This window comes from Cuculus canorus, chromosome 11 (assembly GCF_017976375.1).
Source record: "Cuculus canorus isolate bCucCan1 chromosome 11, bCucCan1.pri, whole genome shotgun sequence".
Classification (NCBI taxonomy): Eukaryota; Metazoa; Chordata; class Aves; order Cuculiformes; family Cuculidae; genus Cuculus; species Cuculus canorus.
The window spans coordinates 14,882,972-14,943,919 of NC_071411.1; the positions used below are offsets into that span (position 1 = coordinate 14,882,972).

The window sequence follows — 60,948 nt, forward strand, 5'->3', positions numbered from 1 at the left end:
CAAGGTTTTAGATCATGACACAAACTAAAGGGAATGGGAGTGTGAAATAAAGGATTGGACTTGGAAAGGCTATGGAGAGCAGCTTGTGTGAAGAACCAAGCTGGATGATAGGAACGAGGCTCTGCCTCTCATTCTTTAAGTTTCCCTGTGATGTTTTCCTTGGTTTTGTGATCAGACACAGAAACAAACAGATCTGGACCAAAGATGTAATATGAACAATCCCTCCTGGCATTCTCGGATGTTGAAAAAAGTCAGCTTTCACTGACCTTTGGCTTTGTTTTGGAGTTTAATTAGAAACAGAAGCCCACTAAAGTGCTCTTGTTTGGGATGACTGCATTAAGCTCCTTCCCTCCCCCAAGAACAACTTCCCAATAAAGCACTGGGAGCAGGGGTCTTGTTGCTGTTTTTAATTAGATTATTTTCAGCATTTCCAGCTAAGACTAAGAAAAGCGCAGCTTAAAATATTCTGAAAGAGATCTACATCAAAGGTAGATATTTCTCATATTCCTGCAGTAAAACAAAAGAGAAAAAAAAACAAGGGATCTTATTTAGACATTGCGAAAAAGTGGAAAGATAATCACCTAATTCTATTCTGTGGGTCATTTTTCTACATTAAATACAAGAGTTAACTTTATTTGTAAATAACATGTAGGCTTCTTTTGTCAGAACAGACAAAATAGAAAAAGATTGGCAATGGAAATGTTCAAAGAAATTGGAGAGAATGCCAGACTTGAGATTTGCATGCAAAGCTTTCCATGTGATGAAATGTACCCAAATAAAGTGTCTCAGTTTTCGATTATTCAAATCAAGATACTGCAATATTTTTGGACACTCAAGTCTTGGAGCTGTTTATTTATTCATTTTCTTTCTTTACTGCCTTTGTCCCCTGAGAAACCTAACAACTGAAATACAGCAACAGTGCAGAATATTTCTCGGCAAAAACAAGCACTTGATGGGATTGCAAAATTCCAGGTTCTCAAGAAGAAAAGGGAATAAGTATTAAAACAAAAGCTGCTGATACTGTACTACTTTTCAGTATTATGGATAAGAGACATCTTTTGCTTCCAAGAAGAAAAATAAGCAAAGTTTAATAAGTATTAGACTGTCCTTTATCCAAACAGCACAACATAAGGAGACCTTTGCAAAAATAAACAAATCCTATCTTCTACCGCCTAAGTAATATTTGAAAACAGTCACTGTTGGATTAGCTAAGAACTAATGATGATTTAGGTAGAAAACCAGTTGAGAAAATAGAACAGCCACGGCGACCAGTTCGAAATGTTTTAGACAATAAAAACAATAGTATTTTCAATTGCAATTTTGTCAGGGATAGATGGTACTTTACAATTAAACCAAGAGAAAGTTTAAAAGCTGAACACTCATGTCAGAGAGATGCAGTCCAATGTGAGAACCACAGCTAAAAGAAATTAGTCTGTGGGGTCATGGGTATAGAGGCCTGGCTGCCTGGGTAACCCTTGCAAGGCTGAGAGAGTAGAGGACGAAGGGTTGTCTCAAGAAGGCAGATGGTCCCCATTCTGGGACCTCATGGATGAGCAGTTCCCCTCAATTGAGATTTCACTCACATTTGACAGATTTTTCAGGTATGGCCATGTACCTTCTCCTTGAATTTTCCACAAGGCACATCCAGTGTTTGAAAAATATTCCAAAATCCCATCCTGTCCATGGTAAGTCAAGTTGGCTTGCACAAATCCTTGTCTAAACCCAAGATATGGCCTGAACTAAAAATTAGTAGCTTCAATTATAAGATCACCTATTATGTTAATGAATGAGGGAATAGAAATAGGGTTGCCTGAGCAACCTCAGTTCTGGCATAGCAGTATCAGAGGCTAAGCAAGCAGAATAATTTTCTTTTACTATCAAATGGGTTTCTTGAACGGACCTAGAGAGCACATAGCTTCTTACACTATCAGAAGCAAGGATATGAACATGTGTCTCACTTGCACTAGCCTGGCAAATTTGGTGAGGATCATCCCATCTTAGGGTCTGAGGTTGCCCACAGTGCAAAGCAGCATATCCAAAGCCCTGCCTGAGCTTACAGCAGGGCAAGTTGCTCCCTAGAATAGCACATTTCTCCTGTGCTCTTGCCCTTCCATGGATTGTCTCACCGTAAGCCAACCAAACCTTTTAGAGCAGACTTGGCTTAAGAGTGTAGAGTTGAAACTCTGGGGCAAGTTCTAGTCTCCTTTGTATTGCTTACTGTTAGGACTGATCACAATTTATTATCTATGTTCAAGTCTAGTGTTGATTGCAGATAGTTTTGCTCTGTTCTCATCTCCATGCTTTCTATATATAGCACTAGTATTTTTTTCTTCCCTTCCAGCAATTTTGACATTCTTTTCAAGCTCAGGATGGAAAGAAATGCTGTCTTCAATACAAAACAGGTAAAGAGAGCCTGTTTCAAGTAAAAATATGAATTTGATACTATTTCACCTGTAACATACTTTCCCTACCCTCCTCCAGCCTGTTACATATTTGGAAGAATTTGGTACTTACAAATACAACGAATACATACATATAATTTTAAACCCTATCATTGTTTTTGAAGTATCATGCTACACTGAATCCGACAATCTTCCTCTTTCATCTGTGCTCCAGAGAACTGCACTTTTTCCCTGAAATTCTTTAGCTTTTGAAAACAAATTGTCCCAGTTTAGAGTGATAGCACTCCAAACAGTTCTTGTGTTTTCCATTAATTTTCGGTTCTATTGGTATTCTGTTCCAATTAGTCTCTGTTAGTGCTTCAAAGCTCTATGTTATCTGCAGATAACATCAAAGATGAGAGCTTCCATTTTTAAATTTGGTTTGTAGTTATTTTAAAGATACAAAGGCATCATTTGTGAATAGCTGATCAAATAGAATAAATACTTTTTTTGTTTTGGCTCAAAAAGGACCAGAAAACTACTTTTCTTTTTAAGTTCAATTTCTTCTAGACATCAGGCCTTATTTTTGGGGTGCTAAACTCCCAGAGCTGAGGTTGACTTCAACTGCAAATCTTTCAGATAATTGAGACTATATTTATTCCTCACTTTACTAGTCCTAACCATAGACCTTTACAAAGCATCTCACGGAAGTATTAGCAAGAAAGATCCCAAGTAAATCCCGTAACAATCAACCTATTGGTTCCTTTAGGACAAGTTCTTAACCTCTTCTGTTAGAGCTGTTTCACTCCAACTAGAAACTAACAATCACTCAGAAGGAGCTTGACCTGAGGCTTCTTGTGCCCCAGGGAGACCCTATCTGAGTTCACAAAGTTGCCGTTTTTTTCTCTACTCCTCCCTTTCTCTCTGGTTGGATAAGAATTTAAACAAAACCAAACACACTTCCCAAATGAACAAGAAACTTATTTTGGTAGTGGTTAGCTGGGAAATAATAGTGCTGAGTTCAGGACAGCTACAAGTTTCCTTGACATCTTCCTGAAATAAGGTAGAGGTCTAATTTTGTCCTTTTCTTGTAAGAGTAATTTAGACACAACCCCTCCCTTCTTAGCTCTACTCAGCACCTCCGAGAAGGCAACCACATTTCAAACACTGTTGGGAAGCAGCTTACTTAAAAGCATGAAAGGAAAACACTTTTCTGTTTTCTCTGTTTGAAAAGCACAATGCTTTCATTGACATCCTACCTGGGATAGTGCTGTTCAGGGAGCTGCTGTCAAGCTTTTCCAGTCAGCAAAGAAGTCCGTAAGTTCTCAGATTCCTCCTCATTAAAAAATACACTTGCACTGGCTTTTTTTACGTATGATTGAAGATATAGCAAATCATTGTTGTACTTAACTGGCTTACAAATAACGTTAAAGACACTGCGATCTTGCTGTCAACAACCCCAATATGCACCCTGCATTTGCTGAAAATATGAGGGATTTTTATCTATTGCCCCACATATGTACTTGGGAACGCAGATGCACGCAGACATGTCATACTGATACTCAAGAAGCTGCCTCTGTAGTTCATCAAACCACAAAGAATCAGAGATTAAAGCTATTAATGGATTCCTGTAAGGGAACAAACTGTGGGGGAACACATGCCATAAATGAAAGTGCAGTTTGGGAAACTTAAATCTTTGTTTCTGACCTACTCCAAATGCCTATATAGAAGAAGAAAGCGATTTCTGTGGGAATTCTGCAAACATCCACCAGCCCAAGCACAACAGTCTGGGGCCAAGAAGCACTTTAGAGGACAAGACAAGAGCTCAAAATAATCTTCGCAAGCTAGGTTATATAATAGTGCAAAGAGGACTGGAATCAAGTTCAGGAAACATAGCTGCACAATCATACGCATCGGTAGGGATAATCAGTTGCATAAAAAAGAAAACTGGTTATGTTGCTATGCTGCAGAACAGAATCTTGGGAACAGGATGGATTATAAATGAAACATAAGTCAACAATTTCATGCTGTCTTGAAAAAGACAAACATCATACTGGTATGTATAAACAGAAAGAAAGCTTGTAAAACATGCCAGTAGCCTCGTTGCTCTACCCCGTGTAGGCCAAGTCTTAAGAGGAACGTGATCACCTTTGGACATCACATTACCAGAAGGGTGAAGCTCCAACAAACATTGTAAGGTTGACTATAAGCTAATAAATTTAAGTGTCAAAAAAGCTGAGGGAACATAGGAAGCTCAGCTTTGTACAAGCAGAAGGGAAAGGATGAGAGGTAATAGGTTGAAGAGTTAGTTTAGGTATCAACAATTTTTTTATTTGTTATCAGGACAGAAAAGTTCTGGAGTAGACTGCCTTGAAAGTGCATGTACCTGAATGTTTTTCAAGAACAGGTTTTCTGAGTATTACCAAGGAGACACAAGTCAATCCTGCACTTGCAAGGAGTAAGTGGTTTCCTGAGGTTCTTCAAAATTCCTGTAAGAATATTCATCTGGAGGCCTTGCAATAATCTAAAATAGTCAGTTCCTAGACAGCAGTAATGAACTACTTCAATGAATTTACAACCTTCTTTTTTTACAGCTGTTACATAAACCCCTGTAAACTCCCATGAAAGCCTCGGAACTACTGTTGGTTACACCCATCTGGCAAAGGATATATTCAAAAGGGCAAGCAATTACATTATTCAGTTTATTTTCCACCTCATCTTATGAAGTCTTCCCCAATTGGGCTGTAATGCCCAAGAAGTTTTCAAATATTTCTCCACAAAGGTCTCCTGCGGCAACTGTCCCTTGGCCTGGAGGGGTCAACGCAAGGGACCTGTTTCACACACTTTTCCAAGTGCACCAAACTGAGCCTTTAAAGGGGCAAATCATCCAACAACACTCTATATATCTTTTTTTTTAAAAAGAAAAGTTTCTGCATTTAAGGCACTTTCCACCCAAATGCACCCACTTAAATACCAGGGCAATGCAGAAGCATCTATAAAGACAACACACGCAGAGGTAATGGAGAACTTGGCTGGTGATTGATAAAATATGAAACAGCACAGGAGGATTTTCTGCATGAAGCCAGGATATACAAAGACACGCATAGCTCATATTTTACTATAGAACTGTTATAAAGTTTGGGCTTTAATTTTGACTGGGGCCTCTAATTGTTTGCTGCTGGTGGGGGGGGGGGGGAAATGGCTAAAGCATGCTGCTGCACTCAGTGGCCCTTCCCCAGCTTGGATAGAGATTTTGAGGCTTCAGGCTTAGAAGCTGGGTCTTTCTGCCTTCCCCACTCCAACACTATTATCCTCTCAACTTCATTTCACACTTGCTCTTCATCTTCTCCTAACATTGTCACCATCACAACTTTTTAGAGCAGGCACCAAGTAACCTCCCTCCTGCCCTCTTGGAAGATGAAAGATTAGCAGTCTCTCTTTCCTTTAATGTTTAGTGGAAATATGGAGCATTCTTAATCTGCCTGGTTTGTGCTTCCTCTATGCTATTAGCAACCTCTATGCTAACCTGCTTTTACAACCCTTTTCAACCTTCTATTCCTTCCTCTAGTCTAAACATATTCCCAGACATTCACTGACCTACAGTGGCACTGCATGGAAAAATGAAATAAAGCCCCATTTCTCCCCTTGCAGGGCAATGAGTAACTAAAAAATTATCTACAGTGTCTATGAGGCAGAGTGATGGGGAGTAAAATCCTGTTCTCTTTGTACTACTCAGAGCCTCTGCAGCACATAGATCATTTGTCAGTGCCAGTTTGAGGTAGTCTCTATAAACAGGCTGTTTTGCATTTGAAGCACACACAGGACATGATGGTTCGGCTAAAAAACTATGCATTTTACATGTAATCACCAGGATAATTTGGCTGTACTTCGTGTTCCCACAACTTAATATTCGACCTACAGATGCATGATCAAGAAGAGATTCCTTAACTTTGACAGGGCACATCACATTATACTCACTTTATTATTGGAAATGATCACCCCAGGGTGCAAAAGGGAGCAAAGGCATAGTTTCATCATACTTTTTTTTTAAACCACATTTCCTGCAGCTTTAGGTATTCCAAAGCTACAGAGCGCCACTTGCCAGTGGACAAGTGGCTAAATTTTACCTGGATTTTGCAAGAAAGAAATAACTGCTTAGTCCAATGCTGTGAAAAATTCACACTGGAAAATTCAACTTCTAGCAAAACAGTTAATATCCTCAAGTGAAAAAAACACTTTAGGTAGTGAAATATAATGTTGTAAACATTGTACCCATGGATGGAACCAAAACCTCTCCTGGCTTCAACTACACTTTCTACCTTAGGCTCAGAACAGCATCTAATTCTGGATTCCTGACATAACATTAAGAGCACAAGGAAGCCTTGACAATTTTGATGCTTGCTAGGTCCAACAACGGGGTTTTTTTCCTTTGCTTTCATGGTTATTACAACCTATTAAAGTTTCCTATTCTCCAGCTCTGCAAAGACTTGAATGTTCTCCCAGCTGAGCAGACAAGAAAAATAAACTCTTAAATCTCAACAAGCATTTGATACAGTACATTTATCTGGCAACTGATTGATATCACATCTATTTTGGCATTATGATGATTTTATTTTTTTTTTAATCCTACATATAAATGCTCTATTTGACTATCTGGAAGGAAAAGGAACAAGTGATGGCCCATAGCTATTTAATAGCCATAAAATGAAACCTATAAAATAAAAGTGAATGAATTATCAAAACCATAAACTAAAGTTTGGTGTTTAAAATTGGCCATGGCTTTAAAAATTCAATTATAGCTTTAATGGAAACAAGTTTACTCAGTATTTTAATGACTTTCTCTCATAATGTTTTTTTCCTCCTTGCGAAGCCTGGCATTACCGAGGATGCATGGCAAGCCTGCCTTTCCTCTAACTACTATAAGATTGATTAGGAAACAGAAATATTGATGCATTTATCCAAAATAACTTAATTGAGGCAAAAAATAGTATGCAAACATGTTTCAGTAGAAAACTGGAGCTGATAGAGATTAAGAAAGGTTACGTTTAACATTCCTGGATTGACAACATTAGAACCATTAATTGAATGTCAGCAATGCAGAATACTGTGAATAGGAGACTCTTTTAATGTTTTCTTAACTTGCTGATGGGCTGTGTCCTGAGGCTCAGGTTAGGTAACTGCAGCAGATTTACATGGTGCCAACACGCAGAGCACCTTGGCTGAGAACGGCAGATGAATAGATCATCTCAGAACAGGAATCTGCATTATCTTTGCTGAAGCACAGATGTAAAGTCAGGTTTACGTTTGCTTGGTTTTGTCAAATGGGTATTGTCATAGTTTGGGGTTTCTTGCACTCCTGCAGGTCGAGTCTAGACTCAGTCCTAGCTCCTGCTGGTTTCAAGGGGAGCTTAAGTGAGAAAAACCCTTAAGGGCAAGAATTTAGGGGCTGTTATTTCAAGAATCAGCAGCTTTCAGGTTTGTGGTTTAGAAGGAGCCTTTCTCATCTGCTTTACTTTCTTCAGGAGACATTAGGATTTTGAAAAAAAATCTAGAAAAACAGGGAGGGGTTCCTGAATGAACTAGAGAAAGAATTTGCTTTCTACTTTGTTTTGGAAGCAACCCATATCTTCTTTTTAAACAGTGCTTCTGGAATGCACAGTAGCATCAGGTCCAAGTCGCAATCGTATAGGTCAAGAGTGATCTGTGTGGAGACTGGCTATTTTATTAGGATTCAGCCAGGAGGCCTATAGCCTATCCTGATGAATTCAGCTGAAGAATCAGCACCGCTGCTGAATTTCAAGCATTGCACGTGCAAAACCATGGAAAAAAATAGGTGTCTCTGAGAAAAAGAGTAGAACTGCAATTGAAAATACGTTATTCTCAAGGCTGCATCCAGAGGAATGGAACAAAGATCTTAAAATATTACCCCTAGATGCTTCCCCCCTGTGGCTGCAATTATTCCCGAAGTACCCTGCTTAAAATAGGTTTTCAAGCCATGCAAGACTAATCATCGCAATTTGGAGATGTAAGTAAGCACTTACCATGCAATTCACAATTAGCTAGAGATGGTAGAAGGATCTGAGTCTATGTTGGCACAAGAGATTTAATAAAAAATAACAACACTTTTTTTCTTGTAAGAATGACATGTGATGGGAGAGTAGAGGAAGATAATTGTCATAACAAAGGGAATATGTTATTATTTATTGGCCACACTTAAGCACTGGGATCTTGGATTATTGTATCTGGTGACAAATGCTGCTTGAAATTTTGTAAATATTGCTTAAAAGGTAAGATAGCTGAGTAATTCTGAATGTGCTCTTCAACCAACATTTTCAAAACTCAGTTCGGAGAAAAGTGATATTTTCTTTTTGTCCTGTAGAAAAAGTAACATGGAGCACCTGAGGACCCTAAACACCTTGTTCTGTTTAGGCTTCACCCTACTCCTACTGACAATAGAGCAGTATTGCGGATAACTATAGCAAGAGAAATTTTTAAAGCCAACTAATAACCTCAAGTTTTCGGTGCCTTCAAGGTATGGGGTAGTCCAAACTGTGTCTCTGCCCTCTGTCCTATAGATGTCAAGCCCACCCGTCAGAAGGGCTGTCCTCACTAGAGACCACTCAACCTTGTTGCAATGGAGGCAATGACCGTTCATCTCTGCAGACCTGCCCTCCAGGGTGATAATGGATTTCACCCTCCTGAGCTCAGGAGGGTCACAGCACTCAGCTCCCCACAGGATTATACCTGTCTCTTTGCCAAAGTCGCAGCTGTAAATAAACATTTAAAGTCTAACTTCTACATTCTTTATATTTTAACTCACATTTATCTGATTTGTTGTTACTAATTTCCTGATTCCCTTTTTAATTTCTTCTTCCTCTCAGAGATTCACTGGGTTTTGAACTGCAGTAATAACCCTTCCAAACCAATTTTTCTTTTTGCAAAGCTTTAGATTTTTTTTTTAATCACTCCACTAGTGCTGGGGTGCCGATCACCCTCCTCCTTCCCTACCCTACCCGTCTCTAAAAGTGCATGCAAACAAAAAAAAAGAAAGAAAAAAAAAAACCCTCAGCAATAAGTTGGCTGATTCTGGCAGCAAGACAAATCTAGCACCACACAGCAGGCAGGCAGAGAGTGCACTGCTCATCCTTTCAGTTTTGTCAGTGTATGGGAATGCTGGACATCAGCACACAGCGAGGGATTTGGCCGAAAGCACTCCTCCTCGGCATCTGAACCCTGCTGCTTTCACCCTCGGTTGGAAGATACAGGTAAAAATAGAGAAATGCTTTAGCTAACTAGATTCAGTGAAAATACAAGGGTGTTAGAAGAAGCCCGGACAGCCTAATCTTATTCCTAGCAGGCAATGGAAGTAAACCACAGTGTACAGGCTGAAACATCCTGTATACATAATACCCTCAGGTACTGCAACTTGCATGTGATTCTTTGCATTACAGCAAATAAATTGTTGCAAGTGCTAGTAGATTTTTTTTTTTTGGTATACACTTTGTTCAAGTTACCTTTATTAATATTTATTATTGTTTACATAATTATACCTCTCTCTGACAGCAGGCTTTACAGCAACTTTGAACCACAGTAAATAGGCAGACTGGATGCCTCCTTTTTAGCCAGACCATATGTATTCTGTGTGTTATATGTACATCTAGTACCAGCATGCTATGAGCATATTACTCATTTCATAATGTAATTTATAGTTACATTACAAAAGAATCCATCTACAAACAGAAGCTATGTAATATTGATAAAGCATTTAGGAATAGAACATAAATTTAACGACTGGGGTATTACATAGTATCAATAAACTGCAGGGAAAAAAAAATGTGTCTGTGTAAATAAGTACAATTTATTATAACAGAAACCTAAACAGAGAACATATTTCTTTGTCAGAAACTTTCTTTAAAAGAACTTGACATCCCAAAATTCTTTTCTCCCTCACAGATGTCAGAAGCCAAGACAGACAAGGCAAAAATCAAACCAGCAGAAAGTTTTGAACATGACAAGCAAAATATTTCTTGGCTGAAGAAAGGTAAGTTACATTGCTGAGTTATTAGTTACTGGCTTGTATTCAGAGATATTTCTCAATTCTTAAAACTTTTTTATTAAGAAAAAGACATAAGAATACTTTATACGCTTAAATATGGCCAGGAAAATCTACCACAGGAATTCTATAGCTTAACTTCTATGAAACATGCATGTGCATTTGCTTCTGGTACAGAGAGGCCTAAATAACCAAATTTTAAAGTAACCTTAAAGCTCATTTTTTCTAATATCCTTACATTCCTAGAGAAGTTTTATTCTATCTGAACTATAATCCACTAAGAAGTATGGACCGTTTTCTTAATTCTGATTAAATATTTTCCATCAACTCAAGCTACTATTGAATTGGATTAATATTTGTTTGGTTTTCTCAAATACAAGTAAAGATCGACCCTGAATCTTTGGATTTGGCAGCGCATTATCTTAAAATTAAGTAGCATCTGTTAACAACAGTTTACAAAATATATACCCTCAGAAGTAGAGAGGCTATAAAAAAAAAAAGATAATTTTTCCAGCTTTAAAATCTGAAAATTATGAGCATTAAGTAAACGATTTGTGCCAAATACTGGTATTTCAAATACTACATTCTATTAGAAGACAGACATGTAATTTTAAAGGTTTTCTTATCGCATATGCCCGTATGTGTAAAGTTTCTTAGGATATACTTCATGCAGGAAAATATTGACTTGCTAAGTTAGTACATAACTTATTATATCTATATGTATGTTTGTTGGTCGTTGCAGAGTTGCTTTATTGGCTTTCATACACAAAAAAGAATATAATGAATTAAATATACACTCCAAGCAGAGACCTTCAAAAGGCACAAGACACTAATTAAATATCTATGGTTGGGTGCAAATTATGTTCTTTAATGAGAGCAGTTACATTCTAATCCTAACAAAAACATTTTGGGAAGACTTAACAAGTGACCTCATCTTTTAAAAACATTAGTTTGGAGGGTATTGAAGAAGAGGCTCATCTATAGCCACTATTACATCATCTCTAAAATGTGCATCACTATTTTAAGCTCCTGTAGTCGTACATTAGATCGCCCAGTTGCAGGACGGGCTGAAATAAAGTAGGCCTAAATTAATGTCCCTGCCTTGCAGTCCTCATGCAGCACTTCCACAGAATGAAAATCACACATTTGAGCAGAGCTGACTGGCCAGCATACAAGCTTTGTTTGGCTGGACACTCAAAATCCACTGCTTGCAAGGTGTCAGCTAACTTCACTAAAAACTCTGCAAGCAGATTTGCAAGTTAAGCATCACAGACAGAGATAGACTCAAGTGAGATTTGAGCCTGAACCTACAAGATAGTATTGCTCTTTAGCTTGTAAACAGGAAATGTGTGACTTAACTGAAAATGCATTTCATCAGAAGAGGTTAGATCACAAGAGATTAGATCACAAGAGATTTGCAACTTTACAAAAGGGGTATAAAGGTACAGGGGACTTTAACTGGAGCATGTCTCTGAGCAGGATATGATCAATGGAATGGGCCCTCAGAGTCCCAGATGGTTATTTATCCTCTGTTCCAGACCAACTCCAGTAGCCAGGTGGCATCTTACATCTGTATGTTCCTCAGTTTATTCCACTTTAGTTATGCTAATCCACAATGTTCTATGTCTTGTCTTCCTAAGGAGAGGCACCATTCAGAGTTTCTAGACCACTAGTAAGTTTTTTGGTTGCTTTGTATTTGGAGATGCTAATCTTTCAGAGAGGGCAAAACACTGTTTATTGGCCTCTTTTCTCTCTAAAGCACCACAGAGCAGAATTGGGCCCTGAAGGTCTTGTGTTACAGCTAAGGCGACAGATAGCTGAAACATGTCTCAGAAGGAAAGGAGATTTTCCTCGAGATAAGAATATGGACATTATATTTTCTTATACTGATATTTGCTTTTTAAAAGAATCATCATTGTTTCTTTGCTTTAAGCACTTCTGTGGTACATGGCGGATTTTCAAAATATGGTGAACCAAGCTGTCTGGAGCAGAAACTTAACTTCTGTGTTTAAACATTTTAAAAATACCTCATATATAGATTTCAGGCATTCCAATAAACAATGAATTGTGGAGAACAGACTTGTACTGTTTCCATCAGGCACAATAAGAAGACTATATGTTCTTTTTGCATCCAGTTTTAAAGAAAAGTTATTTTTACTCATGGTTTTGTATTGATTATTCGTTCCTTCTAAAAGAAACAATCATGAACCACATAGTAGCAGAATTAAAAAATACAGACTAGTCTGTGGCTTTAGTATCTTTCCTAGACTTCAGTTTTTTCCTAATGCTTTGCAAATAATAGCTCATGGGCTGGTAGTGCAGTGGGTCAACATCAAAATAAGGTACCTATTACTTTTTTTGTTAGCTTTCAATATTAGAAGCTGTTCCACCAGGTAAGGGAGGAGAGTGATTTTAATCTGGCTGCTAGTTATTTATCTTCTATTTTTTTTTTGGAAAAAATAAATCTTGCTTCTATCTTTAAGCCTCTAAAAGCAGAAATCAAAACCTCATTCCAAGGGTAAGCTTCCACAAAGCAAAATAGAAGCCAAAACAGTCTTGTAAAGACAAACATTAGGCTGATATAGTTGTATCTTATCATATCAGCAGGCAGAGGCCCTACTCATGCCTCTACTCAGCAAGTTACTCACATCCACAGCTGTGCTCCTGCACCCCTACCATGAGTGTTCCAGAGACCGATGGAAGTTAAAGACAACTCCATCTTTAACTGGATGTTAAAGATTTTAACATTTTTTTAACTTTTTTTTTTAAAAAAAACCCCAATACTGCACAAGCCAGCACAGTCTTAGTCTACATAATCATGGCCCCTGGACATCGACAAATTTGCCCTTTCCTTTTATTTATTGCTTATCCTCCAAACCTTTTCTGGGTGGGGAGCCATGAACGCGTGCATTATCCCCACTCACACCTTTTGCCCTGACACACACGAAATTACATTGACTCATAGAATGGTAAGTTTGGAAAAGACTTTAGAGATCATCAACTCCATCTGTACCTGTCTACTACTAAATCATGTCCCCTATGACCTATCACTTTAGAGAAGAGACCGACATCTACTTCTCCACAACCTCCCTTTAGGTAGTTGAAGAGAGCGATAAGGTCTCCCCCCAGCCTTCTCTTCTCCAAGTTAAACAACCCCATTTCCCTCAGCTGCTCCTCATAAGAATTGTTTTCCAGCCCCCCTCACCAGTTTTGTTGCTCTTCTCTGGACACAGTCCAGGACTTCAAAGTCTTTCTTATAGTGAGGGGCCCAAAACTGAACACAGGATTCAAGGGGCGGCCTCACCAGTGCAGGGTACAGGGGGAGAATCACTTCCCTGGACCTGCTGGTCACACCGTTTCTGATACAAGCCAAGATGCTGTTGGCCTTCTTGGCTACCTGAGCACATTGCTGACTCATGTTCAGTCGGCTGTGGACCAACACCCCTGGTCTTTCTCTGCCAGGCAGCTTTCAAGCCATTCTTCCCCAAGCCTGTAGTGCTGCACAAGGGTTTTGTGTCCCAAGTGTAGGACTCTGCACTTGGCTCCGTTAAGCCTCAGCCCATTGGCCTCTGCCCATTGATCCAGCCTGTTCAGATGTCTTTGTAGAGCCTCTCTACCCTCCAACAGATCGACACTTCCTCCCAGTTTAGTGTCATCCGCAAACTTGCTAGTAAATAAATGACGTAGTACATAAAAAATTGATATGCATGTATAAGGGAAGAATGACCCATGTGGCTTGAAAGTAACATAAAAAGATGTCCTCTGCATAGTTCTATGTTTCATGCACTCACAACATTTGCAACAAGCAGACCATCATACAGCAAGAAACATCTCTGAGGGCTTTTAATCAAGCACAGTTACTAGAGTGTCCTGTGAAATCTGGAAGCTGTACAAGACATGACTATAGAAATGCAGTACCAAAGGAAGAGTGACACTCCCAGTGGCTGACTTGGGATGCTCTCAGCCTACACATCACAGCCACAACTGCAGAGCTGCCTCATCCATGTGGACCTGGGCTCTTTCCACCATGGTAGTGATTTATTGCCAGATTAGCAGCCATCTGGTGGGAAGCGAGGTCAAAGCAGAGCTAAATTCACACCAGCCTCAGCATGTGGCTTTTGGAGTTCCTTACAAACATTTAATCTCTCAGTATCACTTGATGATTATAGCCATATGGATACGTGGGAGCAGGCAGGAGCTTATCTGCCTGACATAAAACCATAAAAGGTGACACTGATTTTGCACAGGGGCCAACAGCAGTCTGCTCACCATTTCTGCATCCCTTGCAGATACAAGGGGAAAACGTGTGAGAGCCTAATGCTGCCCTCAGATGGTTTCATCCAAAACTGACCATGGCAGCCTAGGAACATGGATCCAAACTGCACAGAAATGAAATTTTATTTCAGGATATTTTCACACAAAGCCCTCCTGTTTTATGCTGCCCAGCTGTGTACACAAAAGCCCTCCATATATAACTTCCAGTGAAAAGTTAATGAAATGCCTTCCTTGCTCTCCTGCCAAAAATATAACTGAAATGCTAATCTCAAGACTTTCTCCAAAATAACCTCTTTCTGCACTAAAATTCCCATAAATCAAACATTTTTGTCCAAAATAAGCCTTTTTTCATTGTCTTGCAAATAGTAAAAAGTGTAGCCCTCATTTCTTTAATCAGCTGCTCTAGCCAGCAGATTTTCACTGTAGGGTGAAACTCAGCCCTGGACTGAGGGTCAGTACAAGGTCAGCACTTAAACCATAAAATAGGGCTTAAGTGGTAAATAGAGCCTCTGTTCAGGATTATATTTCACCCCTCTAAGGGCTGTAGTTCATATGAAAAGGGAGATTTACTCATATCATAGGCCTGGCTGCAGTGATATTATTCATATTATTCAAATAATACCTTATGCCACAATTAATCCCATTGGGCGAGATTGTGCCACATTTCTTAGTGGTACATCCCAGAAACGCAATACAGGAGCAGACCCTTCCTAACTGCACCCCAACCAAACATTCTACAGCCTGGTCCTGGTGTTACATTACTGGGGATAACAGAAAAACCTTCCTATATTACAGCGCTCAAATGCCTTTTCCCCGTCACACCCATCTCACTGGTTACCCAGGGCCTCTAAGAGACTTTTACAAGAAGTAATAATGCAGGAAGGACATAATGCCATGAAACTGGTTTTGCAGAAGAAAAATTGTCCTAGAGACTCTTGGAGACTTTTCAGGTTCTTTCACAGCCTTCCAGATTTTTACCTAGTTTTGGGGGCCTGGAGTAACCTTTATGAAGCTTGTACTTCGGTTTCAGGGAGATTATTCTCTGCAGTGTTCTGATCCAACATGCATCCCTGCATTTAGTGAGCTAAATAATATTTTTAGCATTTCTTCCTAAAAACTCAGAAGTCTGTGAATGCACTTTGGACACTTGTTTCCTGAATTTTTCTGACTTGGGTCCAGAATATTTTTTCACTGTCTTCTTCCAACCAGAATTAAGTCATTGGCTTGTAAAGCTTTATAAAAGACTGATAGCAAAGAAATATCTCTCAGTTTCATGTATCAGAAAATGCCAGATACTTAAAAGATGAATGTTGTAATCCAAGCAGACTGTTTCCAGATAAGAATACCACACACACACAGGAAAAAAAAAAGCACATTTAAAAACTGATGACAAGAATCTCAGAGGACTCAAATTCCTGGAAGATGCCTTGTCAGCTTCAGGACTATGACCAAATGAATTAATCAAGACAACCCTTCCTTTAAGTTGTAAAACAGCAGATTTAAAGACTCTCTTCCAATGGAGAGGGAGTATATGAAATCTGCAACAGTCCCAGCTCACCACTCCCAATTATAGTTTTATAAACTGAGTAGTCCTTGACCTTTGAACTGGAGGGTCCTTGGAGATGCAAGACTTTGAATACTGCCACGGAAACAGACTGAATGTAAAGTAAAGAAAGTGATACTTCTCTGGGTGCTATGGTTAAGTTTGGAGTCACAATCTATGCTGAATATTGACTGTAAAAATATAAGTGGAGTTTTAGTTTGGTTTGATTGCTTTAAGTGAATTTGTTCCACAAGGGATGAGAAAACTATTTCATTCAGCTGCCAATGATGAGGAAGAACCCGGAGATGATGTTTCATTCACCCCTGGAAGTTTTCCATATCGATTCTATTCTTTGCTGTATTTGGGCAAATTATTCAGATTTGTACTCTCAGTTGTCAGTAGAGCAAAACATGGAATAAAAATATAGACACTCATTAGCTCTTGGTTTTCTCTGCAGTATACACTTTAGCAGAATCCACACATTCCAAGCCCTCCATAGTACTTCCTTCTTAAGATGGCAAATTATGGTGCACAGAAAATCACAGCCCAAGGACCAGTGTCAAAGTGATGAGTAATTCCATTGAAGCAAAAGAGCTGTATTTGCTTACGAAAGATTTAATTGTCCCAGTATGTTTAAGACAGATACCTGCAATCATCTTGGGTCATCAGTGATGCAAGGAGGCTGGAGCAACATGTCTCATTTTTACGACTCCAATTGATGTAGGGAACCGTCAAACGTTAAATTGGTGTCCTACATTTAAAGTAATACAGTCCAGAAACATACCTGTACTAGACAGAATAAATAACCTGAATGATAAAGAAAATACAGTACTAACAAAAGAAATAAGTATTTAGAAACTTCATGATTTTTAGTGTTTGACTGTATGTGTGTTCCCTATTAGGGATGTTGTCAACATTAGATTCCAGTAAGTGTACCACTTTCAGAGTGGTTTCTTTCTCTTCAAGATGAAAGTGGAGTCAAACATTGTTTTCATTAGATAACTTTGCCCTACATTTCTGAAAGCTCAAAACCAATACTTATTTGTATTTCTTCTAATCTGGGGTAATACAAATGTCCTCAAGGACAAATTCACACCTACAAGAAAAATCTGGTCCACAGTTATGAGATACTCTATGAAATATCATGGTTTGGAGCTTCTTAAGTGTCTGTGTCTGGATGGACTACTTGAAGCTCATAGCTGCAGAGAGAGCGGAAAGGACACTACAGCACAGCAGGTAGAAAACCTGAATGAAGAGCAGATTGGCTTCAGTGCCTTCTAGAGAGAGTATTCAGCTGTCCAGTAAAAAGTGGAAAGTCTTTAACAGGATCTCAACACACTGCTGAGAGCAGGCAGAGAGGGGTTGGAGCCTCTGCCGTGTCCGATCCATCAGCAGCTCTCACTAGCAGGGATCTCGTTCACATGGGTGGGAAGTGACTAGAGCATGTATTCCTGCCCTGCCTCAGGAGCGGTGGCTGGCAGAGGTGCCCAATGAAGGCGGAGCAGCAGTAACGACACAGGAGTGGTCCTCCTCCCTGTTCCTTTCAGGGGTTTTCCTCCTTTAATTCTTGTTTCCTCACCTCTCCCATCAGCTTATTGCTCCCAGTTATTCAATCCTCTGCATGTCCTATACAGAAGGTTGAATCTGGGACACTGGTGCCTGCTGGGCCAAAGGGCATATGTAAAAACCAGGTGCTGAAGCCCCCAGCATCAGCTAAGTTTCTTAACAGCTCTTATTACAACCGAGATTCATCTCTTTGAAGAGAATTGCACGAGGTCTTTCTGCCAACTAAATGAACTTAAGTATTGTGAAGATCTTTGCCGTACTTCTAAACTAAATTAATTTTTATTTTAGAGGAGTCACAATCTTAGAGTCTCCTGATTATATACTCTCACTTTAATCTGAATAACCATGTTAGAAAAACACAGAAACAATTAACTTAATCATAAATTCAGATGGATTGTTTATTATCTGTCTACTTAATGTGCTTATGATTGCAGCAGTTAAACATGATAATGTTTTCTCTCACACATAAATGAATATACACAGTACAGAAACGTGTGCAGGAATAAAAACTTCTGCCTGAATACGTCAGTAGGCTCCAGAGACAGAAGTAGATGCACTGCTCACTGTTGCGCTCTACAGAAAAACACAAACATTGCCATGATGGCGTTGAGACATCCAAGAGCTGATTACTGACAGATTATGTTCTTCTTGCTGAAATATACCTACACGCAGTTTCAAAAGAAAATACTATTGCAGCAAAGATGCAGATAGGAACACTAATTGGCTAGACCATTGCACCTATTTAAAAGCAGAGGTGTAGATTTGGGGTAAATAAGATCACTTAAGATCTTTAGAGTAAATTACAGGTCAAATCAATAACTTTCTACTGAAGCGAAGTCATCAGACATCAGTTTTAGAATTTTCTGCTGTGTGATCTTCTTAAAGATAATTGTCTTAAAAAGAGGTTAACACCTAAGTGTCTGTTTTGTTACATGCCCATGGCAACTAACACGTGCCAAAATGCTATCACATATCCTCAAATACTTAAATGCCAAAATTAGTTGAAATATGATTCTTCCTATTCCCACAGCATACTGAAAATAAATAACTATTCCAAGTATGCATTCAGTTAAATTAGTGGTTATTACCCAGATAGACTTTCTTCTGTCATTAGACTAACTTTTTATGGCCACATAGTATACCACAATGAAGTTATATTTGGCTTTGATATTCAAGTTTTAGCTAAATTTAAAAACACACTTCACTTTTCCCCTCCCAGACAAGGATCACTTGTCATCTTTATTACCTCAGCCTTGGTTATCAGATAAAGCAGCACCAACCACATTCTTATTACATATTACTGAAGATAAATTCAGACTGATATTTCCTATCTCTAGTCTTCGTAGGGCTTCTGTGTGTAGAGAATCAGAGAAGGGTTTTCAAGGTTAACTTAACTCTCTTCATGCTGGCTCTCTGAGTGACATTCACTCGTACTAAACAGACCTTAGAAATACGTTGATAGGTGTCTTAGAAAAAGAGAGCACATCCTCAGGTAATTACAATTTTTTAGGGTTCCTTAGTATAACACACTTCTATCAAATGCTGTTCTTTCAGCTTTCCACCCTGTGAGAATCCACACTTGCTCTGCATGCTCCTTGAATACCAAAGTAGTCAATATTAAACTAAATCACAACTTCTTTCTTGTTGGTTAACAGAAGCCCAATTCCACGCTGTTACTGAATAACAATTCTGAATTTGTCTCAAACCAAGCTGAAGTTTAATGGCTTTTAAGACTGTCACATAGACATATCACTTATGCTGACTCTTGGTCCTAAACTTACATCATGACTGATAAATCAGTTAGTATTCCTGGCTGAAAAAAAGTACACTAAAATAGCACATTGCCAAAGAGGAAGATAAAAGAACGAAAACTCAAAAGTCAATTTAAGCCTCTTCACTTTCACATTTCTGCTCCTCAGCAATGTCTCCGACATAAAAATACTACAAAAGCAAGTAAAATTCTATGATTTTTTTTTGTCCTTAATAAAAGAAAAAGAGAAGTTTTACGTTACTGGCATTTTAAATTTCTGAAATCCATGTTTTTGTAGATATGGTGAGAGGCACGAAAAGAAAGTCAAAAAAATGTTAAGGAAAAGCAATCACGGCACTTGGCAGTCATTCTGGTTAGATGACTTTGTGACCAAATATATTGCTTCAAATACTTTAAATGTTTAATATTTTAAGAAATACTGTTGCTATTAAAAACCAAGACATGAAAAGATCTAGCATAAAGTATTTGAAATATATCCATTTAAATATATCCAGTTATAGTACCGTTAGGGTTGGAAGGGACCTTAAATATCATCTAGTTCCAACACCTCTGCCATGGGCAGGGACATCCCACTACAGCCGGCTGCCCAAGGCCCCATCCAGCTTGGCCTTGAACACCTCCAGGGATGGGGCAATTCACCTAAGCAATGTTTTTTCTTTTTGTGTTTTTTTTTTATTTAGTTTATTTATGATTTAAATAAGTAAATAGACTGTAAGCTTGAGGGAGATACTCACTTGACTTGCATTTTTGCTCCCTAACTTTATGCTCAGCCCTTTTCCTTCAGAGATGGTAATCACTAAGCAAAGGAGAAAGTCCAAGTTGCAGTGGAAGATTCCCCAGCTCTTGCTTGGAGGGAATCACCAACAGTTGTAGAAGGATAGTACAGTCACCATGCCTTAAATTTTTTTCATAAAAAATAAATAAAATATAAAACTAAGCAGCAGTTTTTACAGTATGACACAGCAGTATTACTTGCATTAGGCCAATTTACCACTTATGATAGCAGTAATAGCACTAAAAGCCAATAAAAGCGGTCTGTTCGTTCAGAGATTGGCTTTTATGGCTTATTCTAAATATTATCAAGTGAATCAAAAGCTGTCATTATAGTGTCTAAAAAGCCTTCGTACCTTGTAAGCAAACAGTGTGACTTTGACAAATAATCATTAATATGCCTGTGTGAGACCAGGGCTGAAAGGGAAAGGAAGAGGAAAACCCAATATTTCACTTTACATAAATCATTAAGATCATTTCAGTTAAATTTCACATAAAATATAACAGTTTCGTATGTAAAATGCTATAGTTTTCCCAAGGTTTTTTAAATCTGCGAACATGCTTTTTCGTAAAACAAAAACTTTTCAGATAACTGAGCAATGAATGATCGAGCTGTAATAATATATTCTCAAAACAAACGATGCACGAGTCTAGGTAGTGCCTTTTGGGACAGCATCTCATCTAACCTTCCCTCAGCTCCTATCCTGCCCGCCACAAGACCTGAACAAACACAGCACCACTCCCCTCTTCTTGCTTCACAAGAGAAGCCGTGTTCCTTTAGAGCTAGAAAGGTGCTATTTAACTTCTCTTCTGTCTCATACCTGGCCAGTTACTCTTGTAAAGGAACTCGGGGGAGAAGAACAAGGCCCTGGAATCTTTCAGCTACACTCACCTCCTGCCTACATGCACGTGAACAGGAGTGTCCAGAGAGAGCTGTGCTCTCTGTTGTGTGCAGGGCAGATGTTGGATGTAGAGGGCTTCCTCTTTGCTGTATTCCTTACTGCTGGCAACACCAGGGGAAGTCCTCTTCAAAGCTGCACAGCCCAAGTTACTACCATTTGCCATTTCTAGGCCTTGAACTTCTTCCCCGACACTGCCCAGTGTGCAGTCAGCAGCAACAGCTCAGGATGAATATTTGGGCTTGCCACTGGTTGCCTAAGACAACTACTACTGGCAACGGTGCAGTGATTCACACAACTTCCCGAAGCACTTGAGAAAGGGTAGAAGCAAGGAGAAAGCATCCTTGTTACTGCCTTTATACTGACACATCAGCGTCCAAGATCACTGCTGCTTTTTCTCTCCTGCTGCATAACCTAATAGACCTTATGGATGAGTTACTCAAGGTTGCATACGCCCAACTAGGTAGCCCTGCTTCCTTTATAGAACTGCCCTCATCTGTTTCATATTCCTGTGGGCAAGCATTACCTAGGCTGTGTGGAGACAGGGTAAGATGGACGAGTTGGAAACAACGCTATCTTCAGGGCATCATCTGATACTGGGCTGACTCCAGTCTGAGTAGGGTGAGCATACCACCACATGAAGAGGGTAGGTACTGGAAAGTTAGATGTGGATTGTGTGTATAATCGAGACTTTTCTCAATTAAAGAATTTGTACTGAACAGTAAAATCTTAACTGCACACACACTCTGTGCCCATGAAAAGATCTTTCAGTGCGACATCAGCAAGAGGATTTGGGAGCCCCAATTATTGTCCACACCTGGAAGGAGTCTGGCCTTTGGTCCACGGGCCACAGCACTTCCTCAGCCCCCAAGCAAGCCATAGCGACTTTGTAGCCATGCTGGCAGACATCCAGACTCAAGACCACTGTATGGAACCATGGCAAGAGTCTGGGACAAACTGAGTGCCTTGGGCCAGGCAGGGCCACCTGTCAAGTCTTGTGCGTTGAGTACAAGCCTTGGGCAGTTGGCTCAAGCATTCATGCTCCCACAGTGAATGCTGTGCCTTTGAGTTTTCTTGTCTATTGCTATTTACAGTTTTGGGGGCCTCCCTGGAATGGTAGGCAAGCGTGCTCACGGTTGATGGTGTTATGTGATACGTTGTGCAGCTGCACGGAGTGCATGGGGTAGCAGAAACATGTGGTGCTGCACTACCAGGGGAATTATTCTCAACACAGCCCTTTAAGGGCCACGTGTGTTTTTCAGGCAATTTATGTGAGCAGAAAACCAACAGAGGTCCCATTCCAAATTCCTAATTTCTTTGGTTATTTTTCTATAGATTAAAGAACTTGCCAGAAACACTACATTAACAGTGAGGTAGAAAGATCCCAGATAGAAACCAATACACCAAGTTTTGCCCAAGATACCCTAAAACATGGTCGGAAACCTGTTAGGATCCTCTACGTGCTCACATTTGTTCACAAAACTATGTGTACAGTTCTCCAAGTCTATATCAAATAGAATTGCTTCTCTAAAAATGTTCCCACTGAATTATGGGTTTGATAATTTCAATCCAACGAGTGTAAGAGTAGGTAAAAACTGTTAATCTACTCAAGAATAAAAAGGCTTTGGTCTATTTGAATCTCCTTTTTCCAGCGGTGTCTATCAACTACCGAGCTCTGTTCCAGATCCAGTACGCAAACTGAACATCTGCTCTTCTACACCCAGATATAAGCTGGTTTAACAAAAGTTCAACAGCTGAGATATAGAGAATATAAGCTGCTCACTAAAGATAATAATGCCAGAGTTCCTCTTCTATTTCCACCAACAGCATTTTGTAGTACTGATTTCAGTCTCAAGTATTCCTATAAAATGGTAAGAAAAGCTTTTATCACACAAAGGTTCAAGTGGTTTGGCTTGTTTGCTTTTCATGTCATGGGTCTGCAATGCATATATTCATCACATACAGCTTTCCTGTACTATTTTTCCAAGGAATTCAGTCCCCCCCCATACTTCAGCCCTATCTTCAGTACTTTGTCTCACACAAGGTCTTTATTATTGCTGAAGAAAATCAGAACACTGGACTCTATGGGCTGCTGTGCAGCCTGAAACAACCAATATGACACTGACTAAAGCAAACATCAGATATGATTCTTTTGACCAAGATTTCAAGAGCAAAGTCATTATAACTCATATACTTGAAGTCAGGCCTGTGCTTAGGCCTGTTGCCAAATTTGCTTCTGATAGAAGAGGGAGATGAAGAATACCTTAGCCTAGAGTAGAGGCCACATCTTACATATAGCATTCAATTGTTTCCTATGCAGATGAGAAATTGTATTCTTCCCTCCACTTGACAGACCACTTGGAGAAATACATTTTTCCCCCCCTCAAGATTTACACAAAGACCCAAAACTTGGGTTTAATATAATACATGTTTTCCATCTTTTTCCCCACCTCTAATGAGGGGGAAAACTTTTAAACTTTAACTTTACCTACATGCACTGTGTTTTGTTAGTGGGAAATGTTTCAAACACTGTGTGGTAATGGACTGTGGAATATGGGATTATGTATTTATTACTCTCAAGAGCACTGTATAAACTGTACCAGTAAGTTACAAGCAAACTGGCAGAACAGGGTTTGAATTCTGGCTGGAGATCTCTTCCAGGCTTGCCTATTAGGCTACATTTGGCTCTGCTTTGAAACTTTTATACTGAGCTATGGTTGCTTTGGTCAACTGTGATACAAGCATGCGGCACTGACCACTCTGCTCTGTCTTAAAACCAGGGTGACCTGGTGGCCAAAGAGATGCACTTTCTGCAGCTGACCATTATGGTTTGTTGCATAATATAGAAAATGTTGCAACATGCAGAGATAACAGGAAAAAAATTAGTTGTGGTGTGCTTCCATTGACAGAAAAATGCTGGGTGCCCACAGAGATTGTATTTATACAGAGCTGTCTGTATCTCTCAGCACGCAGGTTTACACAAGCACGCTGCACTCTCACCTTCCCTGCTGCCACAATAGGTCAGCCTAGATTTTTGAACGTGATGACTTTTACAGAAATGAAAGGCATTCTTTTGCACAACTGAAAGACTGTCACTGTAAGATGAAAAGGCCTGGTTTTACCCTCGAGGGAAAGTTGGAGAAAGTTTCATGGATTTGCCCTTTATAATATTCTGGTTTGTCTGCAGCAAGAGGAAGAAGTGAAAGCTAATGGAAAGAGACATTTCTTCTTGAATCAAAAATGAATATTCCAAGAATGCATTCTCAGATTCTACTCATAAATACTTAGAAGAAAAAATTGCTAGGTCAAATTATTTGCTATGTCCAGCTTCTCTAGATCACTTTATATTTATTTTTCCTAATCAGGTGAAAAAAATATGATAAATGTTCACTTTTGAGTTTCAGCCATCACTAAAACAGCCTATTTGCTTCTTGAAGGTTATTAACAGGAGTGGAGGTAAAGCAATTACTTAGAAATGTGAAATTAATTCTTTCCTAAAATTGGACATGGAGGCAGGGACATATTCTCCAGCAAAACAAGTGAATGCTCAGCCCAGAGCCTTTTAAAACTTCAAAACTGTTTGCATCCCCGCTTTTGAGGCCTGTTTCATCTTTTGCAGTGCCACCACTTTTCTTGAGGAACTGATGAATGCTACAGATAAACACAATAAAGTAATCTTGTATAGCCAGTGATAAATTAGATATAGATAAGATGTATATAATACTTATCTACCCAGAAAGCTGGATATTTAAAATACCTAATACCCTTGACGGTGCCCAGCAATTCCTAATGAAGGTGAAGCAAACTTTGCATATTTCAAAGAAATAAACAGAAATAATTGTAGCTCCCAGAATTAGTAGCAGTAGATGAGGTAAAGATCACAAGGGACTTCCATTGATTTTAATGACAATGATTGAGACTTTAATAAAAATGCTAGTACTAAATTATTAGAATCTGGCTTTTCCCCATTCTCAGTATGATTTTCTAGTGTTTGTTTTATTATTCCTTCAGTTCTTTTTCAAAAAAAAAAAAACCCAAGTGGCAGCACCTTCTATTTTTGGCCTGTAATAACCTGGTTTGTGCAATGCCAGTTTATTCAAAATCTTCCATTTAGTTTTATGAGCTCTGGACTGAGGCCCTAGAAATGGTTTTAAAACTACTGAACTTTTCCTCCAGAACATACAACAATTTTGAAACAGCAAACACCAACACCCTTGCACATAAGTTTTAAGATGTCTTTTTCCAGGACTGGCCACACTGACCATACCTCCTCCCATCAGTGATCCATTGGAAAGCAGGTTGTGCATAAAATTAGAAAGGAATCCTGAAAGTACCCCTAAATCCTCAATTCCCTTTCACTATCAGGAAAGTAACCGTAGCATCCGTTGCTGATGACAGCAGCTCTGGACTTGGAACTTGCCTTGGAAAGTATGTAAATTTAAAGTAAAGTTATTTAGATAGCTTATTTTCAACTACTTTCTTCATCTACATTATCCATGAAGGAAATCATAGAATTCTTATTTGTCCTATGGCGAAGGCTACCTTAACTATGGCTGGATAAGTCTTTTTGCTTTGTCTAAATAATGCAAACTCCCATATCCACTGACTATTGGAATTATTGTGTAATCTTTTATGCTAATACTTAATAATTTGTAATACACAAAACTATTCAAATAAATAATTGTGCAGACTGAATAAAAAAGCAATTTAAAGTCCTCCCCCCAATCTGGAGACACTTTTTACAAATAGTTCTTTTAAGTAGTCTTAATAGTATCTCTTTAATATTGCCATTAAAATTCACCAGAGTTCAAGAGCAGAGCAAATTTACATCTGTTAAAATAATGGAATTGACACTAATATTACATCATTGCTATTTTAAATAATCATTCTTCATAATTCTAACCTACTTGTTTTAAGTTGCATGTAAAGGGCTTGTTCCTACTTTCATCAGAGTCGATGGCAAAACTCCCTTTGGCTTTCAGGGAGCATCACCGAGCTCTAAAGATGGGGGCATCTGGTGATATGCAGTGGGGTTTGACTGCATCCACCAGCGCAGTAAAGAATAAATCCCTCTGAAGGAAAAATTACCAATAATGCTTCTATGAGCTCCAGTCAGACAGGATAACTGTACTGGACCAGCTTGCTCCCAAACATCACAAAACTCTATAGACACCTCTGAATTTCAAGGTAGTTACAGTTGTTCTGCTTAGTTTCACAAGACAGCAACATTTTATATAGGTGTTTTTATCCCTTTTAGTGCAATTTTGTGGGTTTTCTTCCTGAATGTTTTGGGAGAGATTGTTTAAAGAGAAACCTAAAGGCAACCCTCAAATTCACCTTCTCTTGGGAGAACATTAGAAGTTTCATTGAAATTACATAAGTGTTCTTCTGTGAGCAATTCAAACTGAACTTAAAGGAATAAAAAAACATAACAGTATACACAGCTGGAAAACCACCTAGAAAGTGAATCAATACAGTCCTCTCCCCAATTACAGAAGAAAACCAAGCAAGGATCTTTAGAAATATCGATGATCAAGGTTATAACTAAGACTATTTAAAACTGGAGAAAAATATGCTTTTACTATCCATTTAACACGAAAGAACTAAGCCTCGTACCTGGCTATTCCTAGGCTGCCTTTCTGTTCTTCAGAAAAAGAAAACCAATTGTGTTCACACCATAGCTTATCCGTAAAATCATCATGATTCAGCTGCCTACCCAGACCAAGTTTTTAGAGACAGGAACATTTCAACTGTATTCGCACTGAAGGCCTCATTTGACAGATTGTGGCCATGGCAGAAATCACCAGTCACTACAGTTAACTTTCTACTGCCTTATTACTGAAAGATGTTGAACATTTACTGGAAAATAACCACCAGCTGAGTTTTAACCACAATTTTGCACTGCAGTATAGAGCCTGTTAGATGATACCTGGGAGCCAGAGAACTTTATTAGCACTGTCATAAAAGCTAAAGCAGAATCAATCCCTTGTTCTATCATCACTGACGCTGCCTGTTATAAATAAAATAGCTGTCAAATCTTAGCAAACCTAGCTCCTAACTGAAATGGCAATTGCCTTTGTGTTTAAGAGCTCTTTGGTTTAAAAAAAAACCTCACATAAGAGGAAAAAAAATGTGACCCTTTAGCGTGAATAAAAGCACAAATAAGCAGCATAATGAAGACCAGGGAGGAAACAAATTATGTGACAGAAAAATCAAGTTTTGAAGAACCTGCAGTGCTGACTGCTTTACTCCACTTGAAGCTGCTTACCCCACTACATTTCTTTCCACTTCCACAGTGAGAGACCTGCCTTTGTGCTTATTTGAGAAAAGAAAATAAATGTAGCTTGGATGGTAGGGAAATATCTTCAAAACAAGGAATGTTAGGCAATGCTTTGCCTCGGGAAGTGGTTGAGGCATTGTCACTTGATGGTGTCCACGAAGAAATGAGTGGGAAAACACCTAATGGATTAGCCTACAGAGATACTCATGTCATGCAGGCTGGGACTAGCTGAACTAGGAGGTCCTTTCCAGATGCATCATCTATAATTCTTTTTGGCACTGTTTCCCAGCTTTGAAAATATACTGTCTTCTCCCAGGAGAGCAGCCCTAACACAACGTGATGTCTGGTGCAACACAGCATTCAGAATAGCCTTGAATCACAGAGCAAATCAGTACTGTGCAATTAAATAAGTTACAAATGCAGCTTTACAAGCAATTCACTTTTTTTGTGGCTTTCCGAACATACAAATAGCAGGAAACAGCATACGCCTGACATGGAGAACCAGCTGTTGGCACTGCTTTTCACTAGCGGGAGGAAGAATGTTCAAATATGTGTGCCTATCGTTATCCAATCAATCATATGTAGAGAGAGAACTAATATTATAAATACAGTCTAGATTCTCCATTCCAACACTATTCTTTTCTAACAGTATAATCTGCTTACTTGAAGGCTTCATGTAGCTGCAGAAATCTTCATGGGAAAAAATATGTTCTCACTTCATCTATTTTTGGCTTTCTATGCCCTGACAACGGAGGTTGGCCTGGTGTTTCTATATATGAACACTTCTCAGGTAGCGAAACAGCTACCACAGATTGCCTGGCACCTGCTTGGGGATGAGGTGAACAGAAAGTAAAGCAAAAGTATTTTTGTTTCATAAAAAAACATCTTGGCCAAGCCGTATCTGTAGAAGAGAAAAAGTGAAGAAAGTGTAAACCAATGGGAAATGGAATCTTTTAATATTTTAGGAGCATGAAACGATGAAATCAGAGTTCTGAACTTGAACAGGTTTAAGATGGATGGAGTGGAACAAAAAAAATCGCAGATGCTGGGGAGAAAAGGCCTTTTCAGATGAAGCATTTTCAAACCTTGATAGTTACACTTTGATAGCTCTAATCTTTTAAGGAAATAAATTCTTAAAAGGCATTATAAAAATATGGAGCCCAAATGTCAATAGAAACATATCGTAAGTAAAATACATCACTGACAAGTCTACTGATGTTAGGTTAAGGGTTAAAAAAAGCTAATGCACTTAGGAGCATCTTTTGCTTTCCAATATTTTTTTTTTCTGAAGAGCTGACTTTTTAATAGAGTAGCTATTAAGAGAAACTAATTATGATTTGATTTTTAAGGGCCCGGATTTCCTCTTACATGTACTATTCTGACTCAGGAGTAAGCCCATTCAGGCAAATGAGGTGAGGTTAGTGTAAATGAATTTCAACATGATAAGAAGCAGGCCCCAAGGTATTTATGGATGGAGTGAGTCATACTTGCACTGGTTTGACGATTACCTCAGTAGAGATTTAGTCTATCATCATGCAGGATCTGACCATCCTTTCTATTATATCACCGTACATGAGGGAACATTGCATGGAGTTCACTAATATTTCGGTATCTAAAGCCAACAATATGGTACAACCGGGCCCAGAGTCCAACCGTACTAGTTGTGCATTGACTACAAAGAAGCTTCCCCCATTTAAATCAGCATACCATCTGATCTTTCTTCCTTAGTCTGCTTACCTACTAAAACTTTCATATAAGCTATTTTAAGACCTGTTTCTCATGTAAAATATTAAGTATGGTCATAAAAGAGCACATTCTTTTTCTGGCATCACGTTGAAGAAGTAACTTTTCTTCCATCTATCTCCAGTGACATATCTACAGAAACAGCAAGGAGAAATTCAATGCACAAGAATTTGACTACTCCAACTCCAACCACATCAAGCAGTTCTGCAAGGAGTCTTTAGCAGCCCTAGTCTCTGAGCATTTTGTGACAATTTCTGTCAAAGTACAACAAGTATGCCAGACTCAGCAACATTATTCCCTTCTTAGGCATACACCAGGTTTGATGGTGCTAAAAGAACATGAGATCCCTCCATCTTTTCTCTAAAAATACAAAATACCAGCTATTCAAGAAGCCATCTCCGGAAATGTTGTGGTGGGCTGCTGCGAGTATGTAGAATAGATTATGGGAGGAGAAAAAAAAAGGCTGGAAAGTGTACGGAACCATTGAAGTTGCCAAGAAGTTTTTCCCTCATGACAATGACCAAAACTAATCAGAGGCAGCAAACCAAAATGACATCCTATGAATTCCCTAGACATTTCTGGTAAACTAGGTGTTTACCAGAAATATCTGCTCCGTATCCCTGTTCTCAATTGTTTCCATAGGCTTCTCCCCTCCCAGACACTAGGCAGTCTGCCTTCCCAGTACATATGTGTATTTCTCACTTCTGAGAAATGGAGAGGATTAAAACCACCTTTGAAGTAGAAAAAAAAAGGCATGGTTACTTCTTGGATCTAGCTCAGCAACACCAGAAGCTATCTAAGAATCATGATGATGATGATTGATACCAGATTCTTCATGCTATAGGCAACTACAGGGCACTGTTTTGTCACCATCTAGTCCATCAAGGACAATAAGCTGGAGAACACCAGATTTAAATAATTCCCAGTGCAGTTTTACTTCTTACCATTACACCTTTTCCTCAAGATATTTAAGCACTGAGCACTGCAAGTATCATGGTTTCATATTCACATTATACTTCCCTAATGCAGAGAAACTCTACATGGTATTAAGTGGTGTATTTTATCTTTTCCCACAAATAAGAGACATCTGCACCATAACATACCCTACAGGCAGCTCTTTGCATATCTAAATCCCAAGGATTTTTTTGGTAAAAAGAGAAGATTACATATTTATTCAGAAATTAAATGAGATTAATAATTTTGAAAGCAATTTACAAATAGCAATCAGCCTCTGCAATGAAGGTCAAAAGAAAAAGGACACATTAGCAATTGAATATCTTCTCTCCCTTTAAAGTTTTAATACTGCATACCTGTTAATAATGGGAAATATCCTTCTTCAAGAGTAGCATTTTCAAAAATTGGTAGGATCCTTTTGCTAATTCTAATCTTCTTTTAATAAAATAATTTGTTAAAAAGGATTATAAAAACCATGAAAATGGAATGCAAATAGAAATGTACTGCCTATACAATAAATAGTTAATGTATTTTCTAAATGAATGATTTAAAATAGCTATTAAAGTAAAGAGAATGAGCTTATGTTTCTAGTAATGACTTCTCTGCCTCAAAATGAAATCTGTAAATCCCCGATTGCAATTTCACATCCCAAAAGAACAAGCAGTCCTGGGACTGATGCTTATTGCCTTAATCATTAATACTAGCATACTACATATGTGATTTTTATATCACTGGTATGAATATTTAGATTTATACTTGTGTATGCTTTTTATTTTAAATCTTATACAGCTATTCTGTCAAAAAATGAAGCTCTCCTTCAGGAGGGCTTTTTTGTATGTACACGCATGCATGTATACACAGACTTCAGTATAACTACAATTTTATTCATAAGAGTGCATAATGATTCAGTCTGTGATTGTTAATAAAAATGCATTTCTAACCATCAAATTTGAGTCTATTATTCTAAGTTAATTGCATTTGCCCTAAAGAGACTTGCGACTGGCTGTCAGCCTATTTGTGTCAGTTCCATTTTATTCATCAGTCAATCTTGTCTCCTCTTTTTTCACATCCCATATATTGATCAAATAGATTTGTTAGCATGCCGCTGCCGCTTTAAAAAAGTTTGTTATTTGTCAGGTTTATTTGATTACTATATTAGTTTGCATGTTATCTTAATTGTTATTTCAATAGAAAATAACGCCCTTTGACAGTCCCACAAGATTCCCCTTAACTATAATGCATATAGCAAGTTAGTGGGAATATAGTGAATCTAGTAAGAAAATAAACACATTAAGAATTTTAAAAGGTGGTATTAATCTGCAGTTGTATTGTATTTGATCCAAAAGACAGGAATAAAAATAAGCACAGCGTGAAACAACTTTGGTAAACATCAGTACCATGTCATTGCATATTATGCTAGGTACAAAATACTTAAAGAAAAAGACAGGCGATATAAAATAAATTGAGATCATAACTGGAAGGGTGATTATGGTTATGGTTAAGTGTGAAATTCAACAATATTATGTATTGCCTTAGACACTAAAAATTAGGCTAAAGAGGCTGCATGTAAAGGCAGGTAGAAATGCTGTGTTGGATGGGGCAAATTTTCAGTAGGGAGAGGAAAAAAAATTTCAGCAAAATATTGGATAAAAGAAACACATAAGCAGGTAGCTTCTTCCTCTCTGAAGATATTTATTTCACTAAACAGTGTATCATAAGAGCTTATCTAGATTAAACTTAAACAGCATCTCGTGCAAATTTGTCACTCAACTTTTGTAATGACTTTACACAATTTTTACCTTAATCTTCTCAAAGGGAAAGGCATGGCAACCAGTTTTTTCATACCAATGTCTTAGAAACCTGCCTTTACTACCTTCATTATCAGTGAGAGTACATAACCCCAGCTCCTTGCTTAATGTTGAGTCTGGGATCTCCCCACCTAGTACCTGAGCTCATATATTGTCAGAAACAAGCACTGTGAGAAATCGGCAGTAACACGCTTACCATCTCATTAAGAAAAGACACATGGACTTCTTATATCTTTAAGAAAGCCACTCAAGACAGGGGAGCATTGATTTAACAAAAATTTTAGGAAACAAAACCCTTGTGTTTTACATGTACTTAAGTACATTTAACAACCCCATAGCTTTCTGAAACCAAAATACAAAAATCAAAGTTTTCCAGATTTCTTGCGAAAAGCAAAGTTCTTTTGTGTCTTTGTCCAAGATCAGTCTTTGTATTAGTTAACATTAGTCACCCATAAGTTTAGTTCCTTGCCTGGGTGATTACCTATATTTTGTCTGTAGCCATCTGCGAGATGAGAGCAGGGAGGGCTGGCTTAAACTCTTCTGTCAAGATGGGATAACTTGCAGGACAGGCTTGTCTCCTCCGTTGATTTTTGAAGGAGTTTAGGCCAGACTGAGCACCTACCACACCAGCTACAGCTGATATGATGAACACCATCCTAAAGGGAACCCATCCAATTAAAGCAGGAGGAATTTTAAACGCCTATATGCAGCTGCAGGCACTTGAAATTTCTAACTCCTAGACTATGATTTTTTTATCCGCAACCTCTTTAACAGTATTTCACTCCAAACAATCATATTAAAGCTTCAGATGCCCTAAAACAAAGCTCAAATTTGCAATTGTCCTACAGCACTTAGGAAAACTCCCACCGTTCAGAAGCACCAAGCGTGATGATAGTTTCAAGCCTAACTGTTGTAACCAGCTAGTATGGAATATAAACAGGAACAGATGAGCAGAATACAGCCTCAACATTTGAGACAACAAAGAAATAGTGAAATGATTGCTACATAAAAGACATTTTAAAGACCTCCCAGAAAAGCAGGCATAAAAATCCCCAATAAAAAGGCTCAGTAAGAAAACTGCCACACCCTCTAATCCTCAACAGACTTTAACAAGATGTTTGCATGAGCCAGAGATTGTCTCCTTCCACAGAAGACAAAAGGAACAGAAACCAATACTGTCTAGCATAGGATTAGGAGGCAAGAAACAGATAAAAAGGATTCCTTAACCTTACAATTAGAAACCCTAACTCTCCAGCCAAAAGGATAACCAGAAACAGACTGCAAACCTGTGTCACAATAATTGCTGCATCTTTCTTTACTCTTTGAAAACTGATATATTTTCTGAAGATTTTTTTTTTAAATTTATTGCCATGCCAAGAAAGGTTTAGATGGCCACTTAGCTACAAGACAACTGCTGCTACCAGGCCACAAGCATGGCAATAGCCCTTTATTTCCCATTCCTTGTATTTCTGCCACCTCCAACCAAGCAAAATTTAGATTGCCAGTGCTCATACCCTCCTCCCAGTATATTATACAACTAAAAGAAAAGTACATGCAATGCACTAGTCTTCTTAGAAATGATCAACTTACTGTGCCCTAACCAGACACATACACAGATTTTTCATGCCAAACCTGGCATGAGTGTGGGCTCTGATTAAAAAGGAAACAACTTAGTTGTTACAACGAGCGTCTTTAGCTTTATTTGGTATTACTAATGTCTTTAAACAGAAGGCAGGGTACTGTCAGGAATAGAAAACAGACTTGAAGGGGGAGGAAGCCTACAGGGTGGAAAGAAATGAGATATTACAAAATTTGACCCTCCTGCTGTAGCTAACTAGTGACCATAAGCTGCAATAGCTGTAGAAGTATGCTGCATAAAAAAAATTAAGGCTCTTTCTGAAGTTGAACAAGACAACCACAAGTCAATGACAACTGCACTTACAGAGCACGTTTACTTAGACACATAGCTTGAATACCCAAATAATCATATACAATTAGGAACTATATGTGTCCCCACTTTGTAGGGGAATTTGTTTTGAGAGAGATAACTAAATGGTTAGCGCAAGCACTCATGGAGAGACAGACAGGATTTCAACAGCCACCACCTCCAATGGGCAGTTGAGGTCATTAGCCTTTCCCAGTCTTTCTGGCAGCATCAGAAAAAGAAAAGTTAAGCAACTTAATTTTTTCCTTCAGGTACAACACACTTGGACTTGTGTGTAGGACACAAGTGGGACTTGCGACCCTACAGTCTATTGGACCTTAAATTTCCTGCCTTAAGCTAATGTTTAGTTGTTTTATTCTGTGCAAGAGAAACTACCTCAGAGCTGCCTCATATGCTGTGGCAGATGAAATAATCTCTCTCTAACTAAACTACTTGAAACCACTTCGGAAGAGGCTGGCAGAGATGCAACCCTAACCATCGTCATTTGTTATGGAAAGATGTAAACAAATCATGCTTCCCAGAAGAATCATGCCTTAAAATAAACACCCCGAAGAAAGCATACATTTCCATTCTCTTTTTAGTAAAACTCCAAGAGAGCATAAAGCTTGTCTTGCACATACTTGGAGAAAAGGGAGAACAGTTATCTACAAATTTCTATGTAAACTCTCTGGACCTTGGTCCAGATGAAAGCAAATAATTCTGTATGTACAGCCCCAAACTACGCAGCATTGCAGAGCCCTAACACACCTGAAAGTGAAGGAAGCGTTGTCAAGCTAAACTTGAATCCCCAATATACGTTAAATACATGGTTCAGAAAATTAGGCTGCATGTATTACAGAGCTCATGTTTAATAATTTATTCCACTAGCTTCAAAATCTGTAAGACCAGCATCTTCACACGTACCATTGCTTCATCATGTCGGTGTTCCTACCAAAGGGTGATGAAGTCTGTATTCAGGTTCATTACCAGTGTTTGTCTCTGTTGCAATTATTTTAATGAAGATTCTGCCTAATTAAGATTTTCATGATTTGGCATAGGAAGTAGATACAACACCTGATATAATATGCCCTGAAGCCAAACACTTCCATCAGCTTTAATGGGCATTAAGATGGTCCCTTACAGAGCAAGGCAGAAACATTTCACTGATAAGGTGTGTGAAGACAACTCAGACATCAGTCACCAGAAAGACGTTGTAAAAAACTGAATTTTACTCACTCAGCAACTCAGGGATGAATGCTGCATTAGCAAGTCAGGATCCTCAGGCATTCATTCCTTCTCTGGGTAAGGCAAGTTGTGTTGACCATATGAGAAGTGCCTGTGCAGAGAGGAAATAAAGTCATCTCAGTGAGAGACCAGAGAACACTGGATCTTCAAGAAAAGGTATCCCTCAGTTTCTATTACATACTATTTTTTCACATACTTGTGAAGTCAATGAGGGAAGAAAGTATCCAAGCCCAATAGGTTGTCTTTGCTCTTTCCTCTGATAGCAATACAGCTTTTGAGCAGTTCAAAAAGATACTGGTGCCTACGCAGCATAACAAAGCCACCTCACCAGCTGAGGAGCTTTTCCTGTTTAGTGACACCCTCCTCTGCCATTCTTGTTTTCCAGAACTGGACAGCCCCATTCTACAACCCCTTGGAGGCTCAGGTAAGTCCCTCGCCTTCTCAGTTCTTTCTTCTCACAGTACATAGGGCAGAGTACTACAACTTTGCACCTACTAACATGGCCCCTGTCACGTAGGAAAGTGAGCTGAATTATTATAATTCTACAAGGGTTGTAAGCAACAATTTTTTCCTCATTAACAACTCATGATCTTTTTCAGATTTCGGCTAGTCTTTAAAATGAGACTCTTCTTTGTATTAGTTACTTAAACATTTTACAGTTTACTCAAAACAGCAGAACTACAAGTGCTATGTGGTGGGATAAACCTCTAAGCTTTTGAGAATGACGATCAGAAGCTTTTAAACTCACAACAATGTTCTTATAAAAATTGAATAAGAACATTAGAAGGGCCACACAAAACCTACTTGCTTCAATTTGCAAGACCTCAGTCAATCACTTTGGGAACAAGCAACCCCTAAACCAAAACTTAGTCACTTTACAAAAGCTACAGATTCTACACCTTACCTGAAAAACAGCATAACTTTGCTCTCTTCTTCTTACCTCTATTTATCTGCTAAAGAAGGAAGACGGCCCAGGGCCCTCCCTTCCCAGCTGAGGATGTTTTCCTTGTTAAAGATTCTCTGACTATTTAGTACCACCTGAAAGCATTTAGAAGGGAGACATAGGCTGATTTATACACATCCTACTCAGCCACAGCAGAAGTGGATAATGCTTATTTGCTCTGTTTACTTCTGATGATGATCTTTAATTGGAGAGTCCCAGGTGGACCCAACCTGGAAGACCTCTCAAATTTTGGTAGGTGGCTTCAGCAGTCCTCACGATGACCAATAATTGGGGTGTGTTGCTTCTTAAGGGGTGAGCACACCAGGCTGTGCAATGCCCACAGGCTGGGCTCTTCCAGTAAAACTGAGCTGGATATGTTAGAGACTATCTAATCTAAAACAGTTCGGAAAGCACCATATCCTTGTTAGGACCTTTCTTAATGGAGCACCCAATATCCTGCTATTGCAATCAAAAAGGCTGCGCCCAGCAGCTCTGTGTCTGCTCGTATTGCAAACACACAGAATGCAAAATTTCTCTGTGCGTTAGAGGACACTGCTGGGGCTTTGGTAGGCAAAGTGAAGACAATGGTAATCTGTTCTGATAGCGCATGAGGAAGTAAATCATGGTGTGCAACTCAGAAGTCATTTGGATGGTACTTTTTGCATTATACCCCCCTCCTCCCCCCCGTCCATCCCTCCTCCGCCCCCCAGCTTTTGTTCTGTCAGTCTGAAGAGAACAGCTCGTGTGATGTAATTTAGACTGGGGCTTTTTTAAAGCTTTCACTCAGGAAAAGCTTCAGGAGCTCTGGGGGTATAGCTGAGCTCCAAGAAACAGAAAGAAAGCAAGTTTGCATTGACAGCTTGATCCCAGAGAGAGGTGGCTGCCTGCTTGTCTAACAGGTCCTCTGGGTCTGGATGAGGCAAAGACAGAGGAGCAGTCATACTAAGTGAACGTGCGCTGCCAATGTTAAAGGAACAATTACCATTATTCTGCATAGTTCACTGTTTGCTACTGCTATTTCCTTCAATAAAACCTCTTTTCACTTGCCAATTGGAGCTTGTCATGTAACAATATTTCTTATGCACAATACACATACTAAAATGCCCCTGTGTTTTTAATACATTTATAGTTGTTAACAATAGCAGTATAGTGACAGAAAAAATGTACTTGCTTTGAATACAGAAAAGATTGAAAAAAGAACAAACCAGAGGCCCTGCCATGGAGGATTAATGGGGGTTAGATTTTGTCTAATCTCATTGTTAAAACAGTGAGACCTCTTCCGTTTCATTGACACCCAGTTTTTCCTCTCAGGGCATGGGCTGTGCCCTCCTTGCTTGGAAGGGGTCATACACCTGAGCCTTGACCAAATGCTTCAGTGAAAGTTTTGGTGTAAGAAAGCGTTGGGGAGAGGGTTGAGCTCTCACCCACCCCCATGCCTGGGCAGCCGCATGGGGGACAGACAAGAACTGCTGCTCCTGGGGCTTTGGGGAGCTCAGTAGGTGGGTGACAGATGGGTGGGAGCGTGCTGACCTACACCCAGCAACACCTGAAACCTCTGGTGTTCACTGCTCATGTTGGACACTAGCAAAACTCTCTGGGAGTGAGTTTTCTTGCAAAGCTCCACAAACAGCCAGCATTGGTAAGAGGCTGGGATTTCACCAAGGTTGCAGGAACTCTGCAGCTCTCCTCTGAAAGTTCATACAATGAAGGCATTGTGCTTGTGCTCTATTTGCCAACATTACAAAACCAGGTGGAAATGACCACAGTGAAGGTGCCACAGTGAGAAGAAATTATGTGTTTGCACCTGTGAGCAAGCTGAACCTAGTATTTCATGCACCCAAGTGAACAAGCAGCTGTTTGGAAACCTTTGTAGCACAGTCATGAAGGCAACTTTCTTCTGCCATAAGATTCCTGTTTTCTAAGAACACCAGTTTGTTCTGAACAAGTTAATATACACAGGAAAAGACATCTTGAGTGTTCCTGCACTCTCCTACACTATCCAGGAATAGTGATAGACTGTGAGTTTAAACACATCCTTCCACTGCGCAGCAAGAGGAGTGTATTTAATACTGTTAGCAGAAGAGTTACCATGTTTGCCTTTGCCAGAGTCAGTGAGACTACACTGTCCTGAAAGTACTTATTACATAACTAAGGAAGAGTGAATGTCATCTGTGTGCCCACAGAACAGATGTTCTGCATCTTCAGTGTCCCCCAAGAAAAAAAAGTTTTGTGAAAAGATGTGTAGCATGACACACCTTCTGCTTCAAATGTTGCTAATTGCTTTGCCTCCTACTCTTTCTGAGGAAAACAGCAAAGCAAATCAGGGAAGCCTACCTTACTGCAAGGAAGACGTGGAGCTGCTGGAGCATGTCCAGAGAGAGATAATGAAGGTGGTGAAAAGTCTGGAGCACAAGGGTTATAGGGAGCAGCTGAGGAAACTGGGGCTGTTGAGTCTGGAGAAAAGGAGGCTGAGGGGAGGCCTTATCGCTCTCTGCAGCTCCCTGAAAGAAGGTTGTAATGTTGGTCTCTTCTCCCAAGTAACAAGTGATAGGATGAGAGGAAATGAACTCAAGTTTCTCCAGGGAAGGTTTAGACTTGATATTTGGAAATATTAATTCACCAAAAGGGTTGTCAAACACTGGAACAGGCTGCCCAGCGTCCTGATCCCTGGAGGAATTTAAAAGATGTGCAGATGTGGTGCTTATGGGCATGGTTTAGTGATGGACTTCGTAGTCAGGTTTATGATCAGGCTCAATGATCTTATAGGTCCTTTCCAATCTCAATAATTCTGTGATATTGAAGATTGGTTTGGAGCCCAATTTGTTGAGCTCCCTGGAAATTTTTCCATTGACATCTGCTGATACAGGATTAGGCATCCAGGGGTGCTCAGTTGGTAATAAGATTAATAATTTTGCTGTAGTGGACAAGTCCATCTCCCAGTGGTGTTCCAGTATGGCACAGGGACGAAAGAGAAACAAATGGAAATGTTTGTTAGGGAAGTCCCTAGAAGACCTAAACCACCCACTCATCTTTGGGTTTGAATCAAAGAAAGTCTTTGATAACTTACTAGAAGACATGGGTTGTTGTAGGAATGTATTATCACATGGCAATTTACCACGAATAGAGCTTTAAAAACCGTCTATGAGAAATGCTGCATCTTCTGTGATTTCCTGCTCTATTTGATGATGTTTAAACTGTTTGGATATATCTTCTGAATATATGTGGGTTTGATGGTGTTTCTCCCCTCCAAATCAAAATGCTGAAAACCTCAGAGCTCCTCTGGCATTAATGCTGTGCAAGGATATCTTTGTGACCATAACCATGTGTAATACCTGCTTTGGGAATAAACTCTTGGCACATAACTTCAGTGCTATTCAGAAAGCAGCACAGTTGCTGTCTTTTCATTGGAAACTTCGCAAATTCTGCCTAGAGATCCCACTGATATTTTCACTCTTCAATAGAGAGTGCTTACCAAAAATAAAGCTGAGAATTTAAGTGCTTTCCAAATTTAATGACACAGAGTTTTAAGTGGAAAATATTCTTTTGTAATAAACTCAGTATCTTCTGTTTTACATCACCTATAAATTTCCTAAACTAAACAGAGTGAACAATTACACAAGCCTAGGTGAGACTTACCTCTAATTACTGTGCTGGTGTATTAAATAAAGCCTTGTCCACTTCTTGCTACTCCATTCTGATTAGGATTTTGTTTCTGGAACTTCGTCGTATTGGAGACAGTGTTAACCTTCTTGATGGGGTGAATAATTAGCCATGAGAGGAAGGAAGGAAGGAAGACTGAATTAATGCAGTAATGCTGTTGAGGCAAGGACTCTAATAATAATGTTTCTTTTTTTCTTTAATTTGAAAACAACACGATCAATTCAGATCAGATAATGCATCAAAATCTCCAGCTTCACACTCTGCAGTGAGAAATAAGGAGAATTTGAGAGTTTTGAGTTATCCCTGCAATACAACAAGCACCTGCCCCAGTACCAGGTGTGGGGTGTCCATGCAGCCTTATCAGCAGGGTGGCCTTGGGTGCTCTATGCGGGGCTGTGCATTCCACATCCCTGTAGCCCAGGGAGGGTTCAGGGACTGGTATGGCCCTTTGGTGGTTGGGGTGACCTACTGACATTAATAAAAACAAACAGTTTCTTAGCCCTCCACTTGGAGCTGGACAGACAGACAGGTTTTCAGTTCAGGTTCAGTTTGAGACTTTACTTGCTCTGAATTAATTTAATTATCCCTTTTAGCAAAATGTCAGGTGAGTGCGGCCTTGAAACAGAAAGAAAGAAACAAAAGAACATGGAAAGAAGACTTTATTTTTTTACAAAGGATTTTTAGGGCTGTGTCGTGTGACTGAGCTGCCACACCACCTACAAGATCCAAACATCCAGTCTGGGGCTTAAATTCAACTTCAGAAATAACTTTTTCTTGGAGAATCCCAGAAAGGAGGATCACTTTCAAGAGCTGCTGGGCTAACAATAGGGTGCCAGGATGCCATGATCACAAACTGGAGGAAATTAATTCAGAAGAGGCAAAAGAAAAAAAAGAAGTACATATCAGAGAGCAGTACATTAAATTCCTCAAGATCCTGCTGCTCTCTGGGCTATGCCCAATTACTGTTGTGGATTTTCTCCGTGAAAACCATTTCATACAGTTACAAGAGCCAGGACATATACAGAGCTAAAGAAAAAATTGGTAGGAAAGAAAACATTGGCTGGAGGAGAATATGGAAGATCCAACCTAGAGACAAACTCTGAAGGTTCTGGTACTGCTCTCCCAGAGGATGCACGGCTCTATCCCACACCCTGACCCGTGGGTTTCAGTGACTGCATTGCCTGTTGACCAGCTGAGGTTACATTTCTGCTACAGTTAGCACTTGATATCAAAGTTGTGAAGGTCCTGTGAAAATCTGATGATTTATCTTGGTGCTTATCAGCCGAGGGCTCTTGAGGACCTGGCGCCAGGCTCTGACACAGAGCGATGGAGAGCGCAGGTCTCTGGGCAGACACCTGTAAACCGTCGAGTGAACATGCTACAAAAGCAGTTTGTGAATTTTGCTGTTGTGTTTGTCGAGAACACAAATTATGTCCTGTGTCTAATGCAGCTGATGATGTGTGATGCAATAGGGGCTTTGGAATTAGCACATAAAAACCTTTTCAGAAAGCGTTTGGTCCTCCTTCTTGCAAAGTCCATTATAACCCTGAAGTGTAAGTGAGTAACATAAAATTCACACTGATCCCCTCAATTCTTTTTTAAGCATCCTTAAACCCAGCTTTTTTTTTTTCCTGCTGTACATCTTACTTTTTTAGTTAAAAGTAATTTTAAAGCAAAAAAGAACATAAACAATATACACTGACTCTTGACACTCCATTGCTTTTTTAAACTAGAATAATAAAAATTTGCAAATGAACAAAAGAGTGGGAGGAAGATATCTGATTTACAATGTTTTTGAGATAAAGAACACTATAAAAAAAGATCAATGTGAATAATAAAGCATTGTTAACTGAGTCATGACATTTCTATTCTCAGTGAAGATTTGAACAGTAGAGCTCTGCAAATGAGCACCTTGTGCCATTTTCAAAGTGGGAGGAAGACATATAATTATAATTTTTAAAGTGAAGAGAATTTTAAAAAAATCTCTGTGAAAAAGTTTATTGAAAAACATATCGACATATCAATATGACATAAATTACTTTAATTTTATTAAACTACAAGGGGGGGAAACCTCTTTTTGAAGACTGGCTGCAGAAAGCATTCCTTGAAAAGAATTTTCTTTATTAAAAAATCTTTTGCTAAGATGAAACAGCACTGAATGTCAGCACTACTGTATATTTATTCTGTAACTCTTCCAACAGCTGAGATCTATAAAAGAAACATATTTTCAAAACAGTTTTAACCTCCATTGTCTTGATCATTCATATTAATATTTTTCATGTTACCTACTGAAATCCGTTAAAGGAACCTTTTATTCAGTCAAAATTAATGAAGCCATTTTCTTAAACAGCCTCCAAAAAGTAAGAAGGACGTAATGTTATACATTTTATTTGACATACATTTTCTACTATTTCACTTATTTGTGTGATGAGAGCAAAACTTCATGTTTATCCTATCAAATCTGCAGAGGAAACTTATTTTGAAAGAGAAGAAAACTAACTCTGCTCTTGCTGGGTTTGCAATTTAAATCCACGGTGAAAATACAGCATTGATCAGATTACTCCAATTGAGTCATTTAGTGCTTTGGCATTCCTGAAGTTAGGACCCAGCTGTGAAATCATAGTTGGGGCCAAACTTTGCTGTTAGGCGAATGCACATGGCTCCTATTTTCTTCAAAGGGAATGACACACATGGCCAATATTTAACTTTCACCTCTTCCATTCTTCAGTTAGCAAAGCCAGAACCACTGGACTGTACGCAGGCAATTTTATAGAATTAAGGATATAGTCAAGATTTTCCAGGATTTAGTAGTGATTTTGGGCTATATAATTCAACACACCTCAAAGCACAGACTCTCAGCATATTCCAAAAATCAGGCCATCTCGAATGTCTTGCTTCAAGCAGCTAAAATCATAAAATGGTTTGAGTATTTTCGCCATTGGATACTAACAACAAACAGGGTGTAGGAGACCTCTTCAGAATCATAAGCTCTGATTTCTGGGTTGACTGGGAAGCCTGGAAGGCTTACAATATCCCAGACCATTCTGGGTACTGCATTTGCAGTCATTTCTCCCCTGCCATTACCAATGGGGCTTGAACACAGGGAAGATGCCTTTCTGCAGCAGTCGTCCCCTCGGGAAAAGCTAGGTTCTGGTTCTGCAGAACCCTTGGAATGGAATGGACTGCCAGAATGGCTCACAAGATTTTGAGATGTAAGTGCCACAGAGAGAAAAAAGGATGCATCCCAAAGTCTAGCTGCCCCATGGTGTTTGCAGATCTTCGTTTCAACTCAAGGTCAAGTGGAAAACTTTGCTACCATCCTTGCTGACTCTACTCTTTGCTTTCCCTCGACTCCATCTGTTCCTCGCCCATCTCCTTCATTCTGCTCTCGCCTCCCTCTTCTTCCTGTGTCCATCTGTTCCCTCCTTCCTCAACACAAGTTGGGGAAGGGAAGTAAATTCAGTCATTCACTGAACAGATTTCAAGATGAACCCCCTCCCTCTCCAGTTCTAACTTCATTCATCATGGTAAAAATTATAATGAATAGAAATGTTGAAGGTGAAAATTTATTAGGGATTGTGTTGCTTTCTTATATCAAACACAGTTAAAGCTGCATATAAACATTGGCTTCATTCATTTTTTTAAAATATATGGTATAATTAGTGAGAAATATTAGTGGAAGTGTTTGCTATGCAGTCCATCAACACATGCCTGTCAGAGTTTAGGATCTGGGCCAAAATTTTTTGCCAGTCCAGTGATAGATTTATAATAAGCCTATAGAAGACTTTAGAGTCAGCTGGGTCACTAATTCATGAAGTTAAAACTTATGTGATGAGGTCAAAAATTCACTATTGATAAAATCTCTCCTCCACAGATTGTACCATTAGCTTTGTTACTGCAACGGCAAAAGAAAATTAAACCCAAAGCTCCTGTGAAGTAGCAGTCCATCATCATCAATCTGAGGAGAACCACTTGCCCAGGTTCATGATGTCATATGAACTCCGAAATACATTTATAGCCTGGTGTACTATTTCCTGTTTGCCTATATCAAAAATAAACAGTCTCTAACCTCCCTGTATCCTTCCACCTGAGCTCAGCAAAATGTAATGGGCATGAAACTGAAAGCACCCATGATATATCACTCTAGAGCAGCTTGTTTCCAGTTGGCTATGACGCCCACTTTCCCTTTGACCTCACCTACATGGATGAGAGGAGTTGCCGTGGAGTTTGCTCAGTTTGCTACACTCATTCTAGGGATAGTCCCACACCCCTTCCTACTTTCCCTCCCCGACCTTGAGAGGGAGGAGGAAGAAAGATTTAAGATTCCAAACATATAGAGTGGATGGCCTGGCAAGCACAGCAAAGGTGGAGGATCTCAGCACCCATGTTGGGACCTGGGCTTGCCACCACAAGGACCTTGGGCATCTTGTCCATCAAGGTGCCTTGGTCATGGAGGCTGGAGGCTGGGCTGCAATTTCCTCTCATCTCCTTTGTTGATGATTTGGGAACCTCAGCTAAGGTTTCTGGGGTGTTTGTACATGAATGATGCTCCACCTTTCATCACACAGCTCCCAGCCCTCAAATTTTCTGTACCTACCTTAAACAGGAACCTCTGTGTTTGCCAGTGATATTCTTCCCATCTTTCTCCCTTATAAATTTATTTTTCTTTTGGCTTCCTTTCCAAAAACGAGACAGGGAGTAGCAGAAACAGTACACCTTGCCACACAACCTCCCCCTGCAAGGAAGTACATATGCTTCTACTCGCCCCCAAAGCAACAACTCCTAAAGTCAATGACTGTCACTAAGCGGTTGGGGGTGATACTTGTGCCAAACCACGTTTATTTACAGTGCTCCTCTGCATTGTTGTTTTGTTCTTCCACCAAGACAGCTGTACCAGCTCCCTGCCTCTCCCGGTGCTCCCCGGGGCAACTCTGAGCAGTGAGGACCATCCAGGTAAGGTGCTGGCCCCATGCATGTGTCACACTGTGCAGACAACCCTGGCATCCCCTCCCATTGCTTCTGGCAGACAAATTATGTCCTTTAGACTGGCAATAAAAAGTTTGGTTGTTTTTTGGGTTGGTTATCTTCTATGTTTTAAAACATAGTCATTGACACCTGGGTTTGGGTTTCATGTTACGAGACTTTTCAAACCAAGTGAGTTCAGTTCAAGCCTTTATACTTACAAGTTATCATCCATCAGTTCTGATGTAGCTCTGCCCGCTTCATCTCGGGACTGAATGGACATGGCACACAGCCCTTTCAGTGATGAGCGCGTGATGTATTAAATAGACAGGTAGTGACAGCAGTGCTTGGGATAACAAACGGCAGGGTGATCAGACAGGCGTTCCCTTGGTTCTTTTGCTGCAGTGATATACAAAAATGCCTCATGGTGAAATTAAAAAGCTATACTAAATTACTAGAAATTTCCACACAGTTCGCCTTTAACCCTTGGGACTCCTTGCTACGGGAATGTGAGGCAAAAGGCCACTGCATGGATACACTGGAGAGAAATGCCACCAGCAAACGAGCCAAAAGTTCCCTTGTCCTTTGCTTATAAGGTGTGTCTGAGCCCCATATAGGGGGACAGACCAGTTTTCCTCCTTTTCTTTCAGTGGCAACTCCTCCTAACCAGTTGTTCCAAACAGGTTTTTGGCATTACCCATATTGCTGCAGTCCCCATCCAGCAGAACTCTTATCTCCTCTGTGCTTTGCCAAAAGCAGTTTTATATGCCACTCTACGAAAGCTGATTTCAAGAAGGCGCTAGGAAACTCCAGCCTCCTGTTCTCCAAGGCTGTAAGACCCTGATTTGTGTCTGAGCCAATGAAGAGAAACAGTGGGTCAGGGAAGCTCCTGTAAATGCCAGTCTTGCTCCTCACAACTAACGAGGGGGATCTGTGGCTGGCACCAGGGGAAAGCAGGTGATGTTCTTTGTGTTTCCATGGATTTATACACTGTCATAAGCCACTGAAATCACTCAGAAAAAATAATTTTTTTAAAAAAAATCGTGAGTTTTGAGACTATATCTTTAATACAAACATGGGTGACCAACCCCAGTCTCCCACTGCAAAAGCCGAGGCAAACCTCAGCTTCCCTGTATGAGGAAGAAAGTTGTTACTTCAGGATACTATTTTAAAATGGCACATTGTGGGGGTTTACCTCTAGCTGCCTCTGCCTAACAGTCTAACACTGAATAATATGAGCTTTCTTCACCGTGATACGTTTATTTTTCCCTTTTAGTTCACTTCAGTGGATGGTTTCTACACATTAAAAAAACAGGCATTTGTGGATATCTGAAACTGAACACAGGCTCTTAAAAGACAGTAGCAAATTTTGAGCCTCTGCCCATCTCTAATTGGAATTTATTTTTTTTTACATTCTCATATAACAGTAATCATAAATAATATCTGTTGTACATAATATATTTTTAAAGCCTATTTGGCTCCACTTATTTGTTCCAATCCCTCAACCTACTACAGTTCCATGCAGCAACAAACTGTAAAAGAAAAAAAAAGTGCTAACCACTTTTTTTTTTTTTGTGCTGGTCCAGCATAATCTTTATTTCTTTAGACACTTTATGCAAACATTAAATTGATAAAAGACATAATGTAGATGGACCCACTGCTGAACTGAAGGTAATTGCATAAAAATGAAATGGAGACCTATAATTGTGCACTGCTTTAGCCTCTATCACACTGTTTTCTGGAAGCAAGGATCTCGCTTGTCATAGCAAGTTGCTTGTTATGGTGATTGCATGAAGACTTGATCTAGCTGTACAAGACAAGTATAACATTACTTAAAGGGAGCTTTTCAAACTAAGAGTCTGACACTAAAATGCACTGTATTTTCAAAGATGTAGTATGCTTTAACAAACAGAAGAGTCCTTGAATGACAGCTTTTGTTACCCTTTTGTTTGATGGTGCTGTATTGAAAAATTCAGGTTATGTCTATGCCTTTCTATTTCTGGTTTTGATTTCTCTTCAACAGCACTTCAAGAATAAAAATTGAGTTGAAGCATGAATAGTAGAAGTCAGAATGTTAGTCTGGCATTTACTGATTACTTCCGTCTGATTTTTTTCAGTCTCATTTATTGAATGCTTAAATGCATTCTGTGGGCTATTGTATTGTTGCAGAAGTGGAGAACTCAACATATATATCGCAATTTAAAAGATATCCAGTTTAGACTTCTGGGCCAATTTTGAAAGTGGAAAAAGATAGAAATGATCGGTTTTGCCCAGACCTTTTAGTTTGATCTATGTGTATTCAACTGCTTAGCCAGCGTGTAGTGCTCTACCTGGACAAACAAGATCCATTTTGAAGATTGGCACCTGAATAATGGGTGGGGTGTGTGTATTTTGGACTCACAAATCAATTATTATCCAATAAATACAATGCACAAGCAGGACACCGCTTCCTCTAGAACTCTGCTATTTCAATTAGCACAACTTTTCCTGGAGACAGTATGTTATTGAACAAAAGTGCAGGAAGAACTGTGGTATGTCATTGATTTCTAAACATTGGAGAACAGTGGTTACTGTACATGTAAGCACATCCAAAATGCATGAATTTTCACATTTTAGGCTCAGGAGGCTGGCCAGGAAGTCAGAGAGGGGGGTAAAAAAGCTATATTTACTTACCTAGGGGGGGAAACCATCAATAAATTATCACAGATAGGCAAAGTCAGACATGCGTTGCCCTGGATGCTGGAGTTCCTATGACAAAGCCTACAATCCGCCGGAGAGCACCACTGTGCTTTGTGCTGCTGGTTCACACTTGGAGGAGCCACTACCCTTTCCAAGTCTCAACTGTGGCTTTCTTTCATCAGAACATCACAAAAACTGACTGTTACATGTTCATGAAACTCCTCTCTGTGCCACTGCTCTCTTACTGTCTCCTTCCCTCCATTTCTCTCCATTCCGTCAGTCACTCCCTGCCTAAGACCAACCTGTAAACTTTCCAGGACAGGGAAGATCCACATATCCTTCATGGTATTTATGATTATATCTTTCTTACAAGTTCAAAATCAAGCCAAAACAGCCACCCATACACATTTTTAAAGCAGTGATTTAAAGTTAAACCAAAAAATGATAGCTTAGTATTTATTCTTATCCTGTCCCAAGGTCTTACTTTGCTAACTTCTACCCAGCTTCTCTGCTTCTACATATTTTACCACAGGAAGATGATCTAAAATGGCATCAAATCTGACTGTGAGTAAAAATGTAATTAATTTCTCACTCATTCTGTAAGTAAACAAAATTATACAAATCATAGAAAAAAATAGCTTGGAAGAGACTTCTAGACATCACCTCGTGGTTTTGCCTTAAATAAGGAATAACTGCAGTAAGAGCAGGTTGCTGAGGTCCATGCCCAGGTGACCTCTACCCACTTCTCCAGCCTTGCTGAGGGCTGCTCCAGTGCTTTACATCTCCCACGATGAAGAATTTGTTCCTGTATGCAATCCCAATTGCACTTGCTGCAGCTTGTGACAGTGGCACCTTGTCCTTTCACCTCTGTGCGCTGCTGGGAGGAGCTGAGGTCTGGCTTCTCCATTACCCTGGTAATGAAGTGGAGAACAGCATCTAGCACCATTCTTTGCCTTCTCTTCTCCAGGCCAACCAAGACTAGGTCCCTCAGCCTCTCCTTATAAATCAGGTGCTCCAGACCCCTCATCACCTTGGTGGTCTTTACTGGACTTGATCCAGATACCAGTTTGACCCCAAATCTTTGTTTCCCTCCTTTGAGCTCAATTGTCCCAGTGGTTTTCACCTACCTTGCAAACCACTCATCCCATCCATGTTGCCTCCTTTTGTCTGCAAGGATACTACAGGGTAAAACTTCAGTCTCATCAAGGTTTTCTCTCTGTCAACCTTTTCTTGGCTTTTCTTTAGTATACGTCGGGGTCAAAGGTACCTGAAAAACAGGAGATATGCAGGGTCTCTCTTCTGGCTCCTTGCAGAATAATGCAGACTAACTGCTTTAGAACACTTAGTGTTCCTCTCAAAAAGTAGTGTTTGCAAATCAGAGATGTTTGTAAAGATTGATTTTCTGTATATAGCTGAGAGCAAGCATATCACAAGATTTAAGTAAGATAAAAAGTGAGGCTGTGCTTGATGTGAGGTGCAGGACTTAATCAGCTGTAGATAAGAATTGATGAGGTTTTATCAGCCTACAAATAGAGGCAATGACTGTGTTTCTTGGCCTCTTGATCACTTCAGAGAATAAGTGAAACTATATATCAAGACACGTTTATCTGAGCCTCAGAAGTTCTTCGAGAATAAATTAAGCTCAGAACTGTTCTTAACCTTTCCCCTAGTTAAGGCTTAAAATTAAGCTCACCCTCTGGTTTTTGAGCTGCCTCTCTGGCATGCTGACAGCACGTGAAGTATCCCATCTTTCAGTTGACTTCCAGGCCAAAAACACAAATGTGGATAAAGTTATGAAATAATGAATCCGTATGTTAAACAGAGACCATCTGGCTCGCTTTGGTAGAAGATTATGAGCCATGGCGAGCTGGCACATCTGCATCTAGGTACCACCTACACACACAATGTTGGCTGTAAATTTGGGGAAACAGAGCTGCTGTTGAAAAATAACATGATAATTGTTTTGCTTTCTTTTATATCACAAACCAAAGTGAGGATTTCACACCCAAAATAGATTTTGACTGAGGCAATAGTTCTGTTCGCTCTCCTAGCCTGATCCCACCCAGTGGAAGTGAATTATTACTTAGGCTTTGAGTACACTGGGTTTAAGAGAAAAGCTTAGAATACAAGCTTACAAATTCTTATTCTGTGAATGAAATTTACTTGTGTAAAGAGACTGAAATCATTAGGTAAGTAGGGTTAGGCCTTAGAAGTAAACAACTGTAGGCTTGGAAATTCTGCATATGTTATTCTTTCAGATCTTTGTCTTAGTATTGCAAACAAGTCTTTTTTTTTTTTTATCTAATCCCACCAGATAATCAGCTTACAAATGAAAAACATACAGATGAAAAGCCTATGAAAGGCATTGTTGTGAGTTCAGTTGCAGATTTCAGCATCACAGGCACTTCATCAAAGGGCACCAAAAATGAGAAGAAATTGTCAAACACAAGCACATCATCCATTGCTTCCCTGGAGAAATGCAGAGAATTCACTTACATTGAAGATGACGCATCAGTACATCAGAGAGACAGTGATGGTATGTTTTATAAAACAAATCACATTTAAGCTGATTTCTACATAATGCCCATTGCAAGAACACTATGTTTATCTAATTTGAAATAAAAGTTTACATGCTGATCAGGAGGCTCAAGAGCAAAGCCAAAAGCAGCATTAAGTTGTCCTGCAGACATTTTTGTGATGGGTGAAAACCTGCAGAAAATGATTTTAAATTGTCAGTGACATTTAAGTCATTGAAGAGGAGCTTAGAGCCTATGGAGCTATCGTGTAACAGAGTATTTGCACTTTTGTAATGAGTGTTTGCACTGAGGTACTGGTGTCAGTATCAGAAATTAGAGTATCTCACGTGGACTGTGTCACAGAGGCTGTTGCTTTTACTCTTGGTACTGCAGCAGCTGCTATAGACGTTGAACATATACTGTGTTTGGTGGTCTGCATGTTACTTGTATGGTCTCGTAATGCATTTCTTGTAAAGATCATTACATCTAACCCTGCCATTCCGCTCACCCAGCATCAAACTCTTCCTGTACTGCCTACACTGCAAAACTCATGTGTCAGGATGAGGAGCTCTCTTCATACTCCGTCCTGATTAGGCCATGTGGACACACAAGGACGGGGCTTTTGATTAGATCAGTATGCTCTGCATTTTGAAAAAGCATATTTGAAAGCAAAACAGTATGGAAGGTATTTATAAACCAAAATTGCAGCAAAGACCTAACAGCGCAGTGCATTTTTGCAAATTAAGTTTGCTAAAACATAACTTGCTCTGGGGCTTTTAATCAGTATTGTCGTATCTTTTCAGACAAGCAGCTGATCCTTTCTGTTGTGTAAGAGTGCAGTGTAAGAGCTGAATACCTGCATTATTTTTTGTAAGAGTTTCAGATGCAATAGTATAACCAAGAGTTAAGGAATAGAAAGGGTTGTGAACACTAATTACAGACCAGGGGTTATGACTCCTACTAATCTAATAGTATGACACCCCTGATTCTAGTGGAATCATGCTGAAAAACTGTTATTCCTGGTTGTTATTCCAGTGGATGTAGAAAAAAAAGGCCTTCTGTGAAGCATTTTTGAAGTTTCTTACGTGTGCCTTTTGCAATAATGGATTAGTGTATTATATACAGTGGAGCTGAGATCTATCATGCGCATCATTCCTAAATTAAGTATTTCTAAATATAGATCAACACAATAAACCTCCATGCTCTCCAGGAACCATTCTCATCTCTATTGTATCACTGATCCTGTAATAAAAGGGATGTCTCCAGTACAGCTATTAGAATACATTTAATTCCAGTGAAGGATCTGAAGTATTTATTTCATTTAAGGGACTTGTCCTCTAATCCAGACACTCACTATTTTCTGGGTTTGTTGGCCCCTCAGCCATTACTGGCACACAGGTGTATACCATGTGATGCAAATAACAGATTTCATACTCCTTAAAAAAGCTAAAAGTGAAGGAAATTAACAAAAAACCACCAATCTGTGCTCAATTAATAATGCTAAGGGCTGGAAGGAAGCCAAGAAAACCAAAGGAAGCCAGATTTGTGGTTGTCACTGCATACTCTGCTCACTCTACTCTGACAAGTTACTGCTTATTCCACACACACGAGGCCAAATCCTGTTTACTGGTGCATGGAGAACCTCTGAAGGCAAAGCGATAGCTGAGGAAATCAGTGATTTTTTTTTTCCCCTGTGCTTAGGGAGGGGCAAATTCAAAGCTCATAGGTCTTACCAAGGGTGACCATCGTTACAAGCTTTGCACCAGGTTTGTTGAGAGCATCTTCTGCATGAGCAGAGGGAGAGCTGACAGCCACCAAACAACAGCAGAAAGATTTAGAGATGGGGCAAGCTAGCAAAATCGTTAGAAATTCTTCTTTTGTGGTAATTAATCTACTAATGTAGCGAATGAGATCTGAGGTCGTTGTTCTCACTGAGATAAAGGCAGAAATGCCATTTCACAAACAGCAGGGAAAACAGAAGAGAAAACAGGAGATTGCATCTTCTTTTATGCAGTTTGTGGCTAATTTATTTTCAAATATATAAACGAATGCATAGGAATGGATGTTTAATTGCTAATATCTATTATTTATATACATTACCCCACTTAAAACGGGACAAAAAAGCCTCACACATGCAGATTTTTAGAAATGTGTTACATCCATTATCACAGTTCATGGTGTGTGCTCTGATGGGAATTTAAAAGCATCCTTACTGCACATCACAGACTTTGTGCTGAAACGTTACTTTGTTATTAAATTCTTGTGCTTTTTGTATGCTCTCTTCCCTGGATGAAGCTCTAAGAATCATATCTATTCTCTCCAGATTACATAAGCACCATTAAGGTTAACACATTCAGGTAAAAAACTGTTATTAGAAAACAGATCTTTGGAGAGGAAGAAAAAAATAAAGATCCTTAATCGATATATAATTTTGAATTTCATCTCTCATATCTAGGTATAGGAAGGAAATTTCATAAACATATAAAAAAAGAATAGTCTTAATTACACCATGGACTACTGGATAAAATGATTACATTTTCTACACTTTAAATTTCATACAATTAAATGCAGCAGTGTCACCTTATAAAATGATTCAATTTTATAATTATTTCAGTTCATTTAGTTAGAAAAAAATATAAGCATGAATTTACTAAGTATCACAAAAATCTAGTCATTCTTATTCTACAGAACTGATTTAGAAGTTAGTTGTGCTTGTCTGAACTTAAATAGATCTTGACATATTTAAATAAGTATTAAAATTGATAACATTGATGCTGATATGCTACTTAGAAAGAAGTTCAATCACGTGTTATTTATTCTTGTTACCTGCTTTAATTGATTTTTTTTTAATATAAAGAATCTGGAAAGATTTTTTAATTGTGTTTTTCATCTAGAAAGCTTTCTTAAAAAGAAAAAAAAAAAAAAGAGCATAATTCTGGAAACTTCCTGGCAGTGAACTTTATGTTATGTGAGATAGAAAATGCCACAACAGAACCAATGCAGTTGAATGAGTTCACAGTTAGTCATCCTAGGGCAAGAAATGTGGATGTAACCATATGCTTTCCTGAAAGAACCAATGAAAAGGCATTCATATTGTTGAAGGCATTTTTTCTTTCCAAAACAAGGAGGGAAAAAAAACCTGAAAGGTCTGGGTCTTTGCGCTCCAAGTGGATTCACACAGTCAGAATCTCACACCTGCTCCGAGCCCTGCTGCATCCGGAGGCAGCCTCCCCAGATGCTGCAGTTTGAACAGTGGGTAGTTAATTAGTTGATCTTTGAGGAGAACAAATATAACACAGCCTCTGTCACAGTGGCCAAGTTTTCAGCAATATTCACTGGCACCGGAAACGTATCCTAGCTGATAGTATTTTCTAAACTTTTTTTTTCTTTCAAAAATTATCAAGTCGGTGAAGGAAAAGGTGAGAAACCCATTTTGGTGGGGAAGTGGCAGGACCCTGGGCTGAAAAGCAATCAGCACACTGCCCTCTGTCAGCGCTCTTCTCCAGACTTGCTTCTGCTCCCTGTCTTTGGTTAGGCAATCTAGCTGTCCTTAAGCATTTTTACCAAAACAGCATACTCTTAGAAATAAAACTATAAGCAGATGATTAATCTGTGCTTTTTCTTGTGTGTGTGGATTTGGTCTCGCTCGTCAGATAATCTCAGTCCTTATTCCGGAGCCAGGGATGCATTATTCCATAGACGCAGAATGACCATGTACAAAAGCAGGATCCAGACCTGGAGAGTCTAAGGGCGCTATCCACTCTCCACAAAGGCTTTGGGTGCTTGCACATTGACCTCCAGCAAGGATTGATTCAGATTGTAGCAGACTGACAGCCCAGAAAATAATTATTTAAATAAGAAGGAGCCAGTTTTGAACTCTTTATAAGCAGGCAAGAAGTGCCCCTGAAAGTTTTTGGGTATTTTTTTTCAGTTGAGTGTTTCTGGATCTGTTGAGTTGGGTTTGATTTTTTTTTTTCCTTCCTGTAAATAGCAGGAACAGTCTGATAACTTTTATCTTTAATTGATTTAATTTAATAGATCTAATTGATCCAGCCTGATCTGGTGGAATGTCCCTGCCCCTAGCAGGGGGGTTAGAACGAGACGATCGTTAAGGTCCCTTCCAACCCTAACTATTCTATGATTCTATGATTCTAATTGCAAATTCTTGTGAAAAAGAAGATAAACACCAGTGTTACATACCTTGTTCACATAGCACGTGTCGCATTTCAAAACAGCAGAACTTCCAAACTCCTGCAAGACAGCAAATTCCCCAGCAGAGCATCCCTGCTGCATGAGTTTCACTCCTGTGCTGAAATTTATAGCCCAAATGCTCTAAGAGCATACCCTCATAGAATCATTTAGGTTGGAAAAAAGCATTTAAGGTTATCAAGTCCAGCTGTAAAGTTGGTTCTGAATAACTGCTCCTCTGAACTTCACTGCTACCGAATATTTTCACTATTTTCATGCTGCTGTTGTTTATCCAGAACAAACAACATAGAAAATAAAACTTTGCATTTGACTTTATGGAAGTAGTTTTCATAAATGCATTTTTAGCCTTCAGTGTGTGCTGCCTTTCATCTAATTTCTATGTAGTCACACTAGCCTGAACCTGGGTAATCAAGCATGCCCTTTTTCTTATGTCTCGCTGATTTTCCTTTTTCTTAGATGAGTGCGCAACACTTATCCTGGCCTGCTTGTTCTGCCAGTTTTGGGACTTTCTTATAATGCTGCCTGATACCTGTGAACATTGGCTGACAGATACCTGTTGTCCATCCAATAGATACTACCAGACCTCCGATGAAGACCATGCCAACAACGATTGCAACTGTGACTGTGACATTGATTGCAGCCTTTTTGAGTCCTGCCATGAGACTGGTGAATGCCTGGAACTTGCCATGGAGATTTCTGAAGTCTGTTATCGCTAATAGGAAAATAAGTGATAAAATTCCACAAAACTGCCTGAAAGTGAACTAACAGAGTACAAAGGAGAACTCCTTTTTTAGAAAAGAAAAAGAAAAAAAAGACAAAGACAAAGAAAAAAAGATAACTGCTAATAACAAGAGTGTTTGCCAGCCAGGACTGTGTGCATCATATTTCTCCCCACTCTGGAGGTCTGTACATCTGTACCATTCTGTTGAAACCAATAAAGGGAAAAAAAAGGGTCTTCTCCTTCGCCATAGATGACAACAGAATTTCTAAGTGCCAAGCGTGCTCGATGCTTTACCCACTGTCAATCTGATGCTTTTATAAACCTTTAATTACTTTAAATACGGATTTCCCCCATTCATAAACACAGGACAAATTAGGACGTTATTTTAGTACTGATATATATTAGTACATCTTCCTAATGGATTCATACATAAACATGTATTACACATTGTTGGTTATTATTAATAATGTATGATATAGCATCATTTTATAATTAAAAATTTATTTATTCAATCTCTTAAAACACACTTATATGCTCAGTCTAGGTAGAAAAGAAAATTAAATGAATTAGAAACCATGCTAGCGGTAATTACAGCAAACGTCTCTAAAAATCTCCAGCGAATTTTGTAGAGGAAGCATTTTAACAGGGTAGTGCAATTCGACAGTGTATTAATGCGCGTGCCTATGGTTATGTAATAACAGGTTATGCCTATTGTTCATTAGTTATAAGAAAGGGCTCCTTAAGTGTAATTAGCCTAAATGAGAATTGACTGCACACTTCCAGAGGAGAATTACCCCATGGATAGCCAGTAACTCCTTTGCCTGATTTTCATTTATAAGATTTTTGCAAGCAGCAGAATATTGCTACCTATTCTAGTGGAAACAGGCATCTCCACCTATGCACAAAAGATTACAAAATGACAGTATCTATCCTGGTTGTGCTTTCAGACTCCCTCTATCTCTTTTCTGATGGCAGGTCTGATTAATAAAAAGGAAATGCATATTGTACATTACATATATGACAACAAAAGCATGTAAATTCAGCTGCCTGAGGGTGCAGAAAGCACATATTAAGCACAGAGTTGCTTGCTTGCATTAGATATTTATAGACTAACACCAAAGAGAGTGTTTGCCTTGTATAAGCACTAAAACTTCTTCCCAAAACCGCACTGATTTCAGTGCAGAAGTGCCTGGGGAATGCCAAACAAGAATCCTGAACGAGATGCTGGGATACTCAGCACTGCTGAAATAATTCGAGTCCCTTGTTTGATAATCCAAATTTCAAATCTGTAGTCCTGACACACAAATATTTAATGGAAACAAAAATTTTTGTTAATTTCTTTTTTCCCCCTATTTCTAGAAAATTCATGTTTTCATAAATCGTAAAATAAGAAGTAAGAAGAACTGCTAAAGGTCTTTGTACAGTTATCTTATAAAGCTCAGTGACCTAAGGTCAGCAAACCTTAGAAATGCAGCAAGGAGCCCAACGCACCTCATTTCTGTGCTGATTCCAGGACATGGCTGGGGACTAAAATTGGTTTGCTTATTTTAATTGCAACATCACAATATGCAACCTAACAAAATAAAGTCATTAGACCTTAATTGTCACACCTACTCTTGCCCGCTGGTGGGGTCTGGACCCAACCCCAAGGAGCGCTAATCACCACCTTCTGAGAGATACTGCCTTTGCACGCCGTGGGCTGAGCAATGTTGAGTTGTAATGCTCTGGTTTGCACTCTCCCCTGGATGTTTGATCTTAATACTCCCAATACTGAGCCTCACAACTAAGCTGTTAATGCAATATATCAGGCCACAGACACTTGGATCATTCTACTTTCTACCATAGCTTGTCCTCAACCAGGTGGCAACCGAGTCTGTACGATTAAAGATGCTGATCCAAAGCATTTAAGAGTCAGAAATGGGGAAACTCACCCCATGTATCATTTCTTAGAGAAATATCGATAGAGATGCCTGTTGTCAGTCCCTGCTCTTGACGCCACCATCCAAAAGAGGAGATTTCACTTGTGATGGCTGGGAGGAGTCCAAGAGAGGAAACCAGAGGGTGGCATGCCCCAAATGTTGCCAGTGGAGGATCCAGAGATTAGAAACTTGTCTTGCAAGCCAGAATGTCTTCTTCCAGCTCTCAGCCTGCAAGCAGTACACATTGACCATACTGGGATCACCCCTGGCAAGTGATGTCTCCCTGCAACAGCTGTGGAGCTGAAATAAGGACTACTGGCACAATTTGTCCCTTTTTTTCAGCTCTTTTCCTAGGAAGAATTATAATTAAAAAGAGCTTTTTTTTTTTTCATGTTGCAATCCATAGGTTGGCAAACTGAGGTCATGTTTACAATATGGTCTGGGCAAGGTCAAAGACAGCTTTACAATGGTCACAGCCATGGCCAGACAGGATGTCCCAACAATATGAATTGAATCACACTGTAGGATATACTGAGAGCTGCTGTCGAAGTGAATGGTAGTGTTTTAAATAACATAGAAATATCTCCTCGCCTAAAGTGTACAATGGCATATTTCTTGACTTCCTGTTTTAGAAAGTAGATTTTTAGAGGCCTTCTGTATGAGCGATGAGACCTTGGAAAACATGTTATTTCATACAACGCCACAGGACCAGCAGCTTATGACTTTGTTTTCTGCCATAAAATTGTTAACTGCATCACGGTATTTTCATGACACAAAGTAACTATTTAATACACTAACACCAGAGAAAGTCAGCCAGGATTTTCCATTAACTATTCCAGAAACTGGGTTTTCTCTTTGGAGAGCCATCCCATTTTCACATTAAACTGTCTTCTGAGGCCAGAGAAATACCCATTTATCAGATCTGAACATGGATAGACATTCCAGTGAAACAGAAATATTTGGAACAATTCAAGGCTGTCTCTGTATTTCTTATTTACTGGGAAGGAAGGTCTGAGCACTTGAGTAGGAGGCATTTGGGTGGATGGCTGTTCTGAACATGTTGGACTCAGCTGTGCTCCCAGAGAGATGTCAGCTCCGCAGCATGTGAAACCAGCTCCTGAGAACAACAAATAGAAGTTACCATTTTGCAATTGGGAACATCGCTCCGACACGACGCCTCTCCTCGGCACCATAAATGTGCTGACAGATTGGCTGGGGGAAGAGAGAGACAGAGATAACGAAGAGCTATATTGCTACTTTCTACAGGAAGGGACCTTGGGGGGCTCTCTTAGTATCTCCCGTTGCAAATGACCCAGTGGTCTCACCCTTAAGAGAAAATGCCTTTTCACCTCCTCTCACTGTGTTCTCAGGACACAATACAGATTAGGATGTAAACTCTTTACAGCAGAAGTTGTTATTTGCTAAATATTGTACTTCATCCTGCACACAGAGGACTGAACATGAAAGACCTCAGAGTGCTTCCAAAAGGTTAAACACCTATTATCTCAAAGGAAATTAAATTCTCTGGCTAAACATGAGCCCTTCGGTGTTCTTTTAGTGCCTTACTCTCCACGCACATGCAGAATCACTTTAGTTATGAAGCAAACAAAAACCATGTACACCCTCAAATACAGAGATGGAGTATATTATACTGTCTCCTTTGACTTTCCTCTGCTTCCTAGAGTGTTTTGATTGTTCATAGTCTCTTAAGCAATCACAACCAGAATGACCAACATCTTCCAAATGTCAAGACAACGCACAATTACGCCTTAATTCCAGTGCTGCTTAGGGATCCAGGCTGAAGTGCTACAGCTGAGCTCTAGAAGGCTTTGTTTCTCAGGAAGAAAGCAAAGTACGGGAACAATTAAGATATTCACAATTGTATTGCTCCTATTGCTATGCTTATACTGTATCAAAAAAAATGTTCAATAGCCTTGGACTAAGAATGTATGTGTTATTAAATTTTTCTTTTAATTACATGAAAGGAATGGTTCCATTGCTTTACTCTTCATGTATGTCAAGCTGTATTTTTGGCCTCTTAAATGCAAGGTAAGTTTCCTATTATGTAAAAAAATCAGTTTACCAAACAGACTGGGATTTCCAGGCACTGCTCCACTATAATTCACAGTAACTAATCATGATTAAAAATCTAACATTCCTGTGGTGTAAACAATAAAAAAAAGGGGGGAGGGAATTATTGAGAAACTGCACTTTCTCTTAACATACTTCATATAGCTGCACAATGGAACAATTCAGTGGAATTCATTAGTCTGCTGGTAACAATCTACATTTCCTTACCATTGCACACGAACAGGAATTGCTGCCATCTGATGCATGTTCCATGGCCTGTGCAAAATGAGTTGGTGGGTGCAAGCCAACTCATAATGGATGTGTGCCCATATCACAAAAAACACCATTATAATTGGTACCCTTAGGAAAAATGCCAAGGTCTGAGTGTAAACAGAGCACTTTCTGTCCCAAGAGCTAGCTCTTCTGTGGTCAGAGTTGAAACAAAATAGAAAGAGCAATGCCGAACTGCATCTGCTGCCTCTGTACAGGGCTTCAACCTCCTGAGTTTTCAGCTGGCATCTCAAATACCCTTTGAAAAAAAAAAGAAAAACCCCTCTGAAGTGGCACACTCATTGTACCTCTTCCCCCTGCAGCCATTTAAGTCATCATGGAGGTTGAGCAACTATAAAATGAAACAGATAGAGTCACTGCTACAGTATGTAGTTTGTCTTTTTTCTAGGCACATCCAGAAAAAAAAGAAAAAAATCTGTAGTCACTAAATAAAAAGTCTATTTATCAATCTCCATTTGAATCTAAGAGGTCTACAAATCAAAAAATGCCAAAAGTCACTGACCCATCGTCTCCTGGTGCTTTCCAGTGGTGAGGCATCATTTACTTTGTATTGAAGAGAGACCATGGACTTCCAGTGGGTAAGATCATAGGCTGCTAGAGTATCCTATTTATAAAATAAAAACAAAGAAAAGGAGATGTCTCGTGGGCATTCTGTCAATGGCCTGCTTAGGCAAAGCAGTTTAAGTGACTAATATTGGAAAATTCTGTTTTCTTATTGCGGAATCTTGCAACTGAAACAGTCATGCTCATGCTCATGCTACAGTATATTTAAAAGACCACAGTGCAAAGAGAAAAAGCTCTACCTTATACAAGTACACAAGAAGATCACCATCAATATCCTTAAAATGCAGAGTCAATTTATATTGCCAGTTTTGCCATGATTTCTATGAAGTAAATAATAATGCCAGAGAGCAGTGAAGAAAAGAGTATTAGATCAACAGTATAAAAAGTATGAGCGGGTACATTAGCAAGCACAGCTGAGAGAAGACAGCATTTAAATTAAATGTTAAAATCATACAACCTGTGACATGTCCATTTTAGAAAACATACAAGCCAGGGACAGAAGAAGAAAAACAAAAGTAGAAATTTGGTTTTATTCTGTAAAACATTTCCACCTTACAGAGCATTTAAAATCCTGGTGAAAGAAAGCGTCCTGCTACCTGCTCGATTTTATACTGTGCTTGTTCTAGGTAAACACAAGTGTGCAGTTAATTTATAAGGACACCCTTTGTTCACTTTTAATGCAGTGTATTTGCCATCTTTCATCCCTTCACAGTGCCAATATGCCTTATCACTTGATACAGGCTTCATACACACAAACTTCTGTTCAGGAAAGAGTAAAGCTGCCACAGAACAACAGTTTCAGCTCCAAAAACCTTTTGGAGTGTTGTAACCCATCTTTGCTCCACACAGAGGATGAAGAAAAACACGCTGAAGGTTGGTGTTAAATGTGACAGTCACTTATTTAAAATAAAAGGATGTCATTTTCTAATCTGTTCTTTTTTTCAGGACAGGAGGGCTCACCCTGCACTTTATTAGTCCTTCCATCAAAAACATAGCTGGAAAAATCTCTCTCCAAGAAGCATTTGTTGGATAGTAAGGAGTCCAACAAATTCTACTCTCTGTGTCTACACACACACACACACACACACACGTAGGGAGGTAAAGGATTAAGAAGCAGAAAGAGATGGGGGGGTGTAACAGAGCAGCTGTTACTAGCTCGTGATCTCCGATTGCTCCCTGAAACTATTTTCTCCTGCCAAAG

The 60,948-nt window shown here is 39.3% G+C and overlaps 1 protein-coding gene across 1 annotated transcript; it reads left to right on the forward strand.

The window, feature by feature from the left end:
* The first annotated feature begins 9,505 nt into the window (after positions 1-9,505).
* On the forward strand, positions 9,506-58,747 carry MDFIC2 (MyoD family inhibitor domain containing 2). The gene is made up of 6 exons (XM_054077071.1): positions 9,506-9,646; positions 10,335-10,422; positions 35,599-35,637; positions 44,701-44,769; positions 49,772-49,993; positions 54,639-58,747. Exons 2-6 carry the CDS (start codon positions 10,335-10,337, stop codon positions 54,896-54,898), a joined length of 678 nt encoding a protein of 225 aa, XP_053933046.1. The 5' UTR covers positions 9,506-9,646; the 3' UTR covers positions 54,899-58,747.
* Positions 58,748-60,948: the final 2,201 nt, after the last annotated feature.

Bases quoted from the DNA above. Each gene is read 5' to 3' on its own strand.
- MDFIC2 (XM_054077071.1), top strand. From the start codon at position 10,335: ATGTCAGAAGCCAAGACAGACAAGGCAAAAATCAAACCAGCAGAAAGT. The intron at 10,423-35,598 runs GTAAGTTACATT...CTTGTTTTCCAG, and splicing joins TATTTCTTGGCTGAAGAAAG to AACTGGACAGCCCCATTCTA. The intron at 49,994-54,638 runs GTATGTTTTATA...CCTTTTTCTTAG, and splicing joins ACATCAGAGAGACAGTGATG to ATGAGTGCGCAACACTTATC.